The sequence below is a fragment of the Nicotiana attenuata genome, chromosome 3, assembly GCF_001879085.1.
Source record: "Nicotiana attenuata strain UT chromosome 3, NIATTr2, whole genome shotgun sequence".
Classification (NCBI taxonomy): Eukaryota; Viridiplantae; Streptophyta; class Magnoliopsida; order Solanales; family Solanaceae; genus Nicotiana; species Nicotiana attenuata.
Genome location: NC_031991.1, coordinates 66893374 through 66965462, shown reverse-complemented (window position 1 = coordinate 66965462; position 72089 = coordinate 66893374). Strand labels below are relative to the sequence as shown.

Here is a 72089-nt window from a genome sequence, read left to right as displayed (position 1 = left end):
GATTGACCAACGCCAAAGGGAAATGGAGAGAGATACTGCCCTGCGGTTCTATGGGCGTACCACACAACATCGAAATCCAGCACCGGAGAAACACTGTTCTCATTAGTTTATGGCGCCGAAGCTCTAATCCTGGTCGAAGTCGGAGAGCCCAGCATCCGATTTCGATATACAACAGAAAAGTCAAATAACGAGGCCATGAATACGAGCTTATAATTGTTGGATGAAAGACGCAAATCTGCCCTCGTTCGATTGGCCGCTCAAAAACAACGGATCAAAAGGTATTACAATCGAAGAACTAATCTTTGACATTTTAACATCGGGGACTTGGTGCTAAGAAAGGTCACCCTAAATACTCGAAATCCAAATGAAGGAAAGCTGGGTCCGAACTGGGAAGGACCGTACCAGGTTCTCGAAATTATCAAAAACGGGTCCTACAAGCTCGGTATAATGAACGGCGAACAATTATCGAACAATTGGAATATATCGCACCTAAAATGATATTACTGCTAAGGTACGACCTTCTCCATTTTAATTTATATTTTAAACTAACTCCTACAGGTGTTTGATCAGAAGTGACAATGGACTCCTCAACGCGAAGTCTTTAGGTTTGAAAGCACGCGTTGCACTCTTTTTTCCTTAGATAGATTTTTTTCCAAAAGGGTTTTCCGGTAAGGTTTTTCACGAGGCAACCATTGATCGTGCTAACTTAGAATGAGTCAATAGTATCCGAGGCTTCCTTACAATCATCCTCGAATACTGTGGGGCATTACCCTCAAATGACAACTTTGTTGCAAGGAAATTACTTCGTGACAGCAGGGTCTCGATAGGTAAATTAGTAAGGGCCAAACGGTCGAATGAGCCGTGCTCATATAGGCTCATCGAGCCCTAACATCAAACATGTACGCATGTATAATCATCTAATAAGAGAAGTATATTTTCCTTGCCAAATATCTCATGCCTTAGAGAAATTTTACTTTACAATTTCATACTCCTGATCTATTTTATAAACATGCTTAAGGGTCGATCACAACTTAAGTTCAAACAATTAACCCCACACTCGGGGACTGCCGTCCAAAAAATACAGGAGCTCGAATTATTAAAGCCTCGAGATCATAAGACCTTAAAAAGGCACCCTCAATTTTTATAGGCCACGGCCACCCCACTCGGGGACTGAAACTTCGAACAAGCTTGAAGTATAACGGGAAAACAAGCCCAAGAGGCAAGTCCCAAACTAAAAAGGCTACAGCCAAATTGATACGGTTCGGAGACGTCCGAATTCCGTGATAAAACGGCCTTCGAATATTCTCATAAACCGGTTAAAAATGCTAGCCTCTGCAAAATTACAAAGGGCTTCGATAATATCAAGCCTCGAGAACCCTAATGGGTACAAAATTGTTCGCACTTTCGAACAAATTCCTTATTTCGTGCTAAGGCATTACAAAACATTACAAAAGGGCTTCGATAATATCAAGCCTCGAAAACCCTAATGGATAAAAAATTGTTCGAACTCTCAAACAATTCCTTATTTTGTGCCAAGTCATAACAAATTTTGTATAACTAACAATAAACTTTTTAAGCCGAAAAGGGGAAAAAGCCAGCCTTTTTACAAAGGCCATATCGGCCTAATACAAAAGCCTAAGGGCCATCTTTTATTTTGAGTTCGAGGGATCATCATCACTCAATTAAAACCTAAGGGTAACCCTACTTCGAGTTCGAGCAAGCACTCACCCGACATTAGTTCAGTTTCGATCCAAATTGCCTAAGCCTCGAAGCTCGAACCTATGAATGCAATTTCATAAGACATAAATAAAACAAAAATGAAGTAAAGACAAGACAGAAAGGGAAAAAAGATCTTTTGTATATCAAAAATCATTTACAAGGGCGACATGGCCCGATTTGAACTCTTTACAAAGGCCAAAACGGCATTAAAAGAAACACTACTAATCCTGAAGGCCTAGTGTTCTTCGGAAGAAGCTTCTTCGCCCTCGGAGTCTTCTCTGCTAGATCCGTTCGCATCCTCAGAATCCTCATCGGGAAATGCTAACTTCCGAGCCTTTTCTTCCTCAGCGTTTGTGATCTCGAGTTCAGCAGATATGTCAAAATTTTGAGCAAGGACCCCCTCGAGAGCCTCCCTTCGAGCCTGCCTTTTCGAATGATCTACTATGCCCTTGGCCTGCTCGAGGGTGGCTTCAGCATCGACTTTGTATTGAGCCACAGTAGCCGCTGGCGCTTCAGATCTGCAACCTCGAGCTTATTGGCCAAATTGGCTAAATTGTACTCGAGCTCCTCGACCTTCTTTGCCTGAACCGAGGCATTGTCTCTTACATATCGAAGCTCTGACCTGGCAGAATCCAGCTCGGCTTGAACGGTTTCCTTTTATGGAGCAAGAATGTCCATACATCCCTTGAATTGTTCGGCTTTGGCCGACACTTTGTCTATTTTCCCTTGAAGGCCCTTGATCTGTTCGAGCCTCTGTCGAACCTGCAGAACGGGATTGGTAGTCATTATCTCTGACTCGTCCTCACTATCATGAAGAACTTGGAATACCTGCTCGGCCACCTCTTCATGCGCATCTCGAGTCTCCACCAGGTCTACCTGAAGCTTCTCACTAAAAATCTTGTAAGTATTGCACTTCTCAGTGAGACCCTAGACCTAGGCCTTGCGTTCCTCTTGGACTCGAAGAAAGGCCTCGTGATGCAACACCGAAGCCTGCGAGAAAGGAAGAAATATTATATATATCTACAAGTCAAAGTCATGAAAAGATAATGGTCCTTGAACTTATCCGATTCAGAGCATGCTGGCCTCGTTGAACAACTAGGCAACATCCACTGCATCCATTTTGGCTTGGTTCTCCACAGTGACCAAGCATCGAAGATAGCTAGCCACCCCTACGAGGGTAGAGTAAACTTGAGTATCTTCCGGGATCGAGATGATAAGAGTCCGCTTGCGGTCGTGGTCGACGTTGGGGGCCGGGAATTGGTTGGTCAGTTTAAAGCTCGAGGAATCCTCATTCGAGCTCTTCTTCGGTATGTCCAAGTCACCCAGACCGGTGACGTCTTCCACTTCAGCAAATAGTCGCCGTCTTCGCCGTCTTTCGCTCTGTGGACCTTTTCGCAGGGGCGGGACTCCATCGCTTGAGCGTCCTTAATTGTCGTATCAGAGAACGAAGGAAATGAGGAGAAATCTCCAATCTCCATTGCCCCAAGTGAATCTTTTGGGGATCCGCCTTCATCACGGGAAGCATCAGGTGTGGTTTCTGCACCGGCCTCGACTGCCTCCTCGGTGGCCTCCCCACCTCGAGGCGAGGCATCTTCGACTCTTTCCGGTTCAGGCCCATCAGGTCTGGGCAAAGCAGCTTCGTCTCCTGCCTCCCTAATGGTTCTTTGAACCTCGGTGCCAGCTCGCACACGAGTCACCAATGTAGAGCTTTCTTCTTCATCGTCTTTGTCTTTGGTCTCGTCCATTACCTGTTTGGACGGACTCCAGAGATACGTGGATGATATTTTCCTTAGGCTTACAGGTCCTCCTTGCCGGTTTTTTATTCTCCGAGCCTAGAGAACTCGGAGCCTACTTTCTTTTTTTTTTCTTTGCCCTGCTACGGGCAGATGGGGAAAGAAGTGCCTCTTCTTCAGCAGAGGGGGGCCTTATTGGCACGTCCTTCCCGAGGCCTACAAAATGAAAAAGATTAGTGAGTATAATAATAAAGTCCGAATGAAAATCTTTCTAAGGAAAGAAGATTATCGTGGTTACGGGCCTCCCATTGGCCCTTTGACAGCTCCATCCAAGCACGCTCGAAATAAGTTTTTTGTGACACCAATCCCTCGACCCATTGTCTCAACGGCCACGTTCGCAACACAAAAAACTTAGATGAGGGGAAGGCAAGAAGTAAAACGACAAAATAAATATTCAAAGGCAAAGCAGTACTTACGTTTCTTGTTCCACTTTTCAGGGAACGACATATCTTCGGCAGGGATTAGATCCAAAGTCTTTATTCAGACAAACCTGCCCATCCAACCTCGGTCTCGGGTCTCGTCTATGCTCGAGAACGGGGGTTTGGTGGCTCCGCGATAAAGCTTGATCATGCCTCTCCGGTAGAGCCGGGGGCTGTAGAGGCGCGTGAGGTGATTGAGAGTAAAAGGATGCCCCTCGATCTTGCTTACAAATAATCAGAGGAGGATCACGATCCTCCAAAATGACGGATGGATTTTTTCCAGAGTAACATCGTACCTCTTGCAAAAAGCAACGATGATAGGGTTTAAGGGACTTATCGTGAAGGGGTAGGTATAGACACTTAGATACCCCTTCAGGTGAGTTGTGATAGACTCCTCGGGGCTAGGCACTACTACATCCTTGCCTACCGCAGTTGCACCCCTCTTTCATCTTCTAGAGGAGACCTTTAGTGATCGTACACATGTACCTCGACATGGGTTCACATCGACCCGGTGTCGAGGGTGTATTCTCCACCTTGAAATTTGCAGCAGTGGAACACTTCGTCGGAACGAAGTCAGCAAGGGCATGTTCCGTCGCCGCGGCGGCATCGACAGACTTTGATGAAGAGGCGGTTTCTTTATGCGAAACAGTTTTTGATGTTTTAGCCATTTTTATGAGCAAGGAAGAATATAGATTAGGATATTCGGTGTTTTAAAAAAGAGGTTAGCAATGAAACTTGAGGATTTGCAGATGAAGAACTTGAAGGATGCAAAGAGCTTTGAAGATTAGGGCAGAAGAGCTTAAAAGTAAAGTTTGAAAGAGTGGAAAAGAGACCTATTTATGGGTCTCACGGCGACGGTTCAAAGTTGCTAGTGGCCGACCGACAACTGACGCGCCTTAAATGCCTGAAAATTGAACCGATGGGATGTTTCAGTCACCTCTGCTACTTGCGTCACAATGCTTACGTCATGGTAAACCAAGGTCCGGTTCGAAAACTCAATTCGTTTCTTGTCATTACATTCCAAAAAACGAGGGGACTATCTATATACGGTTAAAACCGGGCCCACTCGATTTTATCGATTAACCGAGACCAGGGGGATGGATCGAGGATCAGGCCTATAGCATATCAGACCGAGACACGAGGATAAGGTACTGAGTTCGGGATTCGAGGTACCTGTCGAGATCGAGACGAGTAATGATCGAGATCGAACGGGATAGACATCGAGCAAGACCGAAGATAGCATAATAACGGAAAGGTGAGATGTCCGTGACTGGTCGAGGATCATAGCGAAAATCTCGGAACAGATCAAATCAAGGGCGGTTGTTTAGCTAATCATGGGATTTCCTTCTGTAATTAGAATTATACCGTAGATATGATTCCTCTACTGTATAAAGAGGGTCTTAACCATTTGTAATCATATATATTCACGTATATCAAAGCAGGATACCACATTTTTATGATCTCTTGCAAGCTTTGTTGTTCTGTTCATACTTCCAATATCTTGTTCAGTTGGTTTGAAGGCAATTAGCTCGAATGCCATAATTGTTCATCATATTAGTTTGCTTTATTTTTACTGTAATTTCTATCATTAATTTTTATATTTATCAGTTTGTGTCAAGTAAAATTATATATCTTTAAAACCACTTATAAATTTAATAGTTATATGATTTTAAGGGTAAACACAGGTCTTGCCGATAAGCAAAAGGAAATAAAAAAAACATGTGCTACCGCGACTCTACTTTATTGAGGGTCATTTGATAATCTCATAACAGTAATTAACTATTTCCATGATGACAGTAACTATATTTTTTTACTTTAGAAAGCACTGTGTCAGAGGTAATGATCGTTGCCGTTACTTTTCATTACTAACGTCGTTAAACCTGCATTGTATTGGTCGTCCTTTCTTTGGGTCTTACACGTGCAACGTCCGTCAGGTAAAAGCTGAGCTCCGTGAGAATAATGCCTAGTCAAATGCCTGCCCTACACGAATCACCATGATTCTGCCAAAAATAAATAAATTATGGTGATGTTATGTTTAACCCTTTGGCTAAAAGAGAATCCAATGGTAAATATTTATGGTGTTAACACACATTGGCGAAGCCAGCATTTTACTCAAGGGTGTTCAAACTTGAAATAAGTAAAAAAAAAAAAACAGACAAAGGGTGTTCAATATATGTTATGTACCTCTAAAACTTAATATTTTACATATATATGCAATGTAATTTTCGGCAAAGGGTGGTCAATTGACCACCATAAGCAAAGTGTGGCTTCGCCCATGTTAACACAACATCATTAGATTGATAATGTAGTATATATTTTTAATTATACAAGTGTTTATTTCCTAATCAGTGGCCGGTAGCTGCTTTGATTCGGTTTCGCGTTGTACATAAGGGGGTAAACACGCTCTATTAATGCGATTTTATTCTCAGAATCTAAATTTCATACCTCTAATTAAGGATGGAAAAATACTTATTACCTTACGACAAACCTTTGATGGTTACTACACAAATTTAAGTTTAAAAAGAGTAAAACAATAATGTTAGAACTTGTTTAGTTTGTTAACATTTTCTTACTTTTTGGATTGATAAAAAATTGTATTATATAATTGATGATAGGCTATAACTACGTATTTTAGTCGTTTATTACACTCAAATTTACAGCACTTTGATTGAGTTTGAGCTTTAATCGCTAGTGTCTTGCACTAACTGTGTGTTTTATGCCTTGTAGGAGTGATTCCGAGCTATATAGATGTTATGGAATGAATTCAAGTGATTTGGGGCTTTGAAGTCTGAGTAAAAGCTCAAGGAATTAAGCCGGAATCGTGTTTGGGGGTCAACGGATGATAGTTAGAGCGAACGAAGACTCGAGTAGGCATATTGCGCACTGTCTAGCAAAATACACATAACTTTTTGCTCAGAACTCCATTTGGTCTCCACAATATATGGTTGGAAAGCTAACTCAAGGGGCCAAATTCCAAACGGAACGGGGCGAAACGCGCAAGATTTGAGCCAAAACGAACGATACCGGGAAAAAAGGGCCAGTTGGGCGCCACAGGCAGCGCCTGGCGCCACCTGTGTCGCCAAAAACAGTATGCACAAATATTTGGGCGCTATGGAGGGCGCCTGGCGCCGTGCTAGGCGCCGGTGACGTGAAATGTGTCCTATTTCGCCCGGGACAAGGTTATTTCGGCCCTAGACCTACCCAACACATATAAAAGCAAGACTAAACCTATTTTTGAAGGGGAGGACGCCACTTTAGAGAGATCTAACATATTTTAGAGGAGAATTCACGTGGGGGAACACACACCACACGTGGAGGAGGCTTCTAACTAGTTTTTCTTCTCTTCTCTTCCTTTAGTTTCATAGTTTATTTGTTCTAGAGTTGTGGGGTGCCACATGAACGCTGTAGTTTGAAGCTTGAATTGTTCATATTATTTTATCATATTGGTTTATTTATTCAATCTTGCGCTTAATTATTTGATTGCTTGATCACCAATTGAATACTATCTACGAATCTAGGATTGAACTCGGGAGAGGGAATTCTAGATTGCATATAAGATTGAGTAGAGCAAGATCTTAACTCTTAGGGGGAGCGGATTTGCGGTTAGGATAGGAATATACCTAATCGCCTTGCTTGATTATTATACGGGAATTATAAATGCGTTCTTGTTAATCCTAATTCCATAGGAATATAGGCGTTAGGTTAGCTTGAATAGGCGAGTTGTACTTCGGGAGAAGGCTACGAGCAATATTAACCCCGTCAACCAATAAACTAGATAAATTAATTAGACAATTTAGGTAGAAAACTCAACGGGATTGTTAGCCAACCCATAGCTCTAGAATATTCACTCACATTGAATTCGTCTCTATAATTCACCAACTTGTTTCCTTTGTTTCTCAGTTTATTACTCTAGATTATCTTTAGTTAAATATTCATACGTTAGGATTCGCTTGAATAGATTAATTGTTTGGTTTAATTTAGTTGATAGTTAATCACAAGTCCCTGTGGGTACGATATCTGGACTTACAATCCTATATTACTTGTCGACCACGTATACTTGCGTGTGCGTTTGGGAGCAANATGATAGGCTATAATTACGTATTTTAGTCTCTTATTACACTCTAATTTACTGCACTTTAATTGAGTTTGAGCTTTAATCGCTAGTGTTTTGCACTAATGGTGTGTTTTATGCCTTGTAGGAGTGATTCCGAGCTATGGAGATGTTATGGAATGAATTCAAGTGTTTGGAGCTTTAAAGTTTGAGTAAAAGTTCAAGGAATTAAGCCGGGATCGTGTTTGGGGGTCAACGGATGATAGTTAGAGCGAACAAAGACTTTAGTAGGCAGATTGTGCACTGTCTAGTAAAATAGATATAACTTTTTTCTCAGAACTCCATTTGGGCTCCACAATATATGGTTGGAAAGCTAACTCAAAGGGCTACAACTTTCATATTTTATGTTTTCCCAAAGTTTGAACGGAACAGGGTGACAAATGCGCGAACGCGCGAAGTTAGCGCGAAGTCGCACGGTAGTTCGAGCGCGTTAAAGGCTTAGGCAGAATGGTGCGCGAAGAAACGCGCGAAGTCATGCGCGAGCTCGCGCTAGTCACCCGGGAAAAGTGTTCTTTTTCACATTTGAGAAGGTATAATTGTTTGGGCCCAACCCTACTTGGTATATATACATGAGAGAACGTTTTTAGAGTAAATTTTGGACGGGAGATGATGCCACTTTTGGTGATATCTAACACCACGCTTGGAGGAGGCTTCTAACTAGTTTTTCTTCTCTTCTCTTCCTTTAATTTCATAGTTTATTAGTTCTAGAGTTTTTGGTGCTACATGAACGTTGTAGTTTGAAGCTTGAATTGTTCTTATTATTTTATCATATTGGTTTATTTATTCAATCTTGCGCATAACTATTTGAATGCTTGATCACCAATTGAATACTATCTACAAATCTAGGATTGAACTCGGGAGAGGGAATTCTAGATTGCATATAAGATTGAGTAGAGCAAGATCTTAACTCTTAGGGGGGAGCGGATTTGCGGTTAGGATAGGAATATACCTAATCGCCTTGCTTGGTTATTATACAGGAATTATAAATGCGTTCTTGTTAATCCTAATTCCATAGGAATATAGGCGTTAGGTTAGCTTGAATAGGCGAGTTGTACTTCGGGAGAAGGCTACAAGCAATATTAACCCTGTCAATCAATAAACCAGATAAATTAATTAGACGATTTAGGTGGAAAACTCAACAGGATTGTTAGTCAACCCATAGCTCTAGAATATTCTCTCACATTGAATTCGTCTCTATAATTCACCAACTTGTTTTCTTTAATTTCTTAGTTTACTACTCTAGATTATCTTTAGTTAAATATTCATACGTTAGGATTCGCTTGAATAGATTAATTGTTTGGTTTAATTTAGTTGATAGTTAATCACAAGTCCCTGTGGGTACGATATCTGGACTTACAATCCTATATTACTTGTCGACCACGTATACTTGCGTGTGCGTTTGGGAGCAACAAGTTTTTGATTTGGCTTAATTTATCTGATAATATTACTGTAATATAGTTTCTTTATTGATCACGATTTCTTTCTTAAACATCTAAGTATTTTAACTTGTATGATTTGTAGAACTTTTGGAGTATCTTAGCATGTAAATTTTAGCTCGATAAAGGTTGTGACATAATGTTCAGATTTATACAAATAAATAAATGTTTTGATCATTGTGCTCCAAAAACCTGTCCCTTTGTTTTCTTGCACTAAGGGAGTAGTAATATATTCTCTGAAAACAGTACTATGAAGCAAAATAGGGTAAGCAAAAGAAAAATGACAAATGAAAATGTTTATGACATAACTGTATGACATACTATGAACTATAATTGACATAGTCAATGTAATATGATGTAGAAATTTGATGTACAGTTCCTCCAAAAATAAGTTTTATTGTGTTGGTGAAAATACAATTAATTACAGTTGAAAAATAAGATGAATAAAATAGATAAATATTCTTCAGCTGAGGTACGGATATCATGCTCTCTTTAAGGAGATTCAAGCCCACTGCAGCAAAGTCTTCACTGGTCCAGCAGTAATCCTTTTAACTTGTCTCACCCAAGATACAACAACCCGACAATGTCGTATGACTCGAACAAACTCTGGACAAATTATTGTGTCTAAAGCTACACCAAAATGAACACCTTCTTTCAACAAAATTATATTATTTTTTTTTGTATAGAAGAAGTTGGAGACTTAGATTTTCTCTTTCTCTCAACTCTCTTTTTCACTACATCAATTTTACTTTTTTTCATGCACACTACAATATTTTTCGATTCCAAACACAAGGAAGAACCACTATTTATAGGTGTTGAATCTCTTCCATGAAATAAATAATAAGGTAGTGGGATAATAAAATTGTAGAACATGGTTGATGGTTATAAAATTTAATCTTTAGTGGATAATTAGTTGTAGATCATGGCATTAGTGGTTTCATGAGTTACACCAAAGTAATATTAAAATGCACTAACACCAATATATTATATAAAGATTAATATTGGTTTCAATTGCTTTCTAGATGGTTTTGCAACTATTGATTCACAATAGTTAGTTGATCTTATGTCAATATGTTAACTACTAATTCACAATAATTAATTGATATAATTTTTTTCTCACCCGAAAAAATAAAAATACATGTCAATTGAATCATAGTCCTGTTAAAATTCAATTATTTTGAGACTTCCTATGAGTCTGAATTTAGGTGGGAGGGTCCCAGTACTTTTAGGCAATATCACAATTGCTCCTTTTTTTGACATACACTCATATGTGGTCCTTCATGTTATTTTAGCACTAAAATAGGAACCATCCCATAAAGTTTCTTTTATTTTTTTATTTTTATTTTTAAAATGTCCCATAAAGTTAGCATACAACTGAGTTCAACTAGGAACCACCCAATCCATTATTTTAGTTGATTTTATATCAATTCTCACGATCTCAACGAGAATGAGATTTTTACCAAGTAACGTTTTTAAACATGACAAGATTGTGATCATCAAGTCCATTAAAATTTGATTAAGCAAAAATAAGTTAAACTACTTTAAAGTATGATATAATACATGCTGTGTAATATCACATCGCACTACATATGGCATGTGAATTACAGAGGAGAGTGGGGGCGTTCTACATATGAACTATTTTTTAATTAATACGAAGAAAAAGAAATTTTATTGATAATATTTGTGATTGTAAGTATAGTTTTGTTTGTTCCCTTGATTCTTCTCTCCGGATGCAAATATCCTTGGTATATATTTAATCTCCAAGTAAGGCGAGTAGTACTTCGAATAGATCGCGAGGAATAACTTCTAGTCTTGACCGCTCCTTCTTGTTTCTTCAATCAAGAGCCAAAGTGGCTTTTCTCTCGAGCCAAGGATATTATGGGTAGTATTTGTCAAGAAGTGTCCAACTGCATTTTGAGTTGATCTTGAGGAAGAATGTCTCTTGATCAATTCGGTATTAAGAAAGATAATAATTAATGTCCCGATCTCTTTGAGAATATTCAATGAGTTTATGGAATTTTCGAAATTCTACTAGATATGAATTTGCAAGTTGCAGTCAAGCATTTAGCAGAGGAGAACATGGCACATATTTTTTTTCTTTTTTTCCTTTTCCTTTTCCTCGTTTGATTATTTAGTTATATACTTATATTTTCAACAATTGCCAAATGAAATGAAAAAAGTTGGAGATAAAGATAGGACATAAAACTTATTAGTGGAAGATGGGGGACAATGTTCTTCATGCTTTAAGTAATTGATTTGCTATAAAGTTAGAAATGATTCATCTTTTCTCTTCCTTTTTCTCTATATATAATTGCCTTCTTTTCCCAAAAGCAATTTTGTGGTTTAGTTGGCTATAATAAAAAAATTTATCGGAATCCATTGCATGCGTGGAGTCAAAATGGAATAGTAGAATTCATCAATCTTTTTCCTATTCATTTGTTTAGATCCTTTTATTATTCAACCATATATAATATTTTACTTCTTTGTATAATCATGTATTGCTATTTAGACGAGATTAGTGGACTAATATGTCACTAAAGTTCCTTTACACTACGAAACCTTTTTTGCTTCACGTCTAGAAGAAACGAATTTAATAAGCTTTCTTTGATATATATATATATCATCTAATTAACCTTCCTATATATCTTTATAATAAATAGCATAGAAATTCTGGGACCAGCTTGGGAAATTAGTACTTGCTTTTTTTTCTATAATAACACTCTTTAGAAAAAGTAATTAACAAATATATAGAAATTTTTATCACCAATTAACTTTGATTGGAAACACCGAAAAATTGTCGGGTGCAAGCATTGCATGCATATATAGGACCCGTTTGTTCATACATATATTTTATTTTTGAGTTTTTGTTCTTTTAAAAAATTGGCATGTCCATGAAATTTTGTAAGTTTTCAGAGATTTTTTGAGAATTAGTTTTTCGAAATTTTTTTTTCCACTCACAAAACTGTAATATTTTTTCAAGTGAAAGGCATATCTAAACATAAGTTTGTTAGGACCAAACACACACGCAAGTATATGTGGTTGTCAAGTAATAAAGTAACTCGAAAGTCAGATGTCGAACCCACAGAGACTTAGATTGATCGTTAACTAAGTAAACTAAAATTAATTAATTGTCCAAGATATTTAAGAGTGATATTTTTCTATTAATCTACTATTGCGAAAATTAAACAAATAACAACTAAATTATCAAGAATGCAATATTGTGTGACGAGATTTTACTTCAGAGGTGATGGAAATTCCAGGGTTGTGGTTGGTTTATCAATCCTATTAAGTTCAATAATCACACTCGTTAATCCAAATTATCGATGGTTGCTAATTAACCGGATCTTTTATATGAATAGCATGTTCCCACAATAGTACTCGCCTGCCCACAATATATCAACCCTATATTCCTATGGTATTGAGTCAATCATGAACAAATATAATATGGTATTTAATTAAGCAAGACTGTTAGGTATATTCCTATCCTAACCGCGAAATCTTCCCCCGAGCCACGGGTTCTGAAACAAGCTCTCTCTAATTCTACTCTAATCTAAACACGGCTTTCCCAAGCATAGCATAGATAGTAAATAGAACTCAACTGCTGGCCAGACAATTAAGCAATTATGCACAGAATTAGAGAAACAACCACAAGATGATAATCCGAATTAATGAAGATGTAATTAATAAACGTTAATAATAATGTCAACCACAACCCTAGAACGTAGAGCACTTTGCCACTCATGTTCATAATAACAATTTTCTAAGTATTTTGCATAAACAAATTACAAAGAAAAGAAAAAGGGGATGAAGAACTCTATGATTTTCACCTCTGAAAGTTATCCACGTGATGTCCTTGCTCCCGGTTGCAAAACTCACTCCAAAGTGGCGTTTTTAGGTTCATTTATATGTGTAAAAAAAGACCTAAATGTGTAGGTCAAGTCCCAGTCAAACTAGGAGACAAAATAAAGCTTCAAAACTCGGCATGGGCCTGGCCCCAAGCCTGACATCGCCAGCCTAACGCCAGCTTCAGCCTAGCCTAGCCTATGCCTTGCAGCCAGCCTAACGCCAGCTTTAGCCTGGCCTTTGGCTGGCCTCGCCAGGCTAAATCCTGGTTAAGCTGGCCTTTGCCTGGCCTTGCCAGGTCTCTCCTTTTCACTGTTCTCGAGCACACTTTCAACGTATAAGTATCTCTTTTGCTCTACTTTCATCTCCAATTTACCTACACATGAAATAGAATCCATTACGTGCAAATAAAGTATAATTTATCATAAAAGCATGTAAAATGCAAGGCACATAATGTGCTAAACCATGAATTATAGCCACACATCAATACCCCACACTTAAAATTGCTCATCCTCGAGCAATCAAACTACACTAATAGACACAACCTTTTTAAATAATCCTCCTAACTCATGTCACGACCTAAATCCCGACCCGTCGTGATGGCGCCTATCGTGAAACTAGGCCAGCCTCAACTCAACAATCAACACGATAATAATAAATTTGAAAATATTTACGGAAGCTTTTAACAGTCAAAGAACTATTTGAAGCATAAGAAATTCCAAGAATAGAAATAATCCAGCCCAAAACCGGGGTGTCACTGAGTGCATGAGTGTCTAAGGAAAATACATGGTCTATCATAATATCTAAGGGAGCAACTAAAATACAATTGGAAAATAAGGTGGAGAGCCAAGGCCTGCGAACGCCGTGCAGATACCTTAATAATCTCCTAAGTCAGAAGCCTCGATCAACCACCGCCACTAGATCCAACGTACCTGAATCTGCACACAAGGTGCAGGGGGTAACGTGAGTACACCAACTCAGTAAGTAACAAGTCCAACCTTTGGACTGATAGGTAGTGACGCACTCAATGCACATGCTGTATGAAATGCACCATGATGCGTGCCTCATGTGCCCACAATCTCAAATCCTCGTCCACTCAGTACTGTATATGGCTCATATGGCCCAGGGAAGATCCATCCCAGAATATATACATCTCTGACAGCAGTCACTCGGTACTGAGGAAGGCCATTCCAGCCTATGAGAAGATCCATCTCCAGATAATAATAATAACAACCTCACAACCACTCGGTACTGCATATGGCTCACAAGGCCCAGGAAAGATCCATCCCGGAATATATACACATCACTGACAATAGTCATCCAGTACCGAGGAACATGCCAACCAGCCTCATGGAGAAAACCATCTCTATACCAAGGGAAGATCCATCCCTGAATATAAACAATTGCGCTCACTGGGGGTGTGTTGCAGACTCCGGAGAGGCTCCTACAGCCCAAGCGTTATCATAATCATCAACATAACCGCTGCGGCGTGCAGCCCGATCCCATAACTGTCAGTCTGTCACTCACAATCAGACGCTCGGCCTTACTCAGTCATCACTCTCCAGTCTCACACACACAGGCTCACAATGTCATGAAACAAGCCCGAAACAATGATATGATGTGCCAAATAATAATAACTGAGACTGAGACATGATATGATATGCATGAGCAAGACTGAGTAAAGAATATCAATGAATGTAATGAGATGACAGCAAGAAACGACCACTCAGGTCTCAGCAGTATCGGCGTGAAGCCCTAACAGGGTATCTAGCATGTTTTTACAGCGCATTTACTTAATCACATGATAGAAACACGGATACCAACAAGAAAGAGTTACTAAGCGGTGCCATGAAATGATCCAGGCCGCAATTCTCACGTGCACACCCACACACCCGTCACTTGGCATTTGCACCACCTCAATAGTAATCATAAAACACATAGTTCGGGGTTTCAAACCCTCAGAACCAAGTTTGAAAGCGTTACTTACCTCAAACCAAGCCAAATCCTACTCAGCTACGCCTTTGCCTCTGGAATCGGCCTCCAAACGCTCTGAATCTATTCACAACCATAATAATACCATCAATATACGCTAATGGAAATGAATTCCACAAGAAAAACTATCAAATTAGGCACAAATCCCGAAATCCTCTAAACCCAACCACCGGGCCCATTTCTCGAAATCCGATAAAAGTCACAAAACTAGAAGCCCATTCACTCATGAGTCCATACATACAAAATTTACTCAAATCCAACAACAAAATCTCATTCAAAACCTCAAAAATCCATCTCCAGAGCACTTCCTCTTTTCCCCAAATTTTTCACCCCAAATCACAAATTAGATGATGAAATTGAAAACATAATCATGGGATTTAGCCAAAACCAAGTAAGAATCACTTACCCCAATGTTTTCCTTGAAAAATCTCTCAAGAATCGCCTCTACCCAAGCTCCAATTCTCCAAAAATGGAAAATGGGATGAAGTCCCCTTATTTTATAACTTAAAGTTTCTGTCCAGGCTGCCCGCGGTCTACCCTCGGTCATGGCCTCGATCTTGCCCTCGACCATGGCCTCGATCCTGCCCTCGATCCTGACCACCCCGGTTGTGAACCATCTCGATTATGAACCACCTCGGTCATGAACCACCTCGGTTATGAACCACCTCGATTATGAACCACCTCGGTTATGAACCACCTCGGTCATGAACCACCTCGGTTATGAACCACCTCGATTATGAACCACCTCGGTTATGAACCACCTCGGTCATGAACCACCTCGGTCATGAGCCACCTCGATTATGAACCACCTCGGTTATGAACTACCTCGGTCATGAACCATCTCGGTCATGAACCACCTCGGTTATGAACCACCTCGGTTATGAACCACCTCAATTTTGAACCACCTCGATTTTGAACCACCTCGATTTTCACCACCTCAATTTTTGACAGATGCAGAAAAACCAGAAAACTCACACCAGCAGATATCAGCCATCAACCAAAGTCCAAAAATGATCCGTTAATCACCAGAAACTCACTCGAGGCCCCCGAGACCTCAACTAAACATACCATCAAGTCCCAAAACATCATACGGACTTAGTCGAACCTTTGAATCACTCAAAACAATATCAAAACACCAAATTACACACGGATTCAAGCTTAATGAAACTAAGAACTTCCGACTTCTATATTCAATGCTGAAACCTATCAATTCAAGTCCGATTGACCTCAAATTTTTCCCACAAGTCATAAATGACATAACGAAGCTATGAAAATTTTCAGAACCGTATTCCGACCCCCATATCAAAAAGTCAACTCCCGGTCAAACTTTCCGAAATTCCAACTTTCGCCAATTCAAGCCTAATTCTACTACGGACCTCTAAAACACATTCCGGACGCGCTCCTAAGTCGAAAATCACCTAACGGAGCTAACGGAACCATTAAGATTCAAATCCGAGGTCAAATACTAAAAAGTCAAAACTTGGTCAAACCTTTCAAATTTAAAGCTTCTAGCTGAGACCATTCTCTCAAATCAATTCTGGATAACCAGAAACCAAAATCGACGATTCACATAAGTGATAATACATCGTACGGGGCTAGTCATGCCCGAGAACTTGCGAGCGAAGTGCAAATGCTCAAAACGACAACGGTCGGGTCGTTACAACTCATCACACCAAGAATGTTTAAAATAGACTAAGCACAAGGGTGTAACATCTTTACCTCAAGATTTTACTCACAAGTACCATGCATTGTTTCACAATTCACTCACTTACTCTAACATAGAGGTCAATGACATTACCTTTACTTCATTAATCAAGTGGCCTCACACAACAAAAGAGAGTATTCCACACACAATAGAATTTAAGAACAATTAGGAACTCAAGATAGAAGGAATTCACTCACTCTCAGAAATAACATTCATATGCTAAAAAAGATGCACCATAGGCTTGCCCGTAGTGTACTACTCTACTAATTGAGCTCATACAGTCTTGATCAAGTAGGACTTTCATTGGTTGTAATGTAGGCTGCGGGTCGGGTATGATACATTTGGATATATGAGTGGCTACACCTCCCTAAGTACTTTAATCCATATACTTTAGCATTCAAACCCCCATGCTTATATCAAACCATAACTCCACTTTCACATCAATGTATATTAACTCCATACGTCTTTAAGCACAATTACATCAAGAGTCACCACTATTACGGAATACTTTCACAGCAATACAACTATATTTTTTTTTCTTTTCTTCCTTTTCAATTCAAGTGGCTCTTACTTTTTCAAAAATGTGCATCTTTCTCCTTATTTCATTAGTTCAACTCAAAAGCCACACCAACCACCCCACACTTTAACTTTTATAAAGTTCATAACAATTCAAGTGCTCATGAGAGGTGAAAAGGTTCAAATAGATGATTAATTCAAACACATGGGTAAGTCTTATAATGTGGTTGCCAAAGAAACATGATTACATTGCCAAAACTACTATTTCGTTTTGCAAACACACGAGGCAAGTTCTAGAGATTAAATGCAATGCACAGAATAACATACAAACCTCATGCACACATGGCACATAACTCATTCAGGATTGGACTCATCAAGGCACTCTAGTCAAAGCAGTTAAGCAAATTTAAGATTATACAATTTAAGGTACTTATACAAGAGTCAGAAATTGAGCCTAAGCGTCACAACCAAAGTACTCACTATTCTCAAGTCATAACAAAGTCAAGAGATATTGCTTCAATTCAATTCAAACCACAATGACTCCTCTCCTAAAAAAATAAAACTAACTACACCGGGTTCAAACAAAACCCTTGGAAAAGAACCGCGGCACAAAGAAAAACCAAGGGAGAATTACTACACTACCTACAAAGAAAATCTTTTTGTCCTTTTTCTATAGACTTAAATCCCTCAAGAAAACTGTCTAGGAGATCCATCGTCGAGAAGAGTCCAATTTTTCTATTTTTTTTCAAATTTTTTTTTCCTACTAAAATACTACACAACTACGAAATCACAAATAAGAAGTTAAGATTTTTCTACATCCTATTACTAATCATCTAAAAAATTCTCCCACCCTACACTTAAAAGAGTGGCAGTGTCCCCAATCCCAAATAAAGCAAAACAATAACAAGGGTGGACAAGAAACTCCCTGAAAGGCCAAAGGCCGAAGCAATAGCGGGTCAGGAGGTACTCAAACTTCCCCCAGGCATGGTCCTTTGTGTGGTGCCCCACACTTAGTTCGCACCATCTAACTCGCTTTTGCACTCTTCCAATGGATTTGCTGCCTATGTTTATAATCCTACAAAACAAAAGCAAATACTACAACAATAATAAGATAAAATAAAAAGAAAGAAAGCAGTAAAGCAGGGTTGCCTCCTAACAAGCGTCTGATTTAACGTCGCTGCACGACAAAAAATCTCGTCTAATCATTAGCAAGTAACACTTTCGACTTCTGACTGTCAAATTCACCTCCATAGTAGTGCTTTACTCTTTGTCTGTTCACTAAGAACGTTCTCTAGCCACCTAAGATGCGCAGCTCAATTGCACCATGTGGAGTGACTCTTACTACCTCAAACGGGCCTGGCCATCTTGATTTGAGCTTCCCCGAAAAGAGTCTGAACCTCGAATTGAACAAGAGAACTAATTGGCCCGGTTCGAACTCGCAATGTTGAATATGCTTATCATTCCAGCGCTTGGTCTTTTCTTTATATAACTTGGCATTCTCACACGCATGCAAGCGAAACTCATCAGGCTCGTTCAGTTGCATCAATCGCTTTTTACCCGCTAAGTTTGCATCAAAGTTCAGCTTCTTTATTGCCCAATAAGCCTTGTGCTCTAGTTCCACCGGTAAATGGCATGCTTTCCCATAAACCAACTTGTAAGGGGAGGTTCCGATGGGAGTTTAGTAGGCGGTCCGGTATGCCCATAGAGCATCATCAAGCCTTGCAGCCCAATCTTTCCTACTTGCACTAACCGTTTTCTCTAGGATCTGCTTTATCTCTCTATTTGAGACTTCAACTTGCCCACTAGTCTGAGGATGGTAACCGGTTGCAACTTTATGTTTGACCCCATATTGCGATAAGACATTGTTCAAGAGCTTGTTATAGAAATGAGTACCCCCGTCACTTATCATCACTCTCGGGGTGACAAATCTTGTAAAGGAATGCTTTTTCACAAACTTAACCACAACCTTGGCATCATTGGTAGGAGGATCTATGGCCTCCACCCACTTCGACACATAGTCAACGGCCACCAAAATATACTTACACCCACTGGACGAGGGAAATGGACCCATAAAATCAATTCCCCAAACATAAAAAATTTCAACCTCCATAATACCGTGCAATGGCATCTCATGCCTTTTTGTAATTGTTCATGTTCTATGGCACCTATCACATCTCCTCACGAACTCATGGGCGTCTTTAAACACCCTAGGCCAATAGAAACCCGATTGCAATACTTAGCTGTTGTTTTGACAACCGCACGAGGACCACCATAAGGCGATGCATGACATTCATGTAAGATAGCATTATTTCAGATTTGGGCACACATCTTCTCATTAGCTGACCAATACAAGATTTGAATAGGAATGGCTCATTCCAAACATATGACCTCACATCTCGCAAGAGCTTCTTTTTAGAATAAGGTTCAAGGTCAGGAGACATCTCTCCACTTGCCAGATAGTTCACAAAATCTGCATACCATGGCACTTCCCCGGCAGTAATGGCCAACAATTGCTCATCCGGGAATGTTTCCTTTATGACATTTCCCTCAGCTACATGATTCCGATTTTCTAACTTGGACAAGTGATCAGCCACTTGATTCTCTGTTCCTTTACAGTCTCGAATCTCCAAGTCAAATTCCTGCAAGAGTAAAACCCAACGGATTAGCCTTGGTTTAGCATCTTTCTTTTCAAACAAATACTTGATGGCTGCATCGTCTGTGTAGACGATGACTTTGGTGCCAACCAAATAGGCCAGAAATTTATCGAACGCCCATACTATAGCAAGCAACTCCTTTTCTGTCACAGTATAATTTATTTGAGCGGGAGTGAGAGTCTTGCTTGCGTAGTAAATGGAGTGAAATATTTTGCTCCTCATCTGGCCCAATACGGACCCAATTGCCTCATCACTGGCGTCACACATTAGCTCAAATGGCTCATTCCAATCAGGAGCCACTATGATTGGTGAACTCACTAACTTCTTTTGCAGCTCCTCGAATGCTTTCAAACAAGCATCGTCAAACTTGAATGACACATCCTTCTCTAACAACCTGCACAAAGGAGAGGAAATTTTTGAGAAATCCTTTATAAATCGATGATAAAAACCTGCATGTCCCAGAAAACTCCTAACTCCTTTTACTGAAATCGGTGGTGGCAACTTTTCAATTGCTTCCACCTTAGCCTCGTCAACTTCCAGTCCATCTTTGGGCACTTTGTGTCCCAGCACTATAAAATGGCACTTTTCCCAATTCAGTACCAGATTAGTCTCCTCACACCTGACAATCACTTTAGCAAGATTGGTTAAGCATTTATCAAAAGAAGGACCAAACACAGAAAAATCATCCATAAAAACCTCCACAAATCATTCCACCATATCGGTGAAAATAGCCATCATACACATTTGAAAAGTCGCAGGTGCATTACACAACCGGAATGGCATTCTCTTAAATGCATAAGTGTTATAAGGGCATGTAAAAGTGCTTTTTTCTTGATTTTCCGGGGCAATAGCTATCTGATTATACACCGAATAACCGTCAAGGAAACAATAGAACTCCTGACCGGCTAACCTGTCAAGCATTTGATCAATGAAGGGTAGAGGGAAGTGATCTTTTCGTGTAGCATTATTCAACTTCCTATAGTCGATACATATTCGCCAACCAGTCATAGTTCAAGTAATGATTAATTCATTTTGTTCATTCACTACAATAGTCATACCCCCATTTTTAGGCACACATTGAACAATGCTTACCCACTTGCTATCAAAGACAGGAAATACTATACCGGCGTCGAGCCACTTAATTACTTCTTTTCTTGCCACTTATTTCATGATTGGATTGAGGCGGTATTAATGCTCCATGCTAGGTTTGTGTCCCTCCTCCATGAGTATTTTGTGCATGCAGAATGCAGGGCTAATACCTTTTATGTCAAACATTGTCCAACCAATAGCATGTTTGTGCTCCCTTAGCACCCTTAAAAGCTTTTCTTCCTACAATTCAGACAAATGAGAAGAAACAATCACAGGTAAAGTGTTAGAATTTCCTAAATATGCATAATGAATATGAGATGGTAAGGATTTAAGTTCCAATTTTGGGGCCTCCTCAATTGAGGGTTTAGGAGGCGGGCAGATTGGCCTATCTAGAGGCTCAAATTGGGTACTTTCTCTTAGGTATTCACACGATGCATCCAGAATGTGCAACATCTCCTCAACCTCTTCTTCAAGTTCCAAGTGATTGAAAAACATCAATGCCTTTTCTAGTGCATCTTTATTAAACGCCCTTGGCTCTAAGGCTAGTTCATTTATCTCCACCCCCAAAATCATGGCCAGGTCCTTGTAATGACGAGGCAACTGAATGGAACGGTATACATTGAAGACTGCTTCTTTATTGTCCACCATCAGGATCATTTTACCTTCTCGAACATTGATAATTGCATCTCCAGTGGCCAAAAGAGGTCGTCCCAAGATGATAGGAGCCAACTCATCAGCCACATAATCTAGGATGATAAAATCTGCAGGAAAAATAAACTTCCCAATCTGCAGTAAGACGTCCTCAATTACTCCCCCAGGATAAACATAAGATCTATCAGCTAACTGTAGCATCACGTGGTGGGTCTCGGAGCTCCTAAGCCCAATTGTTTGAACACTGATAACGACATCAGATTGATACTTGCACCCAAATCATACAATGCTCTACCCACATCAAATTCACCAATCCTTACGGGGATGGTAAAACTACCCGGATCCTTAAGCTTTTGTGGAAGCTTATGTTGAATCCTGGAAGTGCACTCCTCAGTAAGTGCTACGGTCTCAAACTCAGTTAACCTCCTTTTATTTGCCAATATGTCCTTGATATATTTTGCATATTTTGGGACCTCACGGAGCATGTCCACCAAAGGGATGTTCAAATGTATCTGCTTCAGCATATTTAGGAATTTGTAAAACATGTGGTCATCATTCTTCTTTCTCAATCTTTGAGGAAAGGGGGTGGCACCCTCTCTGATTTTTGCTCAGGCTCTGTTTTGTTTCTCTCATCTACCTCTACAGGTTTTGGCACTCTTTCTTCTTCGAGCCTAGATTGCTCCTTTTTCTTCTTAGGCACTTCTACCAACTCTCTCCCAATTGTCACCGTCACTTCATTGACTTGAGGATTTTTCTCTGTATCACTTGGAAGAGCTCGAGAAGGTCTACTATTCTAATTGTTAGCCATCTGCCCAAACTGCCTCTCTAGATTTCTGAATTCTGTGCGCAATTGCTGATTGTCTATCAAGAGCTTTTTTATCATGTCAGTCAAACTCTCCTCTGCTTGCTGTGGGGGTTGAGGCGGACGATTGTAATTCGCCTGAGGCCTGAAATTCTGATTTCCACCCCAAGAGAAGTTAAGATGATTCCTCCAGTTTGGATTGTATGTGTTACATATTGAGCATTTTGATTCATCGGGCCTCTAGCTTGTTGCCCCACGTAGTAGATGGATACAAGATTTATGGGACATATGTCACTTGTGTGACATTCACCACATAACTCACAACAAGTAGACATCTGTTGCACATGTTCCATTTGTTGTGCTTGGTTCATTGTCATTTTATTCATCTGATTCGCTAGTCTTGCTATATCTGCCCTCATTGTTGAGAAGTCATCAGGCTCGATCAAACCTGCTGCCTTTTGTTTAAGTGCTCATCGTGGTTCCCCATCTCCTTGCCAATTATCATCATTAGCAGTGAAATTATTTTGCAGGATCTGGATCTCACTATACAGTCTTGCCATGCAACTACCCCCACATGCTAAGTCAAGATTCATCTTTGATGCCTCATCCAACCCATCAACAAAAGTGTGACCCAACACCTCATCAGTCTGACAATGGTGTGGGCAGTCTCTGAGTAGCTTCTTGTATCTTTTCCAAGCTTGTCGAAGAGTCTCGCTATCTCGTTGTTGAAACCCAAGAATCTGGCTCCTCAGCGACTTTGTCTTCTTCGTGGGAAAAAACTTGATTAAGAATTTTCTTGCTAGATCATCCCAATTGTGGATTGAGTTCGCAGACTTCTTTTGCAACCATTCCTTAGCTTCTCCCAACAGTGAAAAGGGAAACAATGTCAGCCAGACACAATCCTTGGAAACGTTCGGATAATTGTACGTGTCTGTAATTTCCAAGAAGTTCTGAAAGTGCCTCTACGGGTCTTCATGAGATAACCCAACATATTGCCCTGTGGATTGAATTAGCTGTAACATGTATTGTTTGAGTTCAAAGCGACCCGTGATGTCAGGCTTCACAATCGCCTAAGTCATAAGAGCTAGATTGGGCCTTGCAACTTCTATCACCGGACGCTCTTCATTACCTGCTATCTCTATTGGCAATGGTTGAACTACGATGTCCAACTCTTTTTCAATTCTAGTTCTAGCTTCAACTTCCCTCCTCACTCAATGAAGTGTTTGTTCTTTTTCAGGATCAAGAGGAGGGAGATTATTTGCACTTCTACTCCTCCGCATTCAAGAGAAGAGCCTGCCTTATCACAAATAAAGCAAACTAAAAATTAAAACTTGAACAAATAACGAATAACAGCTTAACTCAACTAAACAATCAATAACTAAGTCCGCGGCAACGGCGCCAAAAACTTGTTGGTTCCAAACACACACGCAAGTATACGTGGTCGTCATGTAATAAAGTGACTCGCAAGTTGGATGTCGAACCCACAGAGACTTAGATTGATCGTTAACTAAGTAAACTAAAATCAATTAATTATACAAGATATTTAAGAGTGATATTTTTCTATTAATCTACTATTGCGAAAATTAAACAAATAAAAACTAAATTATCAAGAATGCAATTTTGTATGACGAGATTTTACTTCAGAGGAGATGGAAATTACATAGTTGTGGTTGGTTTATCAATCCTATTAAGTTCAATAATCACACTCGTTAAATCCAGATTATCTATGGTTGCTAATTAACCGGATCTTTTATATGAATAGCATGTTCCCACAATACTACTCGCCTGCCCAAAATATATCAGCCCTATATTCCTATGGTATTAAGTCTATCATGAACGCATATAATACGGTATTTAATTAAGCAAGACTGTTAGGTATATTCATATCCTAACCGCGAAATCTTCCCCCGAGCCACGGGTTCAGAAACAAGCTCTCTCTAATTCTACTCTAATCTAAACACGACTTTCCCAAGCATAACATAGATAGTAAATAGAACTCAACTGCTGGCCAGACAATTAAGCAATTATGCACAGAATTAGAGAAACAACCACAAGATGGTAATCCGAATTAACGAAGATGTAATTAATAAACGTTAATAATCATGTCAACCACAACCCTATAACGTAGAGTGCTTAGTCACTCATGGTCATAATAACAAATTTTCAAGTATTTTGCATAAACAAATTACAAAGAATAGAAAAAGGGATGAAGAACTCTATGATTTTCTCCTCTGAAAGTTATCCGCGTGATGTCCTTGCTTCCGGTTGCAAAACTCCCTCCAAAGTTGCGTTTTTAGGTCTACTAATATGTATAGGAAAAGACCTAAACGTGTAGCTCAAGTCCTAGTCAAACCAGGAGACGAAATAAAGCTTCAAAACTCGAAATGGACCTGGCCCCAGGCCTGGCGTCGCCAGCCTAATGCCAGCTTCAGCTTGGCCTTATCCTTGCAGCGCCAGCCTCAGCTTGGCCTTTGCCTTGCAGCGCCAGCCTAACGCCAGCTTCAGCCTGGCCTTTGGCTGGCCTCACCAAGCTAAAGCCTGGTTAAGCTGGCCTTTGCCTGGCCTCGCCAGGTCTCTCCTTTTCACTGTTCTCGAGCACACGTTCAACGTTTAAGTATCCCTTTTGCTCTACTTTCATCTCCAATTCACCTACACATAAGAATTAAGATAGACTCCATTACGCGCAAATAAAGTGTAATTTATCATTAAAGTATGTAAAATGCAAGGCACATATGCTAAACCAAGAACTATAGCCACACATCAAAGTTCAAATTCCAAATATCTTTTTTCAACTTAACTTCAAATACTACTGTTTTTTTAAAAACTACAATTTTTATGTCCAAACGCCTACCTAATGGATGAATATAGATTTCAATAGAGAAGAAAATCTTGAGTAATTTGTCAGTACTATTGTATATATATTATCATCAACTTTAAGCATAGGAGAGTACGGAAGCTTTTTGGCAAAATCTGAATACAAACTTACAAAAGAATCACTTCTTACCGTATGTGTTCTCTCCATCATGAGAAATTGGGACAAGAAACTCTAAACTCGTGATCCATTATTGTGTTCATTGTTTGAATACCACATTGCTGTCATTTTGTGAGAGACTGAGAGTGTATGAGACAAGAAATATGGGACATGACTACTGTACACAAAGTGACTTGTGATATCGTAGTATCTGTCAATTGTTTGGATTTTGGACACTAGAGGTAATTAAGAAAAATAATGATGCCGTCATTATATATAGTTCTGATTCACCTAAAACAGAAAGTCCACTGTTAGTTCGATAGCTCAATTTGCTCCATTGAATATTACGGAGCAGATTTTTTGTTGAGTATGTGAACAAACAAACTACGTACAAGACACAAAAACAAGAAAATGCTAATATTAATTTCTTTTTCCAAGAAGGAATTGTTAATTTACGTACGGAGTAGTAAACAATTAGTAGAAGTTTATAGTCAATAAGATTGTGAATGTGCCATTTTAATTTTCTTATTATGGATTCAATTGTGACTTAGTTTCTCTTGTCATGATTAAATTATGGGCTTTTTCTTTGATTATGGTTTAGTTTTATTTCGCTTGTACTTGGGATAGAACGAAAAAAATCTAAAATGATCCTAAGTAAGTAATATTTACTACCGGACATGATCCACAATTTCGATTTTAAACTAGACAAGAACGAGGACACTCCAATTATTTATAATTTTACTATATTAAGGAAAAGGAAGCTCAAAGGAACTGTTACATTCACGTGTTCCATTTCCGGTCAACGACAACAACTTCAATTTTTTCTACTACTACATAAGTACATTAAGGAACTAAGGTAGACGTACGGGAAACCGAGAGAAAAAGAGAGATAGTATAAGAGCCGAGAATTGGTATCATTAAGTTATACTCATGTTGGTAATTGGTATCATTAATTAATTAATCTTTGGTTTCAACTTTCAACAACAACAGTAGATAGGTTAGAAACTTTTACTTATCGGCTAAACTAGGTATATAGGTAAAAATATTCTGTAATAATCCAATGTACTTTAATGGTTTTGTTTTTTGACTTTGTTTGATCACATGGAGATGTTGTATTGAGTGGCCTAATTTCCTTTCCGCTGGACTTACTTCTCCAAACAAACAATACATATAAGAATAGAGAAGTTTGGTAGAGGAGAGTCTGAGAGATGCAAAGAAAACAAAAATAACCCAGTAAAATCTTATTACGTCGAGTCTGGGGAGGGTAGAGTATACGCAGACCTTATCCTTATATCGAAGGAGTAGAGAGGATGTTTCCGGAAGACCCTCAACTCAAAAGGCGAACAAAGATAATAGATCCTTATAGGCAGCCGCAACGAGAGAGTCCGAGAGATGATGAGTATAAAATGAAAATAAACAAACTAAGTGATCAGGTGCAGCTCACAATTAATTTCATTAAAATTTCCTTAGCTGTCTGTTTTTGCTTAAAAGATACTAATTACTTTATAAGCGAAAAACAATCAAAATAAATCACAGGTAAATCGTGATCGAATATAATAAGACCTGGAAGTTTGTATTATGCTTGTGATTGTTTCAGCAACTTGGATATTCGAGAGAGTAAGAGAAGGCTTGTTTAGAGAGAGAGAGAGATAGAAAGAAAGATAGCTTATTATTGAAAGATCTCCTGCCTTTTACAACATTGGGATTCTCCTTTATATAATAAGAGAACCCCCTCAAAAATAATAAAATAATACAGGGATAGGTCACGTGCTTTCGAGGAGACGACGAGACCTAAGGGCACGCTTTCGCTCTGACATTCTTAGGTCGTCCCCTCTACTTCGGCTATTATTTAGTCGTGGGTCGTTGCTACCGTAGTGGGCAGAATTTGACCCCATACACTGTCAAAGTCCGAAAAATCTATAAAGTTCACCAAACTTTGCTAGCTTGAGTATACTATTTTTCTTTCTGAATTTCCTACAACAGAAAAAATGATTGCAAAATCGCAGGACTGAAAGTATCTAACTTTAATTGAAGGAATAAATTTATGAAACAACTATGAATTCTGTATGTGCCTGCTGCAGCTTCATTCTGTTTATTCCTACTCCATTATATTCGCACTAAAATCCTTTATATATTTGAAAGCGAGGAAATGAGAAAGATGAGTTAATGCGATTTTAAAATATTTTTCCTTTTTTTTTTTTTTTGGGTTCGAACAACTTGCTTTACTTGAACATCTAGTATGGAAACCCTATGAATGAGAAACTATAAAGAAAATAAAAAAGAAAGGGCATGAGTAATTCTTTTGAGGATTTCATTAGTATTTCACACCATTCATGAAAAAGGAGTGACTAATTAGAACTGAAAAAACATGGAAAGGTCTAAATATAAATGAAATTTATAGTGAAGACATGTATGTAAGAGAGAAAAGTGTGGCTATATATGTAAAGTTGCCTCCAGCTTCTTTATACGTAACTTTATCATTAGTGTTTGAAGACTTTTTTATTTTTATTTTTCTTGCATGAGACGACATGATTGCTCCATGAATATATTTTGGTTAAGTTTTGACTTCTCTTTGATTGGCCCCACAATATATATGGAAGAATGTATTATTCCGTGATTGGTGCGGTGGAAAAATGAATGCCTCCTCAATCCAATTTTTGTCAAGAATTAGTCGCATTCTTGACTTCTTACCTTGGACCTCCGATAAAATTGACTTCTTACCTTTACTATTTTTTTTTCTCTCATAATTTAAATTCACCTTCGATGGATGGCTTCATTCCTCAATCGTAGGGTTCGGGTTTCAAGATATTCCAAGTAGGGTCACGCACTTCATTAACCTAAGACTAAGATCAAGTGTAGTAATTATTCTTCTCGATTTTGTACTATGTTGCGTGGTCATTCGGTCACGATATATTAGCTCATTTTTTGGGAAGAGCTCATCACAAGAGTTTGCTATCGGGGCTCTTAAGGACCACTCATGCGTTGCACTATAGCACGGGCCTGGAACACCCCATTTATAAGAAATATAAAGGTGTGAAGGAATTACAAAAATTTGAAATCTCGAATTTGAGCTAAGGCGAACCTTTTATTGCGCGAATTCAAATTAGTTCATTAATAATAGAACTTCTCTTGGGCCTTAAATAGTAATAGATGAATGAATATTCTTCAGGAAGGAGTCGAGGAGCAAAGATGTCAGCACTCGGATCTTATCTGATTCCTTGTTCAGCAATAACAATAGTTAAAATAGCACGGTATAGCCAGTTTTCGAACTGGTCATTCAAAAATAGCCAGCATTTACCAAGTCAATGAAAAATAACCACTATTTTGCTGCGGCAGAGACCGGTCCATCATAATATACTGGAGTTCGGTGCACCTGTGTATGAACTCCAGCATATTATGCTGGACCGGTATACTTTGCTGGATCCAGTATAATATACTGGAGACTGGAGCACCGGTGCTCCAAACTCCAGTATATTATGCTGGCTCGGTTTACTTTGCTGGCTCTATTATAATATACTGGAGACTGGAGCACCGGTGCTCCAAACTCCAGTATATTATGCTGGGCCGGTATACTTGCTGGAACTCCATCATATTATGCTGGAGTTCCAACATACTTATCTTGGAACTCCAGTATAATATGCTGGAGTTCAAGTATACTTATGCTGGAACTCCAGCATAATATACTGGCGTATTTTTCCGGGTTTTGAACAGTGTTTTCGCTCAAATTTTTCTTTTCATGAAAAGTGGCTAAATTTCGATTACTTTTGAAACTGGGCTATTTTTGAACGACCAGTTATAAATTTGGCTATTTTTGAATTTCACCCATAACAATAGAAAGTAGAAGCCCACTTTACTTCAACCAAAATGCCCTAAACCCATGTTAGTTCTTTTGTTCCTCTTGTATACCAGTTGGGCCTCTAAGGCAAAACTCATATATCATGTACAGGAATTAATTTCTTCACCATATGGGATATCTCTCGATCTTTGCCATCTCAACAAGCAAACTGATTTAGTTTTCTTAGATCATCATGATAAACAAGAACAATTCAAGAAACAAAAACAAAAGAAAAAAAGATAAACAGAGATGAATTTGCATGGCCGCTACGTCGAGTATTATTTGAAAGGTGGCGGTTGTGTTGGCTAAACTCGCTCTCTATCAAATTCACTTAGTGTTATTTTTATAGGCTTTTTTCTACCACGGGTAGTTTAAGTATATAAAGCTTAATTCGTAAATTGTAAGTCCATGTTAATGATCAATGATGTCGCAAACAATATACTATAAGATTTTCCCCCTCATGAAGTCTACAGCCTAAAGGCAGTTGAATGAAGGTGTGCCACACTAAAAATGGGACGGATACTATATATATTATCATGGAAATTAAGAATAGAAAGTCAATAATTTATCATTGGAAAGCTAAAAAATGCAGATAATTAGTGTATCATATTAAGACAATGATCTAGAATTAAAAAAAAGCATAATACTATTAATATTAGCTATCTTGCAAAAATAGATTAATCACGCAAATATCCTAACTCTGAGAGCGAGAAATAATATAAAAAATTATTATGGTTATATAAAATTTTCAGGTTTGTTAATCTACCCAGGGAGAGTCAAATCTGAACTGTTAAAATTTTTAACGGTTCCTATTTCTTTGCGAGCAAGCAATGGTCGACATCCGTTGCGACAAGCATGCTCGCACTCACCGGAGGTGGCACCATCTAACTTCATGCAAATGCGCATGCAATCTCTAACGCAGAACACGATGTGATCATCTTGACCTGACAATGCCATTGATGAATCATTACTTTCCATTGCAGTTGATGGCGATGTCGATATATACATGGTGTATATTATTTGGATCCCCAATACGTACCATAAGTATCCCATTCTTTCTTAATTTCTTGTGTTTTTCTGAATGTCTCCATAGGAAACTTTTTATGTTTAATTTCTTCCTGATTGTGTGATGGCAGTATTGCTTTCGATATTCTTGAAATTCGTTCAATGGGACAAGTGTAGAGTGAAGTGAGGAGGTTTGGATAGTTACCATTACCTCTTGACTTGCAACCTATATAAGGCCCATCAAACTGCTATTTTGTTGGAATGATCCCAAGTACTTGTTTTTTTTTTTTAAAAAAAAAAAAAAGAGGGGGGCTTTTAAGAAAATGTTATATTTATTTTAATAACTCTATTTCAGTTGACTGTTTAAAAGTTAAAGTAATTATTAAAACAATTAACTTCACTAACCTTCATAAAGATATAAATATATATCATGAAAAATTAAGGGACATATGTTATAAAGGATAATTTTATTTTAACATTAAAAAGGATAATGTGTCAATCGTAGTTACTTAGCTCATGTGACTAACATGATGCAATCAGATGCACTATCTAGAGCTGAAAATTCAAAAGTAAACTCTTTAATTAGTCTGTTCGAGGTTGCTCATATGTATCTATTTCAATAAAAAAATATACAGTTGAAAACAAAAAATAAAACAAAATATAAACTTCAAGCTTCAAACTTCTCTTTTTCTTTCAAAAGATAATAATGTTCTCAAAGTTGAAGATGTAGCATGTAGTTGCCAATCATGATAAGAAATTTATATTCTCGAAAAAATAATTTTAGTTAAAAATACCAATAAGGATTACTATTGAATTAAAAATATTTCAAGACGTATTTTCCGCAAAAAAATAGGGAAGAAATTATAAATAGAGATTGGGGGGAACAGAGAGAAAGAAGAAGAGAAGTGCGACAATGGAAGCCCTGCAGCCGTTGAAGCAACTTATCCATTTTGCTTCTTTTAGGTCTCATAGATTTCGACCCTCTTCTCCTTTCTTCATTGTTCGTTGCTGCTCTTCTTCTTCTTCTGCCGCCACTACAGCTGCAGTTACCGGTAGACCCGGCGGCCGCAACCGTAGGTCCAATTCCGGCGCTTCTACTTCCACTTCCGATAAAGAGGCTATTCGCGCCATACGCATCAACAAGGTAACTGATACTATTACTGGTCTCTTGTAAAGTTCACTTTTTTCTTAATGATTGTCAATTTATGGCATTACCACTAGAATTTAGGTGAATATTGAGTGTAAAAATGTGTAAAAATTGTTTCTTTATCACAATGTTCTTTTTAGTCGTTATGGAAATTATACACTGGAGTGATTTCTAATACTAGTGGCGTCATTACAATCGAATATATTGTATATATCAATCCAATTAACTATTACCAATATAGTTGGGGTAGGCTATACATTAATCCGTAACCTTTTCTACTCTATTCGGTCTGTAATAAAATGTTTTATAACAAGAATTTTTGACATAACAATAACTGCCATATGGATCAGAAAACATTGATTTCCCTTTATGCTTACCTTTACATTGCTTTCACTTTTTGATCATATCTTTATTGTGGTTTCCTCATATAATCTTGAGGTGATAACTTAATTTAGACAGAAGTACATCAGTGGAAACTTGTCCACTCTTTTTAGCTTGAGGTTTTTTGGACTTCCATTACCTTTAAGAATTCAGATTAGTAGTTGTACATAGTATTACTGCATGCTTCAATTATTCTGTATTGACTTGTAATTCTTGTTGATTAATGTCAACAATGCAGCTTCCTTTGTGTTTTCCGGAACTGCATTTACACTGTAATCTTATCTCCCATGCTTGGCTTAAGAATCTGGGACATGTTCCTAAGCTTACTTAGGCTTACATGGGTCATTCCAAAGTCAGTTAAAGAAGTACTCTGGTGCTGCTCACTCAAGAGCTTGACGAAGAGCTCAGAAGCATATGGGTCTATCATCCCACTATGCATTTCTTGAGTGAACAGAATTCAAGGTGTTTTGAAAGAAAGGAAGAACCAGTATAGAAGATCAAATACAAATGCTTATACTTTTTGGCCTTTTGGTGTAAATTACTAAATCATTTGATTAGGCAAATATGGTTTTCCTCAGGGTGCTGAGGTACATATCAGCACCTACTTGGTGCAGTTTATGTTAACTCATCTTATCAAGAGAAATAATCATAAGTTGAGTAAGAAGAAATGCTTTCTTGACGTAGTTGGGGCCATTTAAAGGTTATATCTTACCAGTAAAACACCCTCTCACAACTAATCACTCTCTCCATTCCATTTGACGGTGTTTGTTTGGGTACAAAGTTCAAGTCTTATATATTATAATAGTGACGGTGGAAAATATTGAAGTAATGGTTTAAAAGTTAGTTTGATATCAAAGGTTATAGAAAATATTGAATGGTCTAATTAAATTGAATTTTTGAAAATTTGTACCTGTTTTATAGAAAAGGAATGGTGTCAAACATTTTGGGACGTTCTAAAATGAAACAAGTGATATAAATTGGGATGGTGGGAGTACTCAGCTATAGAGTTTTCATCTGTAACTATTCTTTTATTGGGGTAAAAGGATCATTTGTGAACCTATTTAAATTTCTGGGTATGAATGTTGATTTTATTATGAGCACGTATGCTAGTTTCTCTGGAAAGAGAACATTTGGACCTCAATACCTGGTTGATATCTTGACGTCAAAGTCTTTATGAATATTGATTTATTATGAGCACGTATGCTAGTTTCTAACTGACTTTGGACACCAAGATGCATGGTAGATCTAAGCTTGTATAGATGTAACTATATGTCTTATGACAGCACACTCGTCGAATGTAGCTTAAACTTTTATGCATCATCATAGTTCAGAGCATCTAAAGGCAAGCACCCTGAGTAATGGAAGTTAACTTAGATTCTTCACCTAAGACTTAATAAGGATTAAAATGTTTTTGCATTAATCTTTCCCACTAATGACGGTTTAGTACCAGCAAAAGCCAGCAACTATTTGATCTTTTCATTTTTCGTTTTCTACTGGATCTATACCATGTCCAAAGTAAAATTTCAACTTCATCTTCAAATTTAACGTGTTCTGCTTGCTCACAGGTGGAAGAGCTGAGAAGCAATGGCTTGGAGCCCTATGCTTACAAGTGGGATCGGACTCACACTGCTGCTCAACTGCAAGAGATTTATAAGAATTTAGGAAATGGTGAAGAGTCGAATAGTGAAAATGATTATGTTTCTGTCTCAGGAAGAATAGTCGCTCGCAGAGCTTTTGGAAAGCTCGCCTTTTTAACTTTAAGAGATGATTCTGGCATGATTCAGGTTTTTATATTTGCCATAGTCTTACCATACCTTTAAAAATAAATAAATTGCCATAGTCTACTCAATCTGTATTTTGCTTTTGGGATACTTTATATTGCTTGCTGTCAACTAGCTGCAATAGCTGTAGTGCTGCATTACTATAAATATACAGATTTTTAAGACATCTATTTAAATATGTTTGATGGTCCTAGCAATTGGTTTCATTTCTAGATTTGTTGAAATCATCTGAGTGAGTGCTTGATATGGATTATGGACATGTCTCAGGCATCTTTTTCAGTCCTTGATAGTGCCTATCGTCTGTTTGACGTGCGAAGTTTTCAACTGCATATTCATTTAAACAGCACTTCAGCACGTCTCATGTGCTTCGTATCTAGCTCTTTGCATTTTTGTGCTCAAGAAACTGGGATTGCAATTGCTTGAACTGTCAGGTTCAGTTATCATTTTACAAGTTAGAAAGAAATATTTCTAGATCCTATTATAAGAGATTTTCATGTATTTCTGGATTAGCAGTGATCTTTTACCTTTAAATTTAGCAATCTTCGAACAGAAAAATGTTGCATTCTACTGAAATAAGTTAATTTTGCTTTTAGCTTTATTGTGAGAAGGAAAGGCTTGTAGATGATCACTTTGAGCAATTGAAGACTCTTGTTGATGTTGGTGATATATTGGGTGCAAATGGTTCAATCAAGCGCACAGAGAAGGGTAATATTTGTGTCTATGCCCGTCCGATTTCTACTTTTGACATCCATTTTTATTTCTTCTATGAATAGGTTCACTTGCTTCTGTATTCAACAGTTTAGATCTGTGAACAATTTATACCTATCACATAATCGGTTGATAAAGACATTCGCGCACCTTTTTTTTTTTGTTGTTTTTGGTAGTGTTGCTTAATATGTGAATCCTCCTCCGCCTCTTCCTTTTCATCTTATTGTCTGTTTGGATCTCCTTCCTGTGTAGCCAAGTCCTCCTATGAACCTATTCCCGCGTAAAGGATAGGAAAGATTACAAAGTTGAAGCACCTAAAGGAGAATTTGGTGACTTTCTGGTAAGTAATGGAAGCAATCGTCCCTACTGTCGCAAATAAGAACACCTGGCTTTGTCCATTATCCGCTGAAAGTTTGAAATCCTACTAGAGCTTTGTTTTTATTGGTAGAAGTAACTCATTAAAAAACGGCAACAAGCAAGTGCTGTAAAATATTTACAAGAGATAGCTACATTACAGATTGTGTAGTGAGCTCAAGAAATCAACCATGGCATCTATGCCATTTGCAATAGACCGTTTGCACCAAAAAAAAAAAAAAACAAAGCTATACATCTGTTATTAGTGGTAAGTGCTAACTACAGATTCCATTTTGCTCTAAAAATTCTCTCGTTTCTTTCTTTTCTAATGAGCCACCCAATTACTGATGGAATGGTGGTCCAAATTTTCCTGTTTTCCTTCCCCAGACCTTGTAAATTCCAGCCCAACAGTAGCTCTTTTGCAGTCCTAGGCATAATCCATGCAACTCCGCGAACATTGAAAAAGAGGCTCCAGATCTGTGACGTGAAGGTGCAATGAAGAAATAAGTGGTTAAAGTCCTATTAGAGCTTGCAGCCCAATAAAGAAATGTTGCTTTCTTCTTGACATGCTGAAGGCATGTGGACTGTGGAGTGGAGGACACATCAGGGGTATATGTGTAGCAAAAGTTTGATTTATGCCCCATCTTCTTTGCTATCCCTCTAGCAGCAATCAAGAGAGGAATTTTCTTTTATTTCTTGTTTTCTTTCTTCTTTTGGCAATATTGTTGCTGAGGTGAAGAAACAACACAAGTTAAATTGAATAAACATGGGCTTCGAGACAAAAGAAAGCTACAAGAAAGTTAAAAAGCCTGGTACATAGGAGACCACGTAGTAGGCTGCTTATAACCTTAGGGGTGAACATATACGAGAGATCTATGAGACCAAGTGCTGCCCTACATCAAAGAACATGTCAAATTTAAATTAGGAATAAAAACAACTTCTTTGCAGATTTTACATTCGTACTTTTATACACTCTGTCCAATTTCTTTATCCCTTTCGACTTGGCATCAATATTAAGAGGAGTTAAAATATGAGTTGCTTAATATTTGTTAAGAACATGTGAGGTTATATTTAACTTTGTGTTCTAAAATAATAAAACAGAAGATAAAGTTGTGTCTAGAAGAGTAATGCGGGTCCAGCTAAATTTTCTTTTCTCTGGTATTTAAATGTGTCAATTCCTTATTTATTTAAGTGAAGATGACAACTTTTCGGCAAAGCACATATTTTTGTCCACGTGTATGGTTCATTAGACACTTGTTACTGACTCATCTGTGGATGTCATCCTATCTTCTAGTGCTTGAATTTTCACTTTTAAGGAAGCAGAAGATATATACATGAGCATTCAGACAGTTATGATATCCTATACAGGCCTAAGACGGAAATCTCTAGTTGGCGTAGCATGCTCTTAAAATTTCACTTCCTTCTAGTCACTAGCATCAATTCGTTCTTCAGATTCTCTATATGCTTACAACTTCTGTTTGATTTGGTTTATGTTTCCAATATCCTGAAAATGCCCTGCATTATTTTGACTACTTGGTTTTTGCAAATACATAAATCATATCTTCTTAAACTTTGTTACTTTTGTTTCTGTTATTTTTTGAGCTGTTGTCATGAAGTCTTGAAGCCTTTTTATTGAAGTATCTCTTACTGTTTTCTTTCTAGGGGAGCTATCTGTATGTGTGAACTCATTCTCAATTCTCACAAAGTCATTGCTTCCATTGCCGGACAAATATCATGGCTTAACAGATGTAGACAAGCGCTATCGACAGAGGTGAGTTTCTTTTCTTGCACAAGTTTGTGATTGAAGCTTCTAGTTGCAGCTTCTGACTCATTATTGGAAGGATAACTGCACAACTATCACAGGAAATCTGTAGAATGGGTCATTTGGCAATTAAATGTATATCTTTTCAGTTATAAGCTGGGTTTGTTGTTGTTGTTGTTGTATCTTTTCAGTTAGAATACATAATATGACTGTCGCATTTTTTTTTAGCTAGAGTAGTTTTAGATACTCTGGTCAATAATGGCAGTACATAAGCGACTCTTATAAGTTGCTCTCCAGCTGTTGTTTGCATCTGTGGCTGGTTCCATTGCCTCTTATTCTTGCAATCAGTTCTGCTTGTATTTGCTTTCACTTTCTTTTTTTGATAACCAAGAAATTCATGAGGGCCAGTGGCAAACGGATCGAAACTTGATCGATAGGGCCTGACCCTCTATCCATTTTAATTAACAACCAAGTCTTTTGTTTGCGACAGGGTTCAAACCTGTGTCGTGCGCCTCATCCACACATCACATGCTGCTCTCTTACCGCTAAACCAATGTAGTGGGGGCTTTGCTTTTCACTTTCACATAAGTTGATCGTTTAAAGTAGCTAAAGCAAAGGAAAATATGCAATCTACCTTAGGTTCGAGCCTTTGGCATATCTTACAACTTTTTTCAATATCGGGTTTCTGGAGAGGATACCTTCTATTACAAACATTTTTCTGCCTTTCTTCTCATGAATCTTATGCATACAAGAAGGAAACCAGTAAAATGTCTAATTTTATTAACTGTTGCTTAAAAAAGTTATTGAGGCATGTGCTATTATAACACGGTGCAAATTGTGATAGCTGGTATTCCAAAACCAGGGTGTATTCACTCTCCTTGCTGCTTATGTTAGGTATGTAGACATGATTGCAAATCCTGAGGTGGCTGATACCTTTCGCAAGAGGGCAAAGGTTGGTTAGCTATTTATTTCTTCTGACTGTTATGTCATAAGTACAATACTATTTTTCTCTTATCATCATTTGGTTACCTCTTGAACTGTAAACCTTTCAGTAAATTATTTTTTCCCAGCAGTATGGAGATTTACCGAGTTAAGAATTTGTGATTGTTAGTCTGCAAATTTTTCCTTCTATTTTCTCCTTCCAGACTAAAATGGCTAGAGTCTCCATCAGTTTTGGGAGTTAAGTTGCGCATAAAGTTCTGTGTTATTACTTTGGTCTCTAATTCTATGGATGGCATCCTCTTCTTATTTTATCTCATTATTTCTTAACAATTGGTTACTAGATCATAATGTATTTTTGTTATTATGGGTAATATTTCAAGCTGGAATTTTAAATATTGCTTTTAAACATGCGTTTGTTGTCCCCGCTGGTGATTGATGATTTCAGAAATGCATGTAGTAAATCATATAAATGAGATCTGACTTATTAAAAGACTGATATAGATATGGTATTTTTTTTTTCATATCAGTGAATGAGGTTCTTTTCTTTTGTCTCTTCTATTGATTTTTTTAAAGCCTCTCCTTTGTTGAGGATCGGCGTGTCTAGATAGGCTTCTACTTCAGTCTATTCCACCCAGATCATGAGCTATAAAGAGCTCAATTCAAGCTCTAAGTTTTAAGCTACATTTAGCTTATTATTGTAGCTTTCAAGTACTTTTTAAAGCCAACTTGATCAAGTATGCAACCGTATTTATTGCGGGACTTGGGGAATGCCTAATACCTTCTCCCCGAGTCAAATGAAGCCCCTTATCTAGAATCTTCTTTTGCAAACCGGTTTTGGAGTCAAATGTGTTTTGAAGGGAAAATAGTTTTAAAATGGTGACTTGCACACTGAAATCAAATGTCAAGTGGCGACTCCGGAAAATCCTTTTGAAACATAATATTTTGTCACTTTTAATTTTAAAACCCTTTGGCCTTTGAACAAATACTTTTATTCTTTTAAAGAGGGTGGTAAAAAAGGGGTGTGACAATGAAATTTATATATATTTTCATAGCAAAGTTGTCATCTTTTAAATAATGCACTTATAATCACAGTTAAGAAATAAAGCACAAATCTACGAAGACTATACTTGGAATTTTGTAGTAAGTAAGATGCTTTCAGTTCATATTGTCTTGGCATTGTTTATTTTAATATGCGATAATCTCTCGCATGAAGTTAACCTCAGATATAGGCTTTTGCTGATTAATGCTCTTGTTTTGTCTTTCTTGAATACCTATGGTGGAGACTTGTGTAGTAGACTAATAGTGCTACTTTCTCTAGAACTTCTGTTGCAATGGGCAGTAATGGATGTTGTAAATGCATAATATTTTCTTCTTTTCTTATTGAAAATGTGCACTAGATTCCGTGCTGATTTAATCCTTCCTTCAGTAGATTGTATCAGAAATACGCAAGACAGTGGAATCTTTTGGCTTTGTGGAAGTTGAAACACCTGTTCTCCAGGTTTGTGAATTACCTTTTGGTTGTATGGGCAAATGTTATCTCCTAGTTAGTTGTGATTTATTTTTCCTTTTTAGTGTTTTTTCCATGAAGCTAATATGCTCTCAGTGTTATAATATTTGCTTTTGTAAACTTCCAAGCGGTGGCGGAGCTAGAATTTTCATTAAGAGGTGTAAAGTTACCATATAAAAAATTCACTGGCTAAAGATTTTTTTTAAATTTTTAGATAGCCGACTAAAATGAGTTTTGAATTAAGGATAATATTTTCACTTACATTATTATAACAATAATTATTATTGAAAATAAAGTTTTAGAAACTAAAATTTTAAAATAGAAATATTTTTTGAAAGATATCAACACACCAAATAAGAGTTCAAGTAGTAGTAAAAGAGTCAAGTCGTATCCAAAGTGTTCTTCATAGTCTCAACCTTTAATTGTTTTGCCATAAATATGAGTTATTATTTTGCTTCCTGACTATTTTTAGGATCCAATGACACCGGCGAGAATTCTACCAAAAAAAGAAAAGTATAATTATAACTAGGAGATTTAAGAAATGATTAATTTTTTTCATGTAGTGTTTCTTAATTAATATTCAATGATTATCTATATTTATCAAGAAGGTTTAAAATTTAAGATTATTTACATATAATCCAAATAACTCAAATATTTGACATGGTTAGTGTCCGTGCATCCGCGTGGGTGCTAATACTAGTATAAAGTAAACCCACAAAGAAGCCAAGGGGAGTCAATATATATAGTATATATGCATAAATGAGAATTTTTTACCTACCTACACACTAATTTTTCGTCAAAGGGGTGTCAATTGACACCCTTGAATACATGTGGCTCCGCCACTGCTTCCAAGTGTTAGATGCAGCAGAATGGTTGCTGCTGTTTTTCAGGAATACAGGTTATTTAACTGGTATTGCTTGATACGAGAAAGAGGTACTGACCAATCCCCACAAATATCTTTGAATGGAAGGAGTTAGATGAGACCTGGGTTAATCTCTTCCTTTTTCAATAAAGTAACTATTGAATTAATTTAGTGGCAAGAACTCTCCCTATACAAGTGGCACACAAAAAGTAGAGAATCTAAACAAAAATGTGATTCTGTGGGAATTGCACCTAGTCATATGTCCTAACTGAAATCACATAGGTGCACCAAAACTTTATAGAAAATAAGGAACCCCTAGTTTGTAAAAAAGAGTTCTCCATCCTTTCGAAAGCCCTTCTATTTCTTTATCCAGATTGTCAGAGGAACTAAACTTGCTAAGCTCCACTTCTCCATCTCAAAGCCGAGCTGATTAACAAATCTCTTCTGGTGGTACGCTACCGGACACTGCACCAGCGAGAGATCCACGACTCCTCCCAATCTCTTGTACACATATGAGCAGATTGTGTGTTACTTCTTTCTCTCAAGTTCTCAGCTGTAAGGATAAACCTTGGTGCTTCCAGCCAAACTTGGAGCTTTAGGGACCCATACTGAAGAGTAGGGGAAAGCTGTATCCTCTGTCCTTATTAATCTCTTTCCTTACTAGTGGGCCATGAGCCTACGACAAGGCTATTGTGTTAGGGTTTAGCGTATTAATGTTACAAGTCTCTTTGTTAGTGCAATATTCGTGCAAATGAGATTTGCAATTCACTGGGTGCTAGATTTAGATCAAACAATAATTATAGTTGTGGGCAAAGAAGGTAGGACTGTAGGAGAACTTAGGAATTCTAGGAATCCCTCCTAGAGTCCTCAAAATCTCATCTACTCTCACATAAGCACTTCATTATCCTTTGTGCACTGCATCCTCATGATTGCCTTAGAGGCACTTTTTTAACACTGTAAATCCTTCAATAATTAAGCTGCAGTGTGTGCACAATCAAAATTCCCCAGCAGGAGCTCCTTTTGTAGTTACCTGTACTCTGATTAATTAAGGATGAATACAGAGAGGAAAGATAGAAAAATAAAAAGAAAAAGCATTGATATATACATACACAACTGTATTATTTATGACTTTAGCCTCTCTGTTCTTTTCCTCGCCTTTTGGGGGATTTGGACCTCTATTGTTTCTAAGATCGCATTATTTCTCATTTGTTTAATCAGTTTTATTTACTAGGGAGCAGCTGGTGGTGCAGAAGCTAGGCCATTTATTACATATCATAATTCTCTTGGAAGGGATCTTTATTTGAGAATTGCAACAGAGCTTCATTTGAAGAGAATGCTGGTGAGCTTTCGTAGTTGCCAACTTGCCATTATAATTTCTTTTCCAGAAGATGTTCACATGAGACTACTTTAACTATTTAGTTCTAAATGGAGCTAAATGTAAAAGTATGAGTAGCTGCTGGAACCATGATTAGTCCTGTGCATATGTGCACATAGGACAAAATAGGGGAAGGAAAAATCCCTACTTTCTGTTGTATTTTCCTTCCCCCTCACTGGAAGAGCTGTGCTTCTTCTGATTTCTCTGTAACAGTCCATATTTCTTTCGTAACTGTAGGTTGGGGGATTCGAAAAAGTTTATGAAATTGGCCGTATATTCCGTAATGAAGGCATTTCAACTCGGCATAATCCTGAATTCACCACCATAGAGGTAATAGCTCTTTGTCAAAAGAATTCTTATTTTTAGTTTATGGGGCTGTAAAGCGAATTTACAAATCTGTTCGTAGAATGTATATTCAAATTATTGTCCTGCAAAATGATCATTAATCATTTCAATCGTTGGTTTTAGATGTATGAAGCATACTCTGACTATGAAAGCATGATGAATATGACAGAAGAGATGGTGACACGATGTGCCCTTGCAGTTAATGGGAAACTTATAATTGATTATCAGGTAAGTACCATTACCTCTGGATAATCTTCTTTAGTAGTGTTTGAAATTGGTGATTCTTCTTTGCACATTCAGGCATCTTCTCTGTTGTCATGATTTCTGTTAACTAGTCATTTACAGGAATATGTGTGGCAACCATTCTTGTATTGTGGACCTAATACTGAGAATTGATTGAACTTACAAGCATCTGGCTTTGTTGTTCTTTTAGATCTCCTTGGAAGCCAACCTAGTTCTTCCTTGATCTGGCTACAAGGATGCGCTTGAGAAATAGGAGGGATCATGTGAACTTCATCTTTCTCGATGGCATTACATGCTTTTGTGTGGCACCTTTTGAGTTTTTACTCATAGTGCTGATCTTCCGTATTCGACCATCTTGTGCGCCATGATATATATTCTCTTATCAAAACAAAATAATTTTGGCCCAAAGATGGCCAGTTAAACATTTTTTAGTTACTCTTTGGGGTTGACAGCTCTCCACATTTCTGACCTGTTTCCTTGAGTTTTACCAAAGCATCTTGTCTTATTTGATCTTTTCCTGGGATCCCATGTCTTGTCTTTTGATGTGCTGCATATGTTTACTTGGAGAATGCGTAAAATGATTCAGCACTGGTTATGGATACATGGTCCAGTTACATATATTTACAGGGTTGAACTAACTTTTTAGTGAATTATGAGTTTTATCTTAATAGGTTTTTGGTCTCACTTTTGGTATTTCATTTTTCCCCCTATTACCTGTTAAACTTTAATATAAGGAATCAAACGTTATGCTTTCTTGCAGGGTGTGGAGATCTGCTTGGAAAGACCTTGGAGGAGGGAGACAATGCATAATCTTGTGAGAGAAGCTACTGGGATTGATTTTAGAAACTTTGGTGACGATCTTAAAGCTGCTAAAGAACATACTCGTAAAGCGATTGATATTCTTGGTGATGATATGGATAAGGGTTCAATTGAAGCATGCTCTTCTGTTGGCCATTTGCTTAATGAGGTTGAATAATGTTCTTTAGAATCTTTGATGTTCCCTTCTGCAGATACATAGATTTGCAGCTTTAAACGACATTTCAATGCGAGAGTACCTTATTGGTTAAGTTGGTTTGCTAATCTGAACTTGCTTTGTGTTGTAACCACTTTCAGGTCTTTGAGATGATAGTAGAACCAAAGCTTCTACAACCGACTTTTGTCTTGGACTATCCTATTGAAATATCTCCACTGGCCAAACCACATAGAAGGTACTGACCCATCAATTGAATTCTCACACTAGTAGTAAACTGGAAGACTTTCTTTTCCTCTCTTTTGAATGTTGAAACAACTTACCTGGGTGTGCTCTCTTCAGATATCTTTTTTTAACATCAAGGATCTTTCTAAGGTAACATGTGCTCAACAGTTGAAAAATAATGATAAATTGTCAAACAAATAACAATGAAAACCAAAGGATGTAGCAAAAAAATGAGATACTCTTTTATGTCTCAAAATATTGCCTAGTTCCTTCTTCAGACAGTCCCAAAATGATGATCTCTTGGTAACTGGCTCTAGATTTGGAAAAACCTCTTTGCAGAAATGTAATGGAAGGAGGCATAGGGTATACACCACTCTCCCCTTACCCTCACACTAGGAGTGCACTTTGTGCACTGGGTGAGCCCCTTTTTTTATGTGCTCCAAGTACACATAAGTCAATAAATGATACCACATGCTCGCACCAGCATATACTGAACAACTCACATTTTCATTTTTGGGTTTCGGGTGGGGGTGGGGTGGGGTGAGGGGGCTGTTTTGTCTGAAACCTTCTTTCCTGACGTCTTTATGGTTTTGGAAAGAACATTTACATGAGGTAAAGTACATTCAATCTGAAACAATACATGAAAAGTTCGTTTCAAATCACCTTCATTTCTGAGTTATTGCTGCATTTTCCTTGGATTAGATGTCTAGTCCCTGGCTGCTTTGTGTGAATGCTCTTTAGTCACTTTCTTTATTACATGAAAGTTTTGATGTCATGATGAATTTCTGAATTATCACTCACCCTTGTACTTCTGTTACAAGTAAAAGTTACTGGCTTTTGCTTTCTGAGATGTTCCCAAATATTTGAGTTTGATGCTGAAATCTCCAATACATTAGAATAGGCAGAAGACAATTTTTGAGGTCATGTCTATTAGTCTTGGCTTTCGTGTGTCATTTGCTTCAACTCAAAGTGATCTTCCTTTGTAAAAAAATCCTCTGCTGTCCTTTCAGCTATTCAGGTTCTTAGGTTGTTTTAGATGATATGGATTCTGGTATAAGCACTCTGCATATTGATTCCTGATGTCGTCAGAGCTTTTCCACTGTTGGGTTCCTGAAGTTAAGATTGGATCTTGTAATGTTTAGTTTCAAATGAATATTGGATTGTGTAATATATTACAAAAGGGACTGCTTTAGTATTTTTCACTTCTATTATACACATCGACTTTCTTGTTACATGATATTTGTTTTTTTCAGGCATTCAGGCTTAACTGAGAGATTCGAGCTGTTCATTTGTGGTCGCGAGCTAGCGAATGCCTTCTCGGAATTAACTGATCCTCTGGACCAGGTATCTGGTGTTGAAATCTTGAAACTGCTTGCTGTCAGTATGTTTTGATTTGATAAACTGAAAGAATCTCTTGCCACCATATTATGAAAATGGTGGATTGTTAATTCCTATACAATGGGTGAATGGTTTTTCTTTTCATAATTTACACCATTCTTGGAGAGACGAATATTGGCTGTAGTAAAGGCATTGACAATCTTTTGGTTGTGAAATGTCCTTTCATGATTCACTTTGTGTTTCTAGACATGCAGAGGAGTGTCAGCTGATATCATTGGAAAAAGACAGGGACATGTGCTTTCTCTTGATGAAGATTTCATACTTAGGATGCATTTCAAGTTTACATTGAGCACTTCCTTGGGTCTGAATTTCTGTGCATAAAACCTTTTGTGCTGGGATTAAAAGATGAAGGATATTCTTTTAAACATGGAAGAAGAGTTTTATAAAGAGGTTTGGACTAGCTTTGAGTTTCCTGCTTCGGAACTTATGTTTCGGTGATAAAAAGATGAAGGCTTTATTCTCAAGGAAGAAGAGTAGAAAGAAGTGGTTATGTCCTACAAGCCAGAATTTGTTAATAGGGCTTTCCAATCTCTATAAAGATAGCTCAAGATGGGTACAATAGAATATCATGAAAGAGCATATGGCCTTATACCACCGATAGGACAGGGAAACCACTCTATCCCAGATACAATTCCTGTAACATTCTATCATGCTTATTACTTGGAGTTACTCCAGCTGTTCTAAGAATCTCCGCTAGTTGATTTGCGAGAATTGCTTGGATCAGAATATATCATTTTGTTGCGCCTCTTTTAGGACTTCCGGTTGCAAATTTGCTTACCAATACTTATACTCGTGCTTAGCATGAATTGTTGGTGGGCAAAATCTGGGGCTTCTATGATTTGAGTCCATGAACATCTTCTCATATAACCGTATTAGGAGGGACTTCCAATAACGCTGGAAAGCTGAAGCATTTGAAACCCGCTGGAAGCTATTAAAATCCCTATATATACTAGGAAGCTCATTTACATATGAAAACATATCAATGCTGTAATACATTCAAGCCTTGTAACTTGCTTATATATGCAGAACAAGATTTACTGTTCTGTTGTAACTTGCTGCAGAGAAGACGCTTGGAAGAGCAAGTGAAGCAGCATAATGAGAAGAAAGCGGCATCAGGTTTAAATAAGGCTGGTGCAGACGGACAAGAGAACAAAGATGATGATGATGACTCGTACGAAGTAACTCTTGACGAAGACTTCCTCACAGCTTTGGAATATGGAATGCCTCCAGCTTCTGGAATGGTATGTGGGGCCAATCTCTTTCATGGAATTCATAGTTGTTACTAAATGGTGCAGCTGCCTTTGGTGTTCCGCTTACCTGTATTTCGTCTTACACAGATTATATCCTTTTGTAACCATATTATAAAAAATCCAGCAAATGGACAACTATGTGATCGTAACTAAATTTTCTCCTTAAATGCATACTTTTGCCCACAAATGAAACTTCTAATTTATGGTGATTTACAAGACAGGACAATTGAAACATTCTGTGAAATGCACCATGTTTTGATACAGTTTGCTCGATATTCTGGTCATACACTGTATGATTCAAAATTTTGGATCAACAAAAAACTATCTCATAAACTTGTTTATTATTTGAATTATTTAAACTAAAGGTGACATTCATTTTCAGGGACTTGGTATTGACAGGCTAGTAATGCTTCTGACAAACTCTGCTAGCATCCGCGATGTTATTGCTTTCCCAGTCCTCAAGATTCAACAATAGCTTCATGAAGAGTGGTTGAGTTGCTACACAATTTTCGCCAATTTTGAGCCAGGATTGTTGCCTTGACCTGATAAAGTTGAGTTTGAGCAAAAACGTCGATAATAAATTATTTTTTCCCTTGAAAGATATAAGTTCCTTCACATCATTTAGAAAAAAAATTGGGGTTTTCAGCTTTCTTCATGTCTCATAGATAGGGAGTTTTATGCTTACTCAAAATTTCTCCCCTTTAAGATCCTTCCTGTTCTTATAACAGGGCATTGTTGTTTGTACTCTACCTAAAAGGTTTGGTCAACTGTAACTTTGTAATTGTAAGCACAACTCATTTCGTGGTTTTATTTATTTACCATGGTCATTCTTGTACAAGGTACACCATATCTGATCCACCGAAAAAAGTATAGTTAATGCTATTAAATTAACTACTCCCTTCGGTCCACAATAAGTGACCATTTTATATTTGGCACACTCATTAAGGAAATACGAACTCCGGGAGAAAAAAAATATTTACTAAATTAACTTTAATTAATTGTTACTTTGACACTGAAATATGTAAATAAGGGCAAATTTTGGAAAAATAAAATTAATTTTTTTTCTTGATTATTTCAATGAACACTTATTTTGAACCAAAATAAAAAGGTAAAATAGTCACTTATTATGGACCGGAGGGAGTAGTTACTTTTTATATTTTTGAGAGTTTTGAGGGTGCTGCGTGCTCCTTTCCACAAGCAGCTGCTTATTGGGGATAGTAGTATAATAACAATCAAAATAATACTATGAACGAAACACACACACACACACGAAGGCTTTGGTTTTAATTTGTATTATACTTTCTAGTTCCATAATTTTATCCGACGGGCTTGTGAACGAGTCACGTACCACTTTAACGTTGAAAATAACAAACTACCCCCCACCCCCTCTCCCCCTCCCCCTAAATAAGAAAATAGAACAAGTATTAGGGTAAAAACCAATAAAAATTGACATCTAACACTATTTTGTATGATACTGACTTTTACTGAGGCAGGGCATGGATTTTTTTAGGATATCAGCGTAAGATAGAATTACACTCATTTTCCTAGTAATGTCGTAATTACACAAATTCCTCTTTAAATTTTGAAACGCCACATGCTAACTAATTGCTTCTTACCTTTTTCCTTTTAAGCTTTTCCTGATAAATTACTGCCACGAGCGTTGTTGATATGATGCACAGGCTATAATCTAAAGTAAACCCAATTAAAATCAGCGTGAAATGCTTTTGATTTTGGAACCATATCATTGATGGCTATGGTTATCGGATTGTAGGGCTTGAGGTAGGACAAGATGCCTCCTACTTTGCTTCCGCAATCAAATACATTGCCCCATGCGTTTGTCCCAATATTGGAGGGGTAAAAGTTAAAAATTCTTTTTTGAAAAAAAGTTGGTGTCTAAAGATTGAAATATTTTCACTTCTGTCCTTAAAGCTCTCAACTTTATAGGCTTCCCTTAATCATTTGGTTGGTTCTATTTTCATTTCATATCCTAAACTGCCCCCACCTCTATCGCAATGCTATATGAACAAGTGGCCAGGAAGGAGGTGTGAGAGACTGGTTGTGGAGGGCACGAGAAGAGGTAGAGGGTGGCCTAAGAAGTATTGGGGAGAGGTGATCAGACAGGATATGGCGGGGCTTCAGATTTTCGAGGGCATGACACGTGATAGGAAGTTGTGGAGGTCGAGTATTACTGTTGTAGGCTAGGAGGTAGTTGAGTTTTGCCTTACTTTGCACCTTTGCGGCCCTAGTCTGGTAGGATTTTTGTCTAAGATAGCTAGTGGCAATGTCGTGTCTTACTTTTTTTTTCCCTGCATTTTATGTTCCTATTTTCCCTATAATCTCTGAGGTGAACTAATATCGTCTCCTATTGTCTTTTTATTCTCTTGAGCCGAGGGTCTTTCAGAAACAGCCTCTCTACTCCTTCGGGGTAGTGGTAAGGTGTGCGTACACACTACCCTCCCTAGACTCCACTTATGAAAATTTACTGGGTTGTTGTTGTTGTTGTTTCTCTTGTTTGGTTTGTGAGTGAATAACTTTTTTCGAAAAATATTTTCTAGTATTTATTTAAAGAGTAAGAAAATATTTTTAACAAAATAATTTTTTGTATTACTTTCCTTCCCCTTTCCCTCAAGGTTATGCCGTATAAAATAGTTTGCCTTTCAAAGTAATACTTAGATTCTTTTCTTTTGTTAACTGGCTTCACAAGGTTGCATAACCCACCAATCGAATTCGAATGCCTTGATATACTATATATTCATCAACACTCAAGTAAATATAGATATTATAAAATGTAAGAAAAAGAAGGTTCTGTCGAAAAGCATTTTAAATGAAGTCAATATGACCAAGAAAAGAATGGAAAACAAAAAAGAGGAAACACAGAAAGTTAAAGTAAGGACTATATTTATAGAGTAATTTTCAGAAATCACTATTGTTTAGTGGCTATTAATTCCTTATAGCTACCATATACATAATTACTTCCTATAACTACTATTCAGTTGTTACGGTAGTGTATTCGCGCTGCTATATTCATGAATACAACAGCAAAAAACGCCTAAAAATCAGGGTAGTCCAGCTATATGCGCATGTATTCATATGTATTCGCGCCATAAAGCACCTAAAATCAGGCCAGTCCAGCTGCATGCACATGTATTCACATGTATTCGCGCTGCTGTGTTCATGAATACAGCAGCAAAAAGCGCCTAAAATCAGCGCAGTCCAGCTGTACGCGCGTATATTCACATGTATTCGTGCTGTTGTATTCATGAGTACCGCAGTAAAAGCGCCTAAAATCAGGGCAGTCTAGCTGTACGCGCATGTATTCACATGTATTCGCGCTGCTGTATTCATGAATACAACAGTAAAAAGAGCTTAAAATCAGGGCAGTCCAGCTGTACGCGTATGTATTCACATGTATTCGCGTCATGTATTCATGAATACAGTAACACAATCACCTTAAAAATAGGTATGTCCAGCTATCTAAGAGAGAGGAAAAACATAAATAGCGTATTTCATGCCTCAATGGTAGTATATACCATAAATACTTATTTTGCTATAAAATATAAAAAGTAACTATAAAAAATAATATTTTAAAATAATTTTGGTTTATAATAAATATGGTGTATACCTTTGCTATTGGAGGTAAACTTTCCATACATATTTCATGCAAGACCTTGGATATCAATTAAGTTAATCCCCACCCCATGGATTGCCTAAAAAGAAAAGAAGCACCAATCTGAAGACTTGTGGTCAGAGGGGCGGACCTAGAGCATTGAATACGGGTTTTCGAGAACTCAGTAATTCTTGCGTAGATTCTGTATTTATATTAAGAAATTTACTAAATATTTATAAATATCTAACTGTGAACCCAGTTATTATTGCATATTAATTTAAAATTACGGTAGGAACCCATAAGCCTCAAATCTTGGATCCGCCTCTGCTTGTGGTATCTTTTTAAGTCACAAATCTCATTATCTTATTATTACTCCTTAAATATAGTTAAAAAATAAAGTTGGTTAAGCTTACTTTTAAAGTGGGGTTACATCATGCAAACCACTATGTATCTTTTTTAGTAAAACTCTAACATTGTCTTTGGTGTCTGCATATATTCTTCTTTTTTCTTGTACAATATCTTGTCTTGTTGACCTAATCTTCCCGAGACCTTGTTGAAGATCCCTATTCATTTCTTTATTTAAAAGCTTTGTTTGTTTGTACAAAGTTCCAAGTTATTTATAAATCACACATGAGTGGATGTTCACAATAAATATTATTATCATGGTGTGGTTGGTTACAATTTTTTTTAAGAAAAAAGAAATAAGAAAATACTTACTAACACCATAAAGAAAGAAGCTTTCAATTTCAAAAGGGACATGTCAGTATTTTTTGTGTGGTACTATTAATAAGTTTAAATACAGATGGAAGGGTACAGTTGCCATGTTTTTGGAGTGTTATGAAATTTGGTATGCATCTTCTTCATAAATCAGATGGTAGTTTCTTCCAGCTAAGCTTTACCTTACTTTTTGTTCCTTCTGACACTTTACTCAAGCTTCAGATAGAATTCTTCTGCCTTCCATTATTTGCATTTGGTTTTTCTTGGGAGGAAGTGGATGTTATGTGAATGAATCACATCAATGAATCATCAGAGGGTAGGACAGTCATTTCATCATAGCTTTGTTTTCTCTCTCTTAAAAACTACTCCCTACATTTTTGTTTTACGTTCCAAAAAAAATGAACCATTTCTAAATTTGGTAACAATTTAGGTTAAACTTACAATTCTACCTTTAATTAAAAGTTTTTATAACCACACAAATACTGGCTCCCTTTTTGACGGATGAAATTCAAAAATAGCCAGATTTACAAGTGGTCGTTCAAAAATAGTCCAGTTTCAAAAGTAATCGAAATCTAGCCACTTTTCATGCAAAGATATATCTGAGCGAAAACACTGTTCAAAACCCGAAAAATATGCCAGTATATTATGCTGGAGTTCCAGCATAAGTATACTTGAACTCCAGCATATTATACTGGAGTTCCAGGATAAGTATGCTGGAACTCCAGCATAATATGATGGAGTTCCAGCATAAGTACACTAGAACTCCAGCATAATATACTGGAGTTCCAGCAAAGTATACCGGTCCAGTATAATATGCTGGAAGTTCATACACAAGTGCTCGAATCTCCAGTATATTATGCTGAAACTTTCCGTGTGTTGGAGTTCCAGCATAATATGCTGGAAGTTCATACACATGTGCACCGAACTCTAGTATATTATGCTGGACCGGTCTCTGTTGCAGCAAAATAATAGTTATTTTTCATTGACTTGGTAAACGCTGGCTATTTTTGAATGACCAGTCCGAAAACCGGCTAGACCGTGCTATTTTTACCTTTTTGACTTGTTTAGGACTACAAATTCAAAAACTCTTTCATTTTTTTTAAACTCCGTGCTCAGGCAAACATGTTCACATAAATTGGAAGCGAGAGAGTACGTAACTACAAGACACGTCCCTTTCTTTTCATTAAAATAATTCTCAAGAATAAAAAAATAGAGAAGCAGAATTTCTGGACATTATGATGTTTGATTGAGAGGTGTTCATTTACAATCAGAACCCCTCCAAATTCCAAAACTATTTCTTCTTGGTTCTGCTTCTTTCTTAAATATATACACTAGTTTTGTTTTCTATTTTATTTTCTGCTGCTCAGTAGTTTTTTTTTCTTCACTTGGATGAAGCACAAGATTTTTCTGCTGGATTTTGGAATTTGGGACATCATTACTTCCTGTGTACAAAGTGTCAGCTTTAGGGAGAAACTTAGTCATTTAGTGTAATTGGATTAATTAACTGTTTCTGTTATGAAAAATTGGTTGTTTCAATTGCTTTATGAAGTCAAAGATTGGATCTTTTTTGGATTCTATTAGGTGGGGTTGTTTACAATGGGCTGCTACTGGTCATTGTTGAGATGAATTCTTGATGAAGGACAGCAGTTTGATGAGGGTTTTGTTCTGCAAAATCCATTGTCCATTTATTTGCTTCTGTAAACCCTCTGCTGCTCATCTTTACACTTCAGGTCCATTGAAACTGGAAAGTGGCCCACATGTCGCTCCAACACTTGTTTCTGATCAACAATCTGTTGCTGCTGAGGTGGAAGAAGAGAGTTCTTTAGATGGAAACCAACTTCCTGAAAATGATCTTAAAAGCTGTATTAGGAAAAGTCCTAATTCTTCAAAGGAAATTGACAAGAAGAGAGTTCAATGGATGGATAACATAGGGAAAGAACTTGCTGAGATCAAGGAGTTTGAATCCAGGTAAGTTCTTGTGGAGAACAGCATTACATTTGGCTCAACTTTGATCAGCTTTTTCCACAAAAAAATATTTCTGTTCAATTGAGGTGAGCTGTTAATTCTGTTATTGGGGTTTAAATTAAGGGATAAACATGACAAAATGTGGAGAATATAGATCCAGGTTGCTGGATTTACTTAGATATATTATTGAGATCCAGAAAGGGAGCATTGGCGTAACCGGTAAAGTTGCTGCCACATGACCAGCTGCGTGGGTCCGGTCCTCCCCGGACCCGCGCATAGCGGGAACTTAGTGCACCGGGCCACCCTTTTTATATTATTGAGATCTATCTGCTAGAAGTTTGAACAGCTTGGATTTCTGAACAAAATTAAGACTAAACAAAAATTAGGCATCTGATAGGAATATGAAGTTCTGCGCAGAACAATTTCTAATTTAGTATGCTTTTGGGAGAAATTTTCTAACTTCTAAGTTGGACATGGGATGTGATAGGAAATTGAGTGAACAATGATAAGTATAGTACTAATGTGCAATGCCTGTGTTTTCTAGTCTAGGATTTTTGTAACTGATACTAAAGAATGTTTACTTGATGTGCCCATATATAGCTAGTTCTTGGTCACAACTGCTGGTTCTGATATCTTTGTACATGGCATTTATTTGGATCATTAACCTCTCACCTTCTATGCCTTTGTTTGCTGATGCTAAACTGGGTTTATTTTGATGTACACTTTCTTTGCCTATACTAAACGAGTATGAGGCTTTTTGAATCTGGGCTGGGGAGAGTTAAAAGGGTGTGATAAGAAAATTGAATTGATTGCCATGATAAGATGTGATAAGATTCTATGGGTCATAATGTTGAACTGGAAGATGTGATAAGATTCTACTGGTCATAATGTTGATGGCTCACGATGGTGCGCAGTCAAGCTATGAGCCAACTGAAGCGCGTTTGACACAATTCTAGGTTATATAATTTTATACTAATATAAAGTATATGTAGAGTAAACTGTTCTTGGTGAAACTTTCTAGAATGTAGAAACAGCTTTCTAGCCATTTAACACTACTAACTGCTTTCCTCATCAATAATAGGTGGAGATGGTGTCAAGTTCTGAGCTTTTTTAAAGCCTGTCTATTGCAGTTTTTGTAGAACGGATTTACGGCTTAGAATTTAAAAGCTATTTATTGAGCTGTCCATAAGTGAATTGATCTTGCGCAATTAGTTGATTGGACGTGAAGATGGAAAATGGCATGTACAGTCATTGGTACAAATGCATTCTAATCATATGAAAGAGGGAATGCTTACTTCTCCAGGAATATATTGAAACACATAACGACCTAACCATTCAGAAACATAAAATTAGTGGCTGCATTCCTTCTGTTACAGACTAGACTTAGAGAGCTGAGACGTCACATTTAGTACAAAAATTCTGTCTGTCTACTTTCCTGATGGATGAATTTTCTTTACATCATGCTAGATAAATTAGGAGCCTGAAATGATTTAGTTGCTTCTTTTATGAAAATAAATTAGATGAATTAATACTCTATTAGTAATTTCCTTTTCACTTTTGTAGTTGTGTTCTGTCTAAATCCTATTTCAGTTTAATTCCCTCCAATGTTGTCAAAGCTGCGCTTAAGCCCTGTAGCGAGGTTTAAAACTTGTTGAGTGCTTCGCCTCGCTTTGGGGGCGCTTTAGTGTCACATCAAGGCACTAAGGCATATTTTTCCTTGCCAATAAGTGTAATCCTGAAAAGGCGATACTAAACAATTGATATTTCATTTTATCATAATTCTTTTTCAATTTTTTTGTCTTTATATTTTTTATTCACGCTTATAATTATTGGTCTTGGCTACGTATATATATTTTTACTTTTTCTCCAGTTGCGCCTTTTTTCATTAAAGCACACGCTTTATTTGCGCTTTGCGCTTAAAGACCCAATGGACCTTAGAGCTCTTTTGCGCTTAAAGACCCATTTCAGTTTAATTCCCTCTTAGGTTGTTCCTTTAATAGTAAGCTGACTGTTAAGATGATGTTATCTGCAGTGAAACGGGGGATACTGACACTGAAGAGGAGACAAGACATTGTCTATGCATTATTCTTTGATGCTGCTTAACCAGCTTCTTCCTGAAACTACTTCCAAAGTGGGGGCTGCTTAACAGAAGACAATGAGGAATTGACTTCATGTGCACGGGAACTTTGTTCATGCTTCGATCAGAATTGCTATTCTTATTGCATTTACATCAAGAATTTCTTCCATGCCGTGCTTTAGTAGAGGCGGAGTTGATGCTGTCATTTCAAAGCTAGACTCCTCATTTGAGTACATTTCATTATCTGGGGAACATCCCACACGGGAATGAAGGTTGTCCATGTATCACTTTTCTGCCATTGCGGATTGTGATCACTTCAAGCTTCTTATGTGAGAATTCATGCCAACTGACAACTGTTCCCTGTCGTAAAAGCGTGAAGCCAAGCTGATGTTTATTCTTGCTTGATTCTTCTGAGTGATAAAACCACACACAAACTAACTGTTTTCTCCTGCAGTAAGTTTTCTGGTTCTAGCATCTGTAGGCTACCCTGAAAAACCTATGTGCACAAATGTTAAACTACAAGAACAAGCAGCATGTATTGTTTCTGTTGTTTTCTCCAAATAATAAACTTTGAATGAGTTTCAGCTTGGTAGACCAATAATATATTGTGCATCAGTGAAACTGCTTTTGATCATGAAAGGAATATTAGAGGGATAAACAAGCTTAACTTTGAAGATGTAACAAGTTATAATTCCTCTTCATTCTCACAAGCAGATTGCCGCCAATGATCAGCTTGATCAGTATTTGTTTTTTCTTTCAAAAAAGAGCTTAGGCTGCGATATTTTTTTTTTCTATTGTATTATTAGCTAAGAAGTGTACCAGGCTGCCCTTTTTTTTTTTATTAGCTAAGAAGTACATGTTTTGTCGGTGAGAAGCCAGAAAAATATGAAGATCTTGCTGGTTTTCCATCATACCAGTAAGATTTCCTAGCTCTGAAGGGTTGTTTTGTTCTGAGATTGTTGCCTGGACGTCAAGAATTTGGAGATCTCTAAAGATGCAAATGCTTTAGATTGCTCATTTCAATTTCATGTTTGGCTGATCTGCTTCTTGTTAGGATTTTGCCCTGAATTTCTAATTTATTTGGACTCCCTTTTTGAAGGAGAAAAACTCCTAAAATGAATAAATCTCCTTGATATGCGTTATCCTTTTCTTCGAGGAGAAGTTTTGTACTTCTATAAATTGACGTTTTCTTACCACAACAAGAACAACAACCTCCACAATGTAGTCTTTACGAGAATCATGTTTAGGGGAGATTATTCTCTCAAAAAATTTATTTTCTCTTTTATATTATTGATGGATCATATGTAGGTCGATTGACCAAATAAAAATAAATTATTATGCCTAGTTTAGTATATTTTTCTTTGTTGCATTATTAGCTCCCGCATGCACCATATTATTTCGATCCCAACAATTGTCGTGGCATATCATTCCTTTCTTTTTCAGTTGAGATTTTACGACTCTTCCATTTTTGTAAGCAGTTAGAATGATACTTAGGATAATTAAACATAGTGGTAGACATAAGTCTTGCTTCAGTAGATACATATACTAGAACTATATTAGGAAAAGAAGAAGGCAATTTTACTGACCTGGATAGGCCATTAAAATCATAGTGGGTTAGCAGATATTTTGGTTTCGAATTAGCAGTCAGTCTATTGTTTTTAGTACTCAAATGCAACCTCATAGCCATCTCAAGGTACCCCCAAAAAGGAAAAAGAATGTACTCTCATAATGGAAATATTTATTAGTAAAATTATGCAGGAAAGGTTCCACTGCAGCTGTGTAAGAGAACTGAGGCAATTACTCTTCTCGTCATTATCTATACTATCCTAATTCTATGCTGCTTCTTGATCTGTACTATGTATCTTCAAGGGAATCACCAATTTAAAGTGCAACTGCTTCAGTTCCGAGCGTGCTTTCTTAGGAGGCTACGCTGTTGTGTAAGCTTCTTGGGGGTGAAAAGTCCAGTAAGTAATATAACCAGAATTGATACAAGGAAACCAAATGGGAATCCTATCCACATTGCTTCCCATGCAAACCATGGCTCTTTGCTCTCATTCTCTGGTTCCATTGCTTGTGGTGACTTGTTTTCAGGACAGTGCAGTTGAATTTGGAAGCCACAAAGACCACTATTATTAGCATAATAAGTTGGATCATCCATTGTATCCATTTGGCCACCAACTGGGATTTTACCCTTTAGATGGTTATTGCTGACATCCAGAGTAGTGAGTTGTTGAAGCTTTGTAAAGGAATGCGGTATTGGATCAGAGAGACTGTTGTGAGACAAATCTAAACTCTCAAGATTCTCTAAATTCCCAACAGTTGCTGGAATTTTTCCTTTAAGGCCATTGTAAGAGATGTTAAGCATCTTTAGGCCTCTAAGCTTGCCTATAGAAGATGGGATTTCTCCAGAAAGATGGTTTTTTGACAAGTCCAGCCAAGAGTAGATGTCGATGCTGGCACTTGATGACAGACCTTGTACTGACCTCTTCCAGTTCACTATCAGGTCAGTGTATTCAATTGAGAAGGTGAAAACGAATGATATTGATGAGAACGTACTCGGCGTTTCAATCATTCCAACTAGATTTCCAACCTCTGAAGGGATACTTCCAGTGAAGCTGTTGTGTGACAAGTCAAGTATTTGAAGATTACTTAAGTTGGAAATGCTACAAGGAACTGAACCTTGTAGGAAATTATTCCTCAAATTCAAGCTTCTAAGTGTGGACATTTCTGAGATAAAATCTGGGAATTCTCCTGTGAGTCTGTTGTCATGAAGATCAAGATGCTCAAGCATGTAAAAATTGGTCAGGTTCCTGTTCAAACTCCCCGAAAAATTGTTTCCCCCTAAGGCTAAAATCCTGGTTTCTTGTGAAAAGGTTAGAGGAACATCACCGGAGAGGTCATTAAAGGATAAGTCAACATACGCAACAAAAGAAGTTGGATCAAAAAATGGAATTGTGCCAGAAAGTCTGTTCTTTGACAAGTCCAACAGTAACAAGCGATAAATATTGGTGATGGAGCTCGGAATTTTTCCAGAGAAACTGTTCTCAGCCAATATGAGAATCATAATCGCGGTAGCATTACCCATGTTTTCTGGCAGCTCCCCTGAAAACCTGTTTCTTGAAAGGTCAAGAAGAGATAGACTTCTGGAATGGAAGAGACTAGGAAGGAGAGAACCAGTTAGATTGTTATCTGACAGAATAATAGTTCCAAGTTCCATTTCTGCAAGCCACTGAGGGAAAGTTCCTACGAGCTTGTTGTCACTCAAATCCAAGTAATCAATACTTCTTTGTGAAGAAATCCATTCTGGTATCGGTCCGACAAGGCCGCAAGACTGAAGGGACAGTCCAGATAACATGCATTGAGGCACTATCTTGGCATTGTTGTTCCATTTCAATGCATTTTTTCCAAGAAACAGATTTTTCAGAGCCTTCATTTGGAATAACCAAGATGGAATCTCTCCAGTAAGCATATTGTTATCCAATTTAAGAGTCTCCAATTTGGTCATGTTCTTTATTGAACTTGGAATGACACCAGTCAGCTTGTTCTTGCTCAAGGCCAAAGTAGACAGATTTGACAAGCTCCCAATCTCAGTTGGAATCTGCTGTGAAAATAGATTTTCCCTTAAATCCAACACTTGCAATCCCTTCAAGTCCACCAGAAAAGTGGTTGTTTCTGAGGGACAATTCTTGAATCTTGCTGAGGTTTCCAATCTCCACGGGAATGTTTCCACCAAGAAAGTTGTCATCAAGCTTCAATGTTCTCAACTTTTGAAGAAATCCTACTTCAGGATCCAAAACACCAGTAAGCAAATTCTCACTCAAGTCGAGATATTGCAAGTGCCTTAAGTGAAAAACTTGTGGAGGAATAGAGCCAGTAAAGTTATTCTGCATCAAGTCAAGATGAACCAAGTTTCCAAGACTGGCGATCCCTTCACCCGGTATTTGGCCTTTTATGTGATTTGAGGACAAGATAAGCATCATCAAAGATTTTATTCCGAAAAGGGGTGCCAAAACAGAAGAACTGACCGCAACAGGTTCAAGAGATTGAAGAGAAACAAGGGAATCCAGATAGAGAGCAATCACAGCTTTAGAATTTGATTTAGAGTCACAAATGACTCTATCCCAAGTACAACAATCGGAGGTGGAATTCCAGTCCTCTAGTGCAAAGCTGAAGAAAGCATCTGAAGAAGATGAATTAACAGCAGCAGCATTCTTGAGGAATGCAGATTTAAACTTGAGAAGGGCTTGTTTTTGATCAATTGGACAGCAAAAAGCAGCTCTAAAGAAACTGAGAAATCCCACTGAAAGAAGCAGTAGGCATGGTTTAGTCATGGTTGGTTTGAATACTCTTTGAAATTTTCTTTGTAGTAAGGCATTAATGAGCACAATCTGGTTTTATAGAAAGATAATTTTGCCCATACTAGTTGAGTCAATGGATTGTGTACGGCAACCACAAATCAGTTGCCTTTTTAGTTGATTAGAGTGTGCTGTCAAGTCATTGTAGTGGTTAGGTGAAGTCAAATGAATAGAGTATTACAGTGACAAATCGTTCTTTGTGGTTGACTATAGGGGTGGTAGCTAGTGATTGTAGTGATTAAAGTCAATTTGCACTAGTGTTTTTAGTCTGAAAATAGAATATAAACAAGTGAAGATCGTTTGGCTTGCTTTTGGTGAGCAATTTTGACTGGTATTCTCTCAGCATTGGGATATTCCATGGAAGTTAGAAAAATTTACATCATTCTATATTTTGGGGTATTTTTAATGAGCCAAGCAGTGTCAGTTAATTAGTTGTAATAGTTGTTACTTAAGTTTACTATGGTTACTAGTAGAGTTAGTTAACCACATCTAGTGGTAGAGTTAGTTTTAGTTTTGGTCATATACTTCACTCTACATATACATGTACAAATACACAAGGAATAATAGAACTCTTTGGAATATTCTCTCCACCTTCATCCTCTGCTCTGCCGACTTACTCAAGCTCATTAGGTCACCTTCCAATCAACTAAAACTCCATTGCTGAGCTTCATGGATAGCTGAATTTGACATGGTATCAGAGCTACACGACCATTAGTGTGGTCTTATTGTCCTTAATTTCGTCCTCTTGAAGCTAATTTGGAGGATCAACAATGGCGACTCTCGATAACACCGAACCAGAGAAATTAGGTCACAATCATCCACTTTTCCTGAATTTAAATAATAATTCAGGAGCTGTGTTGATTTCGTTGCAATTGCGAGGACCGGAAAACTACTCTGTGTGGAGCCGGGCAATGCGGATTGCAATCCTAGGTCGAAATAAGCTAGGGTTCATTGACAACACATGCAAACAAGATAATTATGGTACGAATCTCGTTGATCTCTGGGAGCGTTGTAATGCGATTGTATTGTCTTGGTTGATGAACTGTGTTTCACCGGAATTATTGAGTGGAATGGTATATTCCTCAAATGTTAGTGAGGTATGGGATGATTTGAAGGAGCGTTATGATAAGGTGGATTGTTCTAGGATTTTTCAGATCCACAGAGAAATTGCTACTGCTAGGATGGGCACTAGTTCAATTTCAACTTATTTCTCAAAATTAAGAGTGCTTTTGATAGTTTGGCACCAATTCCTGGCCGTGATGTTGCCAACTCTCGTGACTTTGTCCAACTTATGGAGCGTCAAAAGCTTCTACAATTCTTAATGAGACTCAATCAGTCTTATGAACAAACACGTAGCCAACTCTTGATGATGATTCTTGTTCCGTCCGTGAACAAAGCCTACTCTATATTAATGGAGCGTGAAAGTCAGAGGACCATGTCCAACACCTTTACCACTATTGATGGGGGTGAGATGGCGCCGCTGATGACAACTAGGTCTGGGAATCAGCAGAGGCCAATGAAAAATTACAATCTTCAGTGTGATGTCTGCCACATGAAAGGCCACTCTAAAGAAACTTGCTACAGGGTAGTAGGATATCCAAAAGATAACAAATTCAGGACGAAGTACAATTCACAGGCAAAATCTAATTTTGCAGCTGACGGTGTCCCAGCAACAACAACTAGTTCAACAACTATGGCTCCCACATTCACTCCAGAACAATATCAACAGATTTTATAACTGCTTAAAGGCAAGGAAACTGAAGTAGCAGCTAATGCAACATGAATGGATTCAGGTATTATAATGTCCCTAATGTCTAACTTGGATCAAGACGTTTGGATTGTAGATAGTGGTGCCTCTAACCACATGGTTTCAAAGCTAGAAACATTAGATAATCCAACCTCATTCCTAAAATCTAACTCACTTCATTTGCCAAATGGAGATGTGGCTGCAATTACACATAGTGGATGAACTAGTATATTCAAGAACCAACAGATTAATGATGTTCTTCATGTTCCAATTAAGTATAACCTACTGTCAGTTTCAAAATTGACAAAAGAGCTGCAATGTTTGGTAGCTTTCTTTCCTGATATATGTGTGTTTCAGGATCTCTACACTGGGAAGGTGTTAGGGATTGGCAGTGACACAAATGGACTGTACATACTCAAAGATTGCATATGCAGGAGGAAGCTTTCTACACCAACTGTACATACCATAATCATGCCTAATTCTATGTCAGTTAGTCAAGATTTAATAAAGCTGGAGATATGGCACCAGAGACTTGGTCACCTACCTATGGAGACACTTAAGATGATTGATAAGTTCAAGAATCTCCACATTAGTAATAGAAACAGTGATTGTGCTATGTGTCCTGTTTGTCTATTAGCTACGCAGACTTGGTTGCCATTTCCAGTTAGTACTAGTAGAGCAACGACACCATTGGATCTTTTGCATGTTGATGTATGGGGACCTTTCAGAGTACCCACTTATGATAGCAAAAGATTTTTTCTTACAGTTGTAGATGATTTCTCTAGAATTACTTGGCTCTTCCTGATAAATGCTAAAGATGAGACTTGTTGGTTAATGAAAAGATTGTTTTCTATGATCAATACTCAGTTGCTTGTTCTGTTAAGATTCTGAGAACAGATAATGGCTCTGAATTTGTTAACTAAAAAATGAAGCAGTTAGTTGAGACATTAGGAATTATACATCAAACCACATGTGTTTATACTTCGTAGCAGAATGGCATAGTGGAAAGAAGACACAAATATATCCTTGAAATAGTTAGAGCTTTGAGATTTCAATCTGCAACACCCCTAAGATTTTTGGGTGAGTGTGTTCTTACAGCAGTACACATAATAAATAGATTGCCTTTAACACTGCACCATCAGTAGATCATAATAAATACATTGCCTTCTGCAGCCTTGAAAGGAAAGTCCCATTATGAAGTGTTCTTTAACACTGCACCATCATTATATCACCTTAGGGTCTTTGGGTGTTTATGTTATGCTAACAAGACAAGTTTTCTTCGAGGGCATTGCCAACAGTGTTTATGGGATACTCACCAACAAAAAAGGGCTATAAATTGTATGACTTGCAATCCGAGCAGTTTCTAATCAGTAGAGATGTGGTATTTAAGAAGCAAGTGTTTCCTTTTAATTAGATGAAGATGTTGCCTAATCCTTTATTCCCAGTTCTAGAATTAACAGATGAGCATTTAACCTCACCTGTTTCTGATGTTGTTCAGGAGAATCTACCTACACCTCCCAATGACTTTGCATTTAGCGATGCTGATTCACCACTAAGTCTTGAGGCACAATTTGATATTCCTGCATCACAAAATGTGGACACTCCTCAATCTCCTTCACATGTAGAGGTTGTTCAACCCATTGCAATCAGAAAATCCCAAAGAACAATTGGTCCTCCCAGATGTATGCAAGATTATGTGACAACTTCTTTTGCATATCCTATGTCCAATTATCTGAGCTATGATGGTTTATCTCCTTCATATATAAAATGTCTCACTGCACAATCAGTCATTGTTGAGCCCAAACATTACTCTGAGGCAGCCAAAGATGCAAGATGGGTTACCACTATGTAACAGGAAATTCAAGCTTTGGAAGACAACCTAACTTGGGATATAATTGATCTGGCTAAAGGTAAAACTCCTATAGGATGCAAATGGGTATACAAAGTCAAATACAAAGCCAATGGGGAGGTAGAAAGTTTCAAGGCTAGGCTTGTAGCCAAAGGCTTCATCCAAAAGGAAGGTTTAGACTATAAGGAGACTTTTTCTCCTGTAGCTAAAATGGTGACTGTCAGATCAGTCATAGCTGCAGCTGCTTCAGAGCATTGGCACATCTATCATATGGATGTGCACAATGCATTCTTGCAGGGTGATCTCTTTGAAGAAGTATATATGCATCTTTCTCAAGGTTTTAGCATACGAGTGGGGGAGGTGGAAGAGGCTATGCGCAGGATGAGTAGGGGTAGAGCGACTGGGCCGGACGAGATCCCGGTGGAATTCTGGAAGAGTGTGGGCAAGGAGGACGTGGAATGGCTTGCTAGGTTGTTTAACGTCATTTTTAGGACGAAGAAGATGCCCGAAGAGTGGAGGCGGAGTACGATGATCCCGTTGTACAAGAACAAGGGGGATGTCCAAAACTGCAACAACTATAGGGGTATCAAGTTGTTAAGCCATACGATGAAAGTGTGGGAGAGGGTGATTGAAGGAAGATTGAGGAGGTGTGTGTCCATTTCTGAGAACCAGTTCGGTTTCATGCCGGGGTGGTCGACTATTGAGGCCATACACATTGTGAGGAGATTGGTAGAGCGGTATAGGGCGGTGAAGAAGGATCTACATATGGTGTTCATTGACCTGGAGAAAGCCTATGACAAAGTACCGAGAGAAGTTCTATAGAGATGTTTGGAGGTGGGAGGTGTGCCTGTAGCATATATTAGAGTGATCCAGGACATGTATGATGGGGCTAAGACGGGTAAGGATAGCAGGAGGAGACTCTGACTACTTTTCGGTTGAGATGGGGTTGCACCAGGGATCAGCACTCAGCCCGTTTCTGTTCTCCCTGGCGATGGATTCTTTGACGCGTCACATCCAAAGGGAGGTGCCTTGGTGCTTGTTATTTGCGGACGACATGGTCCTGATTGATGAGACGTGAGGTGGTGTTAACAAAAGGCTGGAGGTCTGGAGACATACTCTAGAATCTAAGGGTTTCAAGTTGAGCAGGACCAAGACAGAATACTTGGAGTGCAAGTTCAGTGGTGTTACCCAGGAGGCGGGCGGGGATGTGAGACTCGATACGCAAGTCATTCCCAAGAGGGAGAGTTTCAAATATCTGGGATCTATAATTCAGATGAATGGGGAGATAGATGAGGATGTTACTCACCGTATCGGAGCAGGATGGACGAAGTGGAGGCTCGCTTCCGGTCTCTTATGTGATAAGAACGTGCCGTTGAAACTTAAGGGTAAGTTCTACAAGGTAGTGGTCAGACCGACTATGTTGTATGGGGCAGAGTGTTGGTCAGTCAAAAAGTCACATGTCCAGCATATGAAAGTAGCGGAAATGAGAATGTTGAGATGAATGTGTGGGCATACTAGATTGGATAGAATTAGGAATGAAGTTATTAGGGACAAGGTGGGAGTGGCCCCTGTGGAGGCAAATATGCGTGAGGCAAGGTTGAGACGGTTTGTGCATGTTAAGAGGAGAAGTACAGATGCCCTAGTCAGGAGATGTGAGAGGTTGGCCTTGGGAGGTGAGAGGAGGGGTAGAGGTAGACCTAAGAAGTCTTGGGGTGAGGTGGTCAGGCAGGACATGCCACAGCTCGAGCTGACCGAGGATATGACCCTAGATAGAAGGGTGTGGAGGTGGAAGATTAGGGTGGAAGGTTAGTAGGTAGTTGGGCGTTTCCCCTTGGTCTTCCCTATTTCAACAGTATTAGTGCTAGTATAGTACCCTTTTTTCCTTAGTTTGCTATAGCTGTGTGTCTTGTTCTGTTACTACCTACCTTCGGCAATTCCGTAGTTTGCTAATAGGACTTCGTCATATTCTCGTGTGCTGCCTTGGACTTATCTGTCTAGATATACTATCTTGATATTACTTGTTATTGGTGCTATCTTGTTTTCCTTTGTTGTTATCTCCGATTTAGTTTTCTAACTATTTTGTCTTGCTATCACTTGCTATCAGGGCCTCATTCACCTTCTTTAGCCGAGGGTCATTCGGAAATAGTCTTCCTACCCTTCCAGGGTAGGGGTAAGGCTGCGTACATCCTACCCTCCCCAGACCTCACTTGGTGGGATTATACTAGGTAGTTGTTATTGTTGTCTCAAGGTTTTAGCACCAAGGGGGAGTTTAGAGCCAAGGTGTGCAAATTGAGAAAGTCACTTTATGGCCTCAAGCAAGCATCTCGGCAGTGGAACTTGAAGCTCACAGAGGCTCTCCAAGACCTGGGATTCGTTCAAAGCCATTTTTATTATTCCTTGTTTACACAGAGGAGAGGTGATGATTTGGTTGTTATCCTAGTTTATGTGGATGATCTTCTGGTGACAGGTAATAATCATCAACTCATTCAAGCTACTAGAGATAACCTTCAGAAGAAATTCAAAATGAAAGATTTAGGGGAGCTCAAATTCTTCTTAGGCATAGAATTTGCCAGAAGTAAGGCTGGAATTCTAATGAATCAACGAAAATATGCCCTTGATTTGATATCTGATTCAGGGCTAGAGGGAGCAAAACCAATGTCAACACATTTGGAAGTCAATCAGAAGCTCACATTAGTGGAATTTGATGAAGCGACGAAGACCATGGATGATGAGGATACTATACTGGCAAATGCTGAACCCTACCAAAGGCTGGTAGGAAGGTTGCTCTACCTTACCATGACCAGACCTGAGATAGCCTATGTGGTTCAGGTTCTGAGCCAATTCATGCACAAACCTAATAGGTCACACATGACTGCAGCCCTAAGAGTCATCAGATATGTGAAGAATACTCCAGGTTTGGGATTACTAATGTCCTCTACAGACACTCATTCCTTGGTTGCTTATTTAGACTCCGACTGGGCAGCCTGCTCAGAGTCCAGAAAATTAGTCACAGGGTACATTGTGAAGTATGGGAAATCACTTATTTCTGGGAAATCCAAGATACAAAGCATAATGTCAAGAAGTTCAGCAGAGGCAGAGTTTAGAAGCACGTCTTGAACAGTGGCTGAACTATCATGGCTTGTGGATCTGTTTAATGAATTAGGCATCAATATCGCATTGCCCATAGACCTCTTTTGCGACAGTTAAGCAACTATACAGATAGCTGCCAATCCAATATATCACGAGATGACCAAACATATTGACATCGATTGTTATTTTGTAGGGGAGAAATTGCAGCAGGGTCTCATCCAAACTCATCATGCTAGTACTAAAGATCAACTTGCAGATTTACTTACCAAAGGCCTTGGGAAAACACCACACTATCATCTATTGAGCAAGCTGGGAGTAGAGAATTTGTTCTAACCCTCCAGCTTGAGAGGGAGTAATGAGCCAAGCAGTGTCAGCTAGTTAGCTGTAATGATACCTAGTTAGTTGTAATGGCTGTAACTTAAGTTTACTATGATTATTAGTAGAGTTAGTTAACCACATCTAGTGGTAGAGTTAGTTTTAGTTTCAGTTATATACTTCACTCTACATATACATGTACAGATACACAAGAAATAACAGAATCCTTTAGAATATTCTCTCCACCTTCATCCTCTGCTCTGTCGACTTACTCAAGCTCATTAGGTCACCTTCCAATCAACTAAAACTCCATGGCTGAGCTTCAAGGATAGCCGAATTTAACAATTTTATAGGTGTAATTTTCACAGACCACTTGAGGTTCCAGAAACTAGCACTTAGTCCCTTGAGATTTGAGAAAGTGGCATATACATTCTGTTCCGCTTGAAGTTGAAGAACATACGAACTGTGCCTATTTGTACTTGACTTTTATTTATTACTTCCTCCATTTCAATTTAGATGAAGTAGCTCGACTCGACACGAAGTTTAAGAAAAAAAAGGAAGACTTCTTAAACTTGTAGTCTTAAAAGCTTAAGGGTAAAAGCTTTGTGGGGCCATGATATTTGTGTGGTTATAAAAACTTCTCAGTAAGGGTAAAATAGGTAAAATAAAACATTTAAAGTTAAATTATTTCCAAATTTAGAAATATATCATTTATTTTGGAACAAACTAAAAAGGAAAGTACCTCATCTAATTTAAAAAACGGAGGTAGTACTATTTAGCAAAGATTTAGAACTGGACATAATTAAGACAAGATGGAACTGTGTCTGTGCTTATTTGACTTTTTTATACAACAGACTTTCAAGGAACAGCGGAAGGAAAGAAAACAAAACAAAAGGGATGAGTCCTTTTTCCTTTTTGCTATATATAGGAACATGGTTCATTCAAACCGATTAATGCACTTTACTTTACTTGTTGGAGTAGTCAATGAAATAATTTATTTTTATTATAGTTCTTATTCACTTATTTTTCACATTCGATGTATCAGAAAGCAAGTCAAGTGGCAAAAGAGCACATCTTGTTCGTTTTGTTGTGCTGGATTTTAGCTTGAAGAAGCTTGAACTCCAGCACACTGTGCATTTAACTTGTATAAGTTTGAACTCCATGAAAAATTATTGGATGTTTTAAGTAAGGATATTTTCATTTAAATTTATTGCCGTATTAAAAAATGGAAAACTTACACAATTGTCCCAAATAAATTTCAACTTATCAACCTCTAGCCATTAGTCATAGACTTATTAAAACTAGCCAACAAAAATTGAAAAACCAAATAATAGGGTTCTTTCTCTCAAAGAATCACATGCAAAAATCACCTTCCATATTTTTAAGCGTGATTAGCAACACTAGATACAAGACGGAAAGGAAATTCATGGATGAGGTAGCAAATAAGGTGATGAAATACAAAAATATGTACAATATTCCAAAAATCTAAACAAAAAAGGAACTTTTTCAATGGATATAGTTGAAATTCATTGAAAATATATAGATAAGTCAATATACAAAATTTGAGGAAGATTGGAGGTGATTTGGACTAGTTTTGTATCAAAATTCGTAATTATATCGAGTTCAAAAAAGTCTTCTGCGACACATGTATCAAACATGTATCACGCATGTATCTCACACACAGGTATACACGGATATACATGTGATACACAATTGATACAAATATGATACATATGTGATACACAAATGATACACAGTGTAATACACATATCATTTTTTTCATGTTCAGTTTTTACTTCGAATTTTCAATTCAAACCACCTCAAAACTTCACCAAATCATCCCAAAACTGAGATTCAAGTTCCTTAAGTTGTGCCCAATCTATTCTAATAGCACCCACTCAAAACAAAGCAAAAATTTGATATTTTTTTGCTAGAAATAGCTAATTGGCTAATTTGGCTAATATTAGTAATATTTTATCAATTGGCCAATTTTTAGTAATGAGCTACTTATAAATGGACATAGCTGATAATTTTCCTTAAAAAATACATAGTTCTTTTTTAACTACTTTACAAATGCACTGGCTATTTTTCCAATTAAATGACCCAAAAATGGCCAGCTCACGCATTTTACATTCTGGAATTCCAAGAATGTCCGGGTCCGATATTTGAGTCCGACAGCCCAAAATCTCAAACTCATCAACTCGTCGACGTGGCACCACAAATTGGAAACAAAGTGAAGGGGCTACTAGAGCCACTAGTCACAGCCATGGTAATCCTTTTGCAACAAAATGAAATCCTGAATGATCACTTTTGGAACAACAGCATTTGAAAAGCAAATCAAATTCATTTTCATGGCTTCTACCACAAGCAGCTACACCTCACTCTGTTCTTTACTCAAGCACAATCAAACCAAGCAAAACCCAACTTCCTGTTCTTTGCTTAAGGTCAAGAATCATCTGCCAGTTTTTAGGAGTTTCTGCAGTAGCCATTTGGGAAAAGCTTCAATCTTGGTGGTTAAATCTCAGGCTGCAAAAGCAGAGGGGGAAAAAGAAGAGCAGTACGAAGAGTATGAAGTAGAGATTGTGCAGCCTTACGGCCTGAAATTTACCAAAGGTAGAGATGGGGGTACTTACATTGATGCCATTGCCCCTGGAGGTTTTGCTGACAAGACTGGCATGTTCTCTGTCGGAGATAAAGTCCTTGCCACCAGGTATTCTCTCTTCCTTTTTGTGCCTTTTTTTTTTTGTGCTGATTGCTAGTTGTTTAATGTGGCGTCGGAAAATATTTACTATCAAGTTGTACACCATCCATTATCCATGACTTGTCTAACAGTGGCAGAGCCAGAATTTTCGAAATATAAATAAGTAAGCATATGAAAAAATTAAGGGGAATTAACACATAGGAGTAGTATATATACATAAAAATAAAATATTCAACATATCTATGCGGTATAATTTCCTGACGAAGGGGTGTCAATTGACACCCCTTGCCAATGAGTGGCTCCGCCACTGCTTGTCAAAACTAACTACTACCTTAGGTCGAGTTGGCATTCTAAGAATTAAAGAAATTAAAAGGGCAGATAGAATTTTGTAGCATTTCTGTGTTATAAATAGTTAAAAACTGGGCTGCCGAGGAAATTTTCATAATGCTTAGTGTTACGGTTTTTTGTACATTCGATGGTATTTATGCATGCGCAAAATAGCATGCCAAAGAATGTGATCGAAACAATGTCAAAATCTGTTCAGTGCAGTGTTTGGAGAAGAAATATGGCCCGCTGCTGAATATGGAAGAACAATGTACACTATCAGACAGAGAATTGGACCTTTGCTCATGAAGATGCAAAAGAGATATGGTTAGTTAATTGAATTGATCTAAGCCAACGTAGGCACTGCTTCACTTGGTTTCATGCTGATTATTCCTTTATATGCACCTCATACTCATAAAAATCGCTTTCCTTAGCCTTTTTATATCGTCCACCATTATTTCTCAGGGAAGGTGGAAGAAGCAGGTGAATTGACAGAAAAGGAAATTATCAGAGCAGAGAGGAATGCTGGTTTCATTAGTGATAGAGTTAGGGAGATTCAAGTGAGTAAAGAAGTTTCAAATTCCACGTATACACGGTTACACCGAAATTACTATTTAGACATTTGCCTTGCCTTTGCATGTGATGCCTCAAACTCTGATGTTCTCAGTTGACAAATGCTCGGAGGAAGAAAGAACAAAAGGAGCAAAGAGAGAAGGATCTTCGTGAAGGACTGCAACTCTCTAAGTAAGGCTGAAGCAATCATTTGATTGGTTCTGTACTCTCCAATCTTTTACATACCTACCATATGGGTATTTTCAAAATTGTCAAGAACATCATCTTTCTTTGAGCCGAGGGTCTACTGGAAACAACCTCTCTACCTTCTAAAGGTAGGGGTAAGGTCTGCGTACACACTACCCTCCCCCAGACCCCACTTGTGGGATTCCACTGAGTTTGTTGTTATTGTTGTTGTTGTTTCTCATGCTTGCACTGGCTTATTGTCATTCATGTAAAAAAGGTTCATATTTATGGATTGTTGGCTTCCTGTATGCATCACATATGCAGGTGTTGGGATAGTAATATTAATGCCATGCGTATAACGTTTTGATTTTTCTTCTTTGTATTGAATGGTAAAAGGAATGGCAAATATGAAGAAGCACTAGAAAAATTTGAGTCTGTGTTAGGATCTAGACCAACTGGAAATGAAGCTGCTGTGGCAAGTTACAATGTCGCCTGTTGTTATTCCAAGCTTAATCAGGTAAGCATTAGTACTTCCAACAAGATCGTATTTCTATTATTAGGTTTACATTCACCTGCAAACCTTTGGCTAATTCTATTCAGTAGTATCCACCATTTTGATTGGAAGCTGACCTTTCTCGAATTTTAAAATGCTGCCTGCATATTTTGTTTGAGTAGGCTGAGCTTTTAGCTGACTATGAATTCATTTTGATAATAAATTGCTCTTATAAACTGGATCTTGGTTCTTGAAATGACTCTTTAGTCTTTACCTCCTATGATAGCTTCAAGCGGGGTTATCTGCCTTGGAGGATGCAATGGATGCAGGATTTGAAGATTTTAAGGTAAATGAGAAAAAGAGACATGCAAAAAGTTTGCAGGAAATTGTACGGTGTAGTACCTGATTAAAATTTTCCAAATGCTGCTTGTTAACAGAGAATCAGGACAGACCCTGATCTTGCCAATCTAAGGACGTCTGCGGATTTTGAGCCTCTCATGAAGAAGTTCGATGAATCTTTCATTAACGAGAACGCCATCAATGCGATTAAGTCCCTATTTGGCTTCAATAAGAAATAGAGGCAGCAGCATGTCTGTAAACTGAATTGCCAATAGCCCAACATTCGGATTTAGGGTAGCTTACTTTTGAGATCCATGCATGCACATACAAGGCAAAAGGTATGGATCTGCAACAAACTATGCTCCCGTTTTGGATTTTGTTTATAAGGTGAGTTAGAGATATCAAATAACTATCTGATTATTAATTGTTTATTTCAATTGTATTACACTATGGTCAATTCCTTGTAATTATAAGGTTCACATTCTGAATATGAAAAGATCTTTAATTTGAAACCTACATATCTCATCCATTTTTGTTCTCCAGACTTCATCACGTATTCCATGCTCTTAATTTGGTCAATGTACCAACATATAGAAAGAGTAGTAAACTATAACTATTGACAAGAAGAATCATTTAGGGGGACAAACTCAGTTCTAGTTATGGTGAATGTGTAATCTTAATCAAGCTCTCCAACAGGCTGCCGGAGCAAGAAAACACTCTGTCCCAAAGTTCACATTTTATATTAATGTGGAGTCTTGTACATAGTGGCGGAGGCAGGATCTTCGCGAATGAGGTTCAAGAAGAAAAACGTTAAAAAAGATTGTAGTTAGTGAGAATTGAACTTATGACCTTACAAAGGTTTTGAACTCGTTGATCACTAAGCTACACTTTTAGGCTATGTCAAGGGGATTCAAAACTTAATATATACAGGTAAAAAATAGATTTTGCCTTATATATACGGTGTAATTTTTCGGCGAACCCCTTCCGCCACCCTAAATCCGCCCCTGCTTGTACATACGACATAGGCATCCATCCAATGTTTTAATGGGGATGATTAGTTGATTTAAAACTTACTAACCAGCTAAAACCATGACCATTAGGATTATCAGATACGGAATAATTATACCCCGTTAAAAGTTGGTAGCATAAATGTCCCTGCTATGACCATTTGGGCACATTTTTGCCAATTTCCACTAACAGACCCAATTTTGAGATTTTTAAATTTTAATCTTTCTAAAATCCTTTTTAAAATATCATATGTCACACTTATTCCCCTCTTTCTTTTACAAGATCCTTCCTTTTACGTTTATATATCCCACCAACGCCCTTTTTAAATATTTTAAAAAAAAAATGTGTTCTTTTTCTTCTTCATCTCTTTTCAATTTCCATTAGAGAACTTCACCAGTCCTCCGCTAAGGCCCCATTAAAAAATTTTCCTGACAAAATGTCTCTCTTCCTTGTTGTTTTCCACTAGAGAAAAGAAAAAAAAAAAAAAGTAAAATCAGCAAACCCTTCATAGGATGGATCATCAACATAGAGTTATGTTGGATGAAGAGAATCCATACTTCAATGGACGTATAAACCATTCTAGCATGACCATTTAACCACAACGAGAATGCTTTGGCTATTCTAACAAATATCATGTTGCCAACTGCATGGATCATAGAAATAGAAATAGAAGTAGAAGCTCAATGTGGAGAAGGTAATGCGGAAAAAGACTACTTTACAGAAAAAACTCCACTAAAGATACAGTTGTAGCAACTGAGATGTACATATGGTAACTCTGGCTCGTCTTTAGTCTGGTTAATTCAGTAAGAAAGAAGACCAACTAAAAGTCACTAAAGAATCATTTTTGTCCGATGTTATAAATTAGAAAGCTTTAAAGAGTTCATTCGATCCGATCGTTTAGCTGAGAGAAAAAGTCAATGCTACTAGTTAACTGGTATTTTATATTAGATCAGTCAATTATAAAGGTTGATTA

The 72089-nt window shown here is 37.8% G+C and overlaps 5 protein-coding genes and 1 pseudogene across 5 annotated transcripts; 3 read left to right on the top strand and 3 right to left on the bottom strand.

Annotated features, from left to right (window-relative positions):
• LOC109224455 lies at positions 18826 to 19644 on the bottom strand. Its single transcript, XM_019389035.1, has 2 exons — positions 19285 to 19644; positions 18826 to 19185 (listed from the first exon to the last, which is right to left on the bottom strand). The coding sequence occupies exons 1-2, from the start codon at positions 19642 to 19644 to the stop codon at positions 18826 to 18828; spliced, it is 720 nt and encodes a 239-aa protein (XP_019244580.1).
• LOC109224454 lies at positions 21518 to 22452 on the bottom strand. The gene is made up of 2 exons (XM_019389033.1): positions 22214 to 22452; positions 21518 to 22172 (listed from the first exon to the last, which is right to left on the bottom strand). Exons 1-2 carry the CDS (start codon positions 22450 to 22452, stop codon positions 21518 to 21520), a joined length of 894 nt encoding a protein of 297 aa, XP_019244578.1.
• LOC109223983 (lysine--tRNA ligase, chloroplastic/mitochondrial) lies at positions 31403 to 46633 on the top strand. The gene is made up of 14 exons (XM_019388504.1): positions 31403 to 31685; positions 33635 to 33853; positions 34444 to 34555; positions 36575 to 36683; positions 37569 to 37626; positions 39046 to 39114; positions 41217 to 41324; positions 41598 to 41690; positions 41829 to 41933; positions 42709 to 42915; positions 43062 to 43156; positions 44397 to 44487; positions 45603 to 45782; positions 46174 to 46633. The coding sequence occupies exons 1-14, from the start codon at positions 31455 to 31457 to the stop codon at positions 46264 to 46266; spliced, it is 1770 nt and encodes a 589-aa protein (XP_019244049.1). The 5' UTR covers positions 31403 to 31454; the 3' UTR covers positions 46267 to 46633.
• LOC109223982 lies at positions 51311 to 54758 on the top strand. Its single transcript, XM_019388503.1, has 2 exons — positions 51311 to 52083; positions 54113 to 54758. The coding sequence occupies exons 1-2, from the start codon at positions 51749 to 51751 to the stop codon at positions 54171 to 54173; spliced, it is 396 nt and encodes a 131-aa protein (XP_019244048.1). The 5' UTR covers positions 51311 to 51748; the 3' UTR covers positions 54174 to 54758.
• Positions 55597 to 58633, bottom strand: LOC109223981 (annotated as a pseudogene).
• LOC109223980 lies at positions 67765 to 70626 on the top strand. The gene is made up of 7 exons (XM_019388502.1): positions 67765 to 68223; positions 68759 to 68865; positions 69004 to 69098; positions 69206 to 69282; positions 69673 to 69793; positions 70056 to 70115; positions 70207 to 70626. Exons 1-7 carry the CDS (start codon positions 67814 to 67816, stop codon positions 70345 to 70347), a joined length of 1011 nt encoding a protein of 336 aa, XP_019244047.1. The 5' UTR covers positions 67765 to 67813; the 3' UTR covers positions 70348 to 70626.

Bases quoted from the DNA above. Each gene is read 5' to 3' on its own strand.
- LOC109224455 (XM_019389035.1), bottom strand. From the start codon at position 19,644: ATGGAGGTTGAAATTTTTTATGTTTGGGGAATTGATTTTATGGGTCCA. The intron at 19,186-19,284 runs GTTAGTGCAAGT...TCCCCTTACAAG, and splicing joins AGCAGATCCTAGAGAAAACG to TTGGTTTATGGGAAAGCATG.
- LOC109224454 (XM_019389033.1), bottom strand. From the start codon at position 22,452: ATGCTGAAGCAGATACATTTGAACATCCCTTTGGTGGACATGCTCCGT. The intron at 22,173-22,213 runs GTATGATTTGGG...TGTCGTTATCAG, and splicing joins TTTGATGTGGGTAGAGCATT to TGTTCAAACAATTGGGCTTA.
- LOC109223983 (XM_019388504.1), top strand. From the start codon at position 31,455: ATGGAAGCCCTGCAGCCGTTGAAGCAACTTATCCATTTTGCTTCTTTT. The intron at 31,686-33,634 runs GTAACTGATACT...GCTTGCTCACAG, and splicing joins GCGCCATACGCATCAACAAG to GTGGAAGAGCTGAGAAGCAA. The intron at 44,488-45,602 runs GTATCTGGTGTT...AACTTGCTGCAG, and splicing joins TAACTGATCCTCTGGACCAG to AGAAGACGCTTGGAAGAGCA.
- LOC109223982 (XM_019388503.1), top strand. From the start codon at position 51,749: ATGAAGGACAGCAGTTTGATGAGGGTTTTGTTCTGCAAAATCCATTGT. The intron at 52,084-54,112 runs GTAAGTTCTTGT...TGTTATCTGCAG, and splicing joins ATCAAGGAGTTTGAATCCAG to TGAAACGGGGGATACTGACA.
- LOC109223980 (XM_019388502.1), top strand. From the start codon at position 67,814: ATGATCACTTTTGGAACAACAGCATTTGAAAAGCAAATCAAATTCATT. The intron at 68,866-69,003 runs GTTAGTTAATTG...ATTATTTCTCAG, and splicing joins GAAGATGCAAAAGAGATATG to GGAAGGTGGAAGAAGCAGGT. The intron at 70,116-70,206 runs GTAAATGAGAAA...GCTTGTTAACAG, and splicing joins CAGGATTTGAAGATTTTAAG to AGAATCAGGACAGACCCTGA.